Here is a 72089-nt window from a genome sequence, read left to right as displayed (position 1 = left end):
TCCTTTTGAAGATGCTAGATGGATGCAAGGAATCCATCTTAAGGATAGTATGAACCTTGTCAATGCTTACAATGCTACATTAGAGAATGCTACATTAGATTAAGAAAATGTACATGTTTATTTTAAATGATCAATGTTTTTGTCTTATAAGACTAATTCTCTTTTTATTGTGCACAAATTTAAGTAGTATGCATACTAAGAATCATGTTTGTTATGACGACGTCTCTCAAACACCAAGTAGAATTTGTCACTCTACTTGGGAGGATGAAATGGACTAAAGAGAAAAACATGCTTGCGGCAGCTATGTCTCCCAAGCACCAAATGGATAATTCATCCATCTTGGAATGATGTCATAGGGTAAAAAGGGATCATCTACCCGCTAAGACAAATTGACTAATGACTATGGCTTTATCTCTTTACCTCATAGTCGAGGACGACTATGATTTCAAGAGAGAGGTAATGTCATAAAATCTAATATCTAACCAACTCAAATGATTTTCATATTAAATTGATCATTTAATGTGGGATAATAAACGGGAACAAGGGTTAGAATATAGACATGTGCTTACGGATCTATCTCAACATGGAGCCAATGGTAAAGGGGTCCAAATGAGAGATGGTATGTCAAAGACCAAGGCTAACTAAAGGAGCTTAAAAGACCTTAGGGTTAGCTTCATTAAAGACCTCCAATGGTTAGTGTTAAAAGTCCTTGACCTTAGGCAAGCTAGGGCTGAGCTTGAGGTGGGAACCTGACGTAGCTTGAGATGCTTGTCGTGCTTGATGACTAAGGTTCTTGAGGTACTTTTCGTGCTTAATGACTAAGGTGCTTGAGGTGATTGTCATGCTTGATGACTAAGGTGCTTGAGAAGCTTCCCATGCATGGGAGATAAGGTGCTTGAGTCAAAAAGAGACCCTACAAAGGAGGGAGGAAGCCCCAAAGTTAGGGGAAACTTTGACTTAACCTCCCACTCACCCAAAGGGCACCCCTTTTCTCAAGGGGCACATGGGACACATGTCAGACTCTCCCTATGTTTAGCCACATGGTGTGCTTGAATGTTATTGGTTGGGCTAAAGAGGGTTCCAATGAGCTTCTAGTTCCATCCACCAAATATCTAGATATTTTCAAGCTCTCTCTCTCATTAAGGGGTAAGGAGGGCACTTGTCCAAAGACTACCCATGTACTTGAAATGCATGTTGCATGTGATTGTCTAGGGGGAGAGGGGTCCAATGGGCTTGAGGCATGGGCTTGAGGCATGATAAAAAGGTAGAACTCGCCCCAACCAAGAAAGGGGTGTGCACACACTCATTTTTTGAGGTATTCTCACTTGGTGAAAGTAGAGGCACTCCACCTCCTTCTCCAAGCTTGTTGAAAAGTGAGAGCCTACACCAACACTCTTGGCTATGGAATACAAATCCAACCAAGAGCCATGCTTCAATGACTAGGGGAGGAGGCACATGGGCGGCAACAGGAGGAAGGAGGAGGAAGGAGAGCTAGGGAGGGCAGCCACAAAAAAAAAAAAAAGCTCGCTCCAGAGCTCGCTCGAAGACCTAACTCCTCCTCCTCCGTCTTGGGCTACGTTTCAAGGTTCTTTCTCCAAAGAGTTTTTGGAGTCCAATGAAGAAGATAAGAATTGGTTAGCATGGGATGCATGTCGCATGTTTGGCCTCTCTCTCACACAGTACCTTTCGAAGTATCAGTAAATCATATTAAAACTAGAAGGTCTAGATAAATTCCAAAAGATACGGGGTTTTAATAGGGGTCTTGACAAAGACTATTGTCTTCATGTCAAGACCCAACATCCAAAAACTTTGGAAGAAGCCATCACTCATGCCCAAAGATATGATGATGACCAAGAGAGGAAACAAAACGTTCCCTACTCTAAGAATACTTTTGCTAAGAGCAATGTGGCTAAGAGCCAATGGCGAGGTAGATCTCCCACACGTTCCAAGAGGAACAAGAGACAATCTACCTCTCCACGCCCACAAGAGGCTAAGAATGTTGGAATTAGGGTTGCAGAGAAACACACACAGCTTGGAGAAGACGAAGGAAGCTCAAGGCACACAATAGAGAGTGTATTACTTAGTGTGCAATGGAAAGATAGATAGCCCTAGAGTGATGGATGTATATACAATGCACGGGGGAAAGAACCTCCTAAAGAGGGAAAAAATGCCCGGCAGTCCTAGTGTGTTCACACACATCACTACCACATGTATATGGTAACAAATCCCCCCTGGAGTGATGCGGTGAACGAGAGCTGGCACATGAGTAAAGGGAAGCTCCATGCCCTGAGGACAGGATCAGTCCACAAAGGGGAGTAAGCCCAAAGCTTTGCGGAAAGCTTCAAGCTTCTCACGAGACAATGCCTTTGTGAAAAGATCTCCAAGGTTGTCCTGTGTTGGCACATAAGCTAAGCTGATCTCTCCTGCTGAGAGCCTCTCCCTGACATAGTGGTAATGCACCGCAATGTGCTTTGTGCGAGCATGAAAAACTGGGTTCCTCGCAACTGCCAATGCGCTCTGACTGTCAGTGTAGATAGTGTTGGCAGTGTCCTGTCCAACACCCAAATCAGCCATAAGGCGTCTGAGCCATACACACTCAACCGTAGCTGTGAAGACTGCCCTGTACTCAGCCTTACAACTCGAAGTGGCCACAGTAGGTTGCTTCTTGCTCAACCATGATATACATGAACTGCCAAGCATGAAACAAAAACCACTTGTGGACACTCGCGTGTCAAAACAACCAGCCCAATCTGAGTCCGAAAAAGCATGTAAGTCTGGCGGCAATGATCCCCCCTTGGGATAAAACAAGCCAAGATGCAAAGTGCCACTAAGGTAGCGGAAAATCCTCTTGACAGCCTGCCAATTCTTAGACCCTGGGCTATGCATAAATCTGCTGACCTGTGAGACTGCAAACTGAATATCCGGCCTCGTGTTGCATACATAAATGAGGCAGCCAATGGCAATTTTATAAAGAGTGACGTCAGCAGGATCACCAGCATCATGTAGACTCAACTTCAAACCTGTTTCCATGGGAGTGGCAATAGGTTTGCAATCCTCAAGTCCAAACTTACATAGCAATGTCTCTATGTAACTTTTCTGACACAAGGCAATACCACCATCACACTGCTTAAACTGTATACCCAAATAATGATGCAACAGCCCCAAATCTTTCATCTTGAAAGTAGAATTCAAATCAGCCTTAAATTCAGCAATATCTCTCTCATTTGGTCCAGTGATCAGCAAATCATCGACATAAAGAACCACGATGAGAAATACATCACCCTCACGCTTTACATACAATGTGCTTTCTGTTGGATTGTTACAAAAGCCTTGTTTGACCAAATGAGTGTCAGCTTTCTCATACTAAGCACAAGGAGATTGCTTCAACCCATACAAAGCCTTGTTACATTTGCACACTTTGTCCTCTTGTCCTTTTATGACAAAACCACAAGGCTACGTTACATAAACTTCCTCGAATATGTCACCATTCAAGAAAGCAGTAACAATGTCTGATTGATGTACATCCCAACCAAAATGAGCTGCCAATGCACATAGAAAACGCACAGTAGTCATACGACAAGTGGGAGCAAAAGTCTCTTCCTAATCTATGCCTTTTTGCTGTGCATAACCCTTTGCAACAAGTCGAGCCTTATGGCGATAGATCTCACCATCCGGCTTGTGTTTCAACTTGTAAACCCACTTCGTACCAATGGCCTTTTTGCCAGGAGGCAAATCACATAAAGTCCATGTGTCATTTTCTATAAGTGCATCATATTCTGATCGCATGGCAGCCATCCAATTTTCTAAATTTTGTGCTTCATCAAAAATCAGAGGCTCCTCAACATCATGTAAGCTAGACACAGCCAAAGCATAACAATCTGATGCATAAGATGCATGGCGAGAGCCTGAATGAGTACGACTAGACAAAGGTGCATCCAATTTACTGTCACGCAAAGTGTGCACCAGCCATTTTGGCATACCTCTAGCCTGCTCATTTTCAGCCCTTTCCTCATCAAGTACATCATGTACATCTGCATCAGTAATAGGCTGATCTAAAACATTTTCAGAAACCCCCATAGGCTGTACATTTGCCTCATTGGAACTTACATTCGTATTTCCACCACTGAAAAGAGGCAACAAAGTTTCATAAATGTCCTGTGAGCTTACATTATTGTCTCTAGTACATGACAGCAAGGGCCGAACAGAATCTTCCACAAACACTATATCCCGTGAAACCAGAATACGTTTTGTTTGCGGATGATACAACCTGTATCCTTTGCTTTCAGCACTATAACCAACAAAAATACATTTGACAGCCTTATCATCCAATTTTCTGCGATGCACTTGTGGCACCAAAGCATATGCCAAACAGCCAAAAACACGCATGTGCTCAATAGAAGGCTTTCTATCATGCCATGCTTCATATGGAGTAATAGACTGCAAAGCTTTCGTAGGACATCTGTTAAGTACATAAGTGGCACACATGATGGCCTCAAGCCAAAAAGAATGCGGTAAAGCTTGACTTTTGACCATACATCGTGCCATTTCCGTCAGTGACCTGTTTTTCCTCTCAGCAACACCATTTTGCTGAGGTGTATAAGGCACTGTACATTGGTGTTTTATCCCACGACTAGCCAGAAATGCATTAAATTCATGAGACATATACTCCCCCCCTCGATCGGAATGGAGGGTGCCCATAGTACATTTCAAGACATTTTCAGCCATAGCCAGAAATTTTTTGAAGCACATAAAAACTTCGGACTTCGCTTTAAGCGGAAATACCCATGCATGCCTGGAGTAATCATCAATGAAAGTCATGAAGTACAGGTAATTGCCCAAGGACGGAGTTTGCATGGGCCCACAAACATCACTATGCACAAGTTGCAACCTGCATGTGGCCCAAATTGAACCATCCTTTGGAAACTTAGAATACTGCATCTTACCCAAAATACAGCCTTCACAAACATGTTTGATAGGTGCTTCAAGAGGCGGCAAAGAAGCAACCATATCAGATTTCTGCAAACGCAGCAAACTGGCAAAATTTAGATGACCAAAACGTGCATGCCAAAGTTTTGCATCTGAAATAGCCCTTGAATCTGCAACAACATTTGCAAAGTTTTTTCCACACTTGTCATACAAAGTGAGCTTATACAGCCCACGGCACAAAAGGCCAGACGCAACAATTTCATCACCAAAACTGAGATCATGAACTGTACATCTGTCATCCACAAGTTTGACTACAAGTCCAAGTCTAGCAAGTGCGGATACAGACAAGAGATTCTTCTTGATCCCAGGTACATAAAGTGCATCAACAAGTGTGAAGGAACTGCCATTAGCAGCAGTGAGCACAATCTTTCCAACTCCTTGAACTGGATAAGAGGCGTTGTTGGCAGACTCAAGAGCGGTAAACAATTCATGAGGGACAGACTCAAGAGAGGTAAACAATTCACGAGAGGTAAACTCCATGAGGGACAGACTCAAGAGAGGTAAACAATTCACGATGTGAGGTAATGTGCTTTGTAGCACCACTGTCGAAATACCACACATGTGAATCTGCAGCAACTGACAAGAATGCATCATGGACAGCAGGATTGTAAGTGCACTCTGCGCTAAAAGCCCATTCTGCATCAACATCAGCAACACAATCTCCTTTCACAGAAGACTCAACAATGGCTGCATTTGTAGTGGAACCAGCATTTGCAGTGGAACCACCCTCTTTCTTCTTAGTCTCTTTGGCCTTCAACTTAGGACACGACTTGATCAAGTAATCATTGGCTTTACAATAATGGCAACGCATCTTCTTTTTGCCCTTATCACCAGAATTTCCAGACGAAGTACTGCCAACAGAAGCATTAGGAACAGAATTTTTGCCACTTGCAGCAGAAACATAAGAAGTGGCTGCATTGTTGTAACCACCCTTTCTTTGAGAAGCAATAAAAGCCTGTTCAATTGCACGCAGCCTAGTCCTGTTTTTTCTAGAAAGTGACTCTTGCAACAGCAATGTGCATAATGCATCAAACTTGACAACTTCAGGATTTTCTTGGGTCATCAGTCTCCAAGTACTAGCAAAAGTCTGGTAGGAATCTGGTAAGGCATCAAGAACAGTCTGCACAAGGAAACTATCTGAAATGACTTCACCTGTAGAAATAAGATTCTCATTGATATCCTTGACACTAGCAAGGAAAGTGTCCATATCATCTTCCTCATGCATAATCTTCGACTCCAGCTCTTTACGCAGCAAAGAAATTTTAGCCTCATTGCGGCTTGCATAAAGACCTGCTAAAATATCCCAAGCCTGTTTTGCAGATTTTGCTGAATGGATGTGAGGAACAATGGTGCGCTTCACAGACAACGCAATCAATGCATGAGCCTACGCATCCTTAACATCCCAACGATCTTGTTCTGCTGTAGGCAAAACAACTCTAACATCTGCAATCCTTGCAGCAAGACCTGCAACATTCTCAACATCACCTACATCCTCATAACCAGGACGTACATCAATGCCCTGCACAATGTTCCAGACACCCTTTGACACAAGAACATGTTGCATCATATAAGCCCACATAGGGTAGTTGTCCCCATCCAACCTGTTCTCAGCAGCAAACATCTTGAACACATCTGTGTTGTTGTTGTCAGCCATGGTAAATGTTGCACCTGATGTGAAAACTGCCCGAAAATAGGAGAAACGAAGTGGGAACAACCTGTGCTATATAGCACAAACTGTAGAAGACTATAAGGCACCTGTTATGCAGAAAACGGCATTGACAGAAATTCTGCACAAAATGACGAAATAGCCTGTGCAATACTGCCTGTAGTGGAAACGGAGGCCGAAATGAGCCCAAATCAAAATTCTGAGCAAATCGAGCTCTTCGAGTGCACCCAAAAATTTTGTCGACCTGCGAACGCTCGCCAAAGCTCACTGAAATCGGAGAAAGTGAGCAGGCGTGTGTTGGAGCAGCTGGCGACTAAGCCCGGGAGGACGTGACCCGCTCTGATACCAATTGTTGGAATTAGGGTTGTAGAGAAACACACACAGCTTGGAGAAGACGAAGGAAGCTCAAGGCACACAATAGAGAGTGTATTACTTAGTGTGCAATGGAAAGATAGATAGCCCTAGAGTGATGGGCGTATATACAATGCACGGGGGAAAAAACCTCCTAAAGAGGGAAAAAATGCCCCGGCGGTTCTAGTGTGTTCACACACATCACTACCACATGTATATGGTAACAAAGAAGCCTAAGCAATCACGAGATACTCCACGTGGGTCTCTTAGCACTGCTGATTTTGAGCGTGCAAAGAAACACAATTTGTGTTTTAGATGTCTTTCGGACCAACATAACAAGAAAGATCGTCCTCTTTTGCAAGGCAAAGAAAAGGCCATGCACATGGTGCAACGCCTCACATTAGATTCATCTCCTAAATATTGTGCTGTAGAGGTTCTTCATATGGAAGAAAAGCACAAGTGTTGTGTGCCTGCTTCAATGTGACAGCCCACCTTTGGCCCCCATAATTTGATTCGCATGCATGGCACTATTAACGGACAACGTGTTCCTATTTTAGTGGATGATGGTGCAACTCATAACTTCTTGAACTATAAGCTATTCAAGAAATTGAAGCTTACACAGACTCCTTGCTTTCACAAGTATGTGGTGGAGCAGATGTCTCGGAATGATAAAGAATTATGGGACACGGTAGTTCAAGGGGTTAAGCTTATTGTTCAAGATCATACGATGACCCTTGACTTCCAAGTTATGAACATGGACTGTGCTGATATAGTAAACACATTGCACACTAGTTATGAGCACAACTCCTTATCCTTTATGGCCACTGGTAAACATGTGCTTTTGCTTGGTGAGAAAAATATACCATCTACACCTCTTATATGTACAGCCAAGCTTTCAATTTTGTAGAAAGCAGATTGAATAGATGAAGTCTTTTTGTGTTACTGCTTGTCTCTAAGTCTTGTGAATTCTCAAGAGCAAAGTGCGATGAGTTCTAGTAATGGTATACAAAGTGCAATGAATTCTAATGGTATGCAAAGTGCAATGAATTCTACTGATAAACAAAGTGTTAACAATTCTAACGAGCAAAGTGCTCTCAATTTTAATTCTATAGAGCAACGTACAACTGTTGTAAAACAAACATTACAAGATTCTCCATCCCAGCATAACTTTAGTTTACTTTCTCCTTTTGCACGGCAAAAGCTGACTCACTTACTCACGGAGTATAGTGATGTGTTCTCAAGTGATTTACCACCGGGTTTACCCCCTACACATGATGTGCAGCATGTCATAGATGTCTTGCCAGGCACTAAACCGGTGAGTAAACCACCTTATCTATTGAGTGCTAAAGAAGCCAAGGAGGTTGAGAGTCAGTTGACTGACTACCTCTCTCGTGGTTTCATTAGACCTAGAACTTTGCCTTGGGAATCACCAATTCTATTGGTAAAAAAGAAAGATGGTACTATGCGCATGTGCGTAGATTATCGCCGATTAAATGGGGTAACCATCAAGAACAAGTATCCTCTGCCTCGAGTGGATGCGTTGTTTGATCAAGTCCATGGGGCAAGATACTATACAACGATAGATCTTCGTTGAGGATACCACCAGGTACGTATCCTACTGCAAGATATCTCCAAAACTGCCTTTAGGACACGGTTCGAGAATTTTGAATTTTTGGTTATGCCTTTTGGTCTAACCAATGCTCCAGCTACATTATGACACTCATGGATAGTGTCTTACATCCCTATCTTGGAAAATTTGTTGTGGTTTTCCTTGATGACATTCTCATTTAGAGTAAGACTGAAGATGAACACATAGAACACTTACGATTAGTGTTTGAACAGCTACGAGCTCACGTGTTGTATGCTAAGCAAAGCTAGTGCGATTTCTTTAAAACAAAGATACATTACCTTGGTCATGTGATCTTTTATTGTGGCATCAAGATGGACACTGACAAGGTCACTGCCATTCTTCGATGGCCACATCCAAACACGGTTGAGGAGCTTCAAATATTTTTTGGCATGGCTAGATTTTATCGACAGTATATCCGTGACTATGCCAAAATCACTGTTCCTATGACAGATTTGGTCAAAGCAAAGAAAATGCAGATAAAGTTCAACCAAAGGATGTTGCCATAGCAAAAGAAGTCAATTCAGACACAAATTCTAAGACGATCAAGTGCAGCATTGTTGGTGAAAACGAAGAAAAGTTGTCAAGAGAAGTAAAGCTAGATTTTCAGTTAGACAAGAACCTCATGTCTTTTCGCACTTGGCCAACCACAACTAGAAGATGCTCCTAAATTTGTGAGCGTATCAAGAAACAAACGAGCAGAATGTTGGGGAATTATCTCCACCACCATTGAAATAAGTTCACAAATCATCATAGCCCAATTCCACGTGATCACAGCAAAAGATGTGCCAGAGAACATCATAGTGGGAATGCCAATGGCCCAAAATGTCCTAGAGATACAGAGATCAATGAAGATATAGTCTTCAGAGACAACCAAAAATGAAGACCAAGACTGGCCACCCACGGACGACAGCACAAGCACAATTAAAATGGAGACTTATATCAAAGCAGGTCTTATTGAATATGATTCATCTCCATCAATCAAAACTTTAGAAGAGCTTAAAGCAAATCAGGCAATAGCAAGTGCAGATCAAACGGAGCAAAGAGCAACCATGAAAGATATTGAGCAGAGAATGCCACCAAAATCGGAAGTTAAGAAGAACGGGGTTGCAAACAACCAGGAAGCAATAGGAAGTCCAAAGATCAATCAGACATTGCCAGCTGAATCAATTGATGTAAGTCATATTGGAAAATAGAGTCTCAAACTACCCTCCATAGAGACACAGTTAGATCAAGATGAGACCATGGCAAAAGCAGGATATAGATCTTCAATAGAACCAACGAGAATAGCTATAGTTCTCAGTAGTACAAAAGGAGCAAGTGTCAGATGCAATGATCTATTGGATAAAGAAGAAAAGTGCAATATGATTGCAGACAACATCCAGAGCATTCTAGAGATTACTTAGGACAAGCTAGGTAAAAGAGAAATCATGGGTAAGGCTACAAGGTTTAAAAAAATGGTTGCTACCCTTAGCATCCAACATCATGAAGAGCGAGTAAAGTTTTAGGTGAAACCTTCAAAGGAAATGCTTGCAGATGTCATCGTGGGACATCAGTTGGTTAGACCAACACAAGGACTACAAAGAAGATACAATGCTAATACTCTCTTTTCCAAGAGGTATCCAACAACGTTTACAGGTACCGTTAATGCCAGATTCAGAGTTGCAGAAGTCAGAAGGATCAAAGACAAATCTTGCAGACAAAGGTAAAGCTAAAGTGGACCCTTCACCGATTAGCAAAGAAGGTGTGACAGCATATGCCTCTACATCAAAGAACCCTCATCGATCATCTTCTTCAAGCAAGTCAGGCTTTCACAATTTTAAGTCAATTGCTGACCCAACTGAAACCTTTAAGGAGACACCTAGAAAAACAAAGGTGTATCAGCCAAAGTACTCAAGAAAGCAAAGAAAAGTCAAGCAAGTGTTTGTTTTGAGTAGTTTAGTCAAAGTCAATGATCCAATTTGGATTAAAGATGAGGAATCAACACAGAAAGACAAACACATGGGATATATAGCATCACAATGGAGCTTAAAGGAGCAGGAGTACTATGGAGGTAACAGACAGATATAGGTACCAAAACCGCATGTTCGAGCATATGAAGTAACTTCAAGTCCCTCCCAAGAAAGAGGGTCCACAAGGTATCAACATCGATAATATCCTAGGATACCTAAGAAGCAGGTATACAACAGAACAACATCAAAAGATGCTAAAGTCTACCACAACTCTCAACAGGATACAGAACCAAGACGGATCTCAAAAAATCTTCCTCTTAGACAAGGATTCTATACAAGTTATACAAAGATTTGGCTACCAGTCAACCACAACCCAACTGCAACTACACCAGACCTGCATGAAAATTTAAAAAACTCAACAAGACCTAGAGCTCAACAAAGTCAACAATGGAGATACAAACATCATCAAGAGATTTGGATTCCTAAATCTTCCAATGCTCCGAGTCAAAATCCAGATGCCGATAGTGAACAAAGGCCTACAACAACATCCAAGACTTCTATCAACGGGCCTACTTGGAGAATCAAACAAATAATGGAGTCTTCACAGTCAAAGAAGGACGACCTAACCAACGCAAATTCAAATTCACAGATGATAAAACAGGTATGGAAAAAGAAACCTTTAATGCCAACTTGGTCCTTCACTAATCCTCTTTTTGAGGATTCAAGCTTATTTTTACCTAAAGAAATGTTTGTAGTAAGCTCAAGAATGTAAAAAGTCAAGTCGCCAGGGTGCAAAAGACACTCTTTGGCATAGTCAGAGTCGGGCTGTTGAGCCATAAAATGAGCAAAGCATTAATCCCAAAGCTTCAAGTCGTAATAAACTCTGTGCTGAGAGTCATAGTTATTAGGCTTATGCTCAAGCTGGAAGAGTTGAGCTTATCTAAAGTCATGTCGCTCATGCTGGATGAGATGAGCATAAGAGTCAAAGTCTAATAACTTACAAATGGTGGTTAATCCCTCTCTACTCTTGTGTGATTGCCCTCTTTTACTTGTGTGCGCATGTAGGTTTGATTGGAGTGTGGTGATCAATAGATCTATGTGTGCATGCTTGCGATTATTGTGTTGCATGATAGAATTAGTGATGTGTGCATCTTGCAATCATTAGTGTGTGTGATTGGGTTGATTGGAGGTGAAGAGAAGTGGATGTGAAGATTGCCCTTCATTGTGGCTTAGCTCCTCCATAGGCCGAGAAGCTCACCTCATAGAGTTAACCATTCGTGTTGCCATAATTAGGTCACTAATCATGAGTGTTTCCATGCCCTAGTGTAGCGCAGATAGTGTGTCGTGCTCTCTACAGAGGGTTCTCCCCAGCGCAATGTGTGTGACAATCTCACTCAAAACAGACTGAAAACAAAGGAACAATAGACAACAACTGAGCTCACAGAGACACAACAGCAGCACACCACAACACATGACTCGACTATCTCAAAGAACTGATACAGACTCTGGCGTGGCAGCACACTCAGCTCTAGCCTAGGAGTCACTGGTACAATGGGGTGTCGAGGCTCAGATGTGCAGGGATGGTGAAGACGTGATGTGTGTATAGACTCACTACTCCTAACGACGACGCTGGACCATAGAGCTAGAAGATGATCCGATGACCTAACAGTTGTTACTCATATGTACAACCATAAAGAGCCACCAAAGGCTCATAAATGTCAGCCATCTAAATCTATCCCCAAACTGAGTGGTGGTGACTTGGCCATGATGTCCACTAGACCACCATCCGTATCCCCTGCCACGTGTCACTGCCCAGCCAAGAGAGTCCGTCCAGTGTGAACCAGCCTCGACCAACTGTACTAACTGTGTGTCCTATGAAAGTGACACGAGAGCCTGCTACAGGTTGCCCGCCACAAGATCGCTCACCATCTCGGTGAGAGAAACAACTAAAACTGCTAATCGACTACAAAGAAACCTCTACTGCCCATCACTATCATTATAAAAAAACTACCCAATCACCCAAGAGAAAGATTAGTCGCCACACCACCCGAAGCATCAGTCTTTGAAGGTGGAGCCATCAAATCAATGGTGGGGCCCTGCTGTATGTGAGCTCTCCTGTCCGTAATTGGGACACCTGGGGAGGGACCAGCCACCTGCTATTGGGTAGAGGGTAGCACATGTCCTGTAGTGTACTGAGGACGTCGAGTAACACAGCCATGGCGGTGTGCTTCAGCAATATCGTTGCAACAAGTAACATTGTGTATCTGAGGCAATGGTGATGCCTGAAACCCCCGAGGATACTGTTGATTGTAGTACTGAATTGGAGTCTGTGGTGGGTAGAGTCCCATAAATTGCTGAGAAGGACCCGGTGCTGCATTTTGCACTGGTGTACCTGCTCCAATTCATCCATACCCCATACCCATCATCGTAGGTTGGGTTGCCCTATTTTCTTGTAAGAGCAGTTCTCTAAATCCTTGTACCTAATTTTGAAGGTCATTAATCACTTGAGACTTTAACTTCAAGGCCTGTTGGAGTCCAAAAATAGTAGCATCCTGATCGGCGATGGTGCTCTCAGCGACTCGCAGATATCCCTCCATAGCTGCGTAAATAGTTGCATGACGCTGGTGTGTAGCTTCCAAACGCTCTGCTCCAAGCTCAATGGTGGCAATGGATTGCCTGGACTCCTGCAGTATATCCTCAGATAGCCAAAAAAGTGATGTAGAGTCTGACACTGTGGAACGTCCTGTAACAGTGTCAAGGTGAAGTGCTGGCAAGTGGTACAGCTAATGGCACTGGGGTGGCAAGTGGCACTGCTCATGGTGGTGGACTGGGAGCATGCCTCTCTGGCGGAGTAGAGATGATGGGAGTGGTTGCAGTAGGACTAGGCATAGGAGAAGAATCAACCCCCACTGGGGCTTGGGAGCTAGTCACTGTGGTAGGAGTAAAAATAGCAGCAGTAGAGAGAGGAACACACAATGTAGAAGCCACATCTGTGACATGCATAGTGTGATCTGCGGCGCCTGAACTTATCATCGAACGAGTAGCGGGAGTATGTGAGAAACGTCGATCAGGTTGCTTCACTCGAAGCTACTGGATTTCCAAAATTGGTAGTGCTATTAAAGATTCTATTGTGTCCTTCACTACCTTCGCCCTCTTTTTCTTAGGCTTCCTAGGTAGATCCATTGTCTGTTCAATATCTCTCCCTTTTGCCTTAGTGCTTTACGCCACATATCCGCATCCACATCCATGGGACTAACAGGTATGTTAATGACCCAAGCCAACATGGGAGCTGCAAAGCATTGAAAGCTAGATTGCACTTGATCTCTGAATCTTTTTGCCCGCGGTTGTAAGAAGGTAAATAGAATTTGATAAAAGCCACACGGGATGGTGTGGATGACGCAGTATAGGCCTTCGTAGTGCGAGAATATAGTAGGCACGTCACATCTGCCCTTGCTTACCTTCACAGCTCTGACTAAAAAGTAGTACTTGAAAATGGCCCAGAGCTTTTTATTTCTTGCATAGTCAGCATGACTAGTACTAAGTAGCTCTTGGCATGCCTCAATGGTCGCATCTTTCGAAAGTTGTGAATAGGTTCTCGTAGCCCGTTTTACTGAAGGAAAAGTTGTCATCCCCAAAGCATGACCAATGCGTGTAGCAGTCAGTGGTTGCCCTCTTACTTTGGGAAAAAGCTTGAGAACCTCATGCACCATATCCGTGGGAATATCAGAAGGCAGATCGGCCTCTACTTATGTTGACAGACCTAGCGTATGTAGCTGATCTTTTGATAAAACTTCTCAAAGAGACGGATGAGGCTATTGCAGATGGAAGTTCAAAGTGAATTTGGTTTGAGTTTTGAGAAAAGGACGCTGAGGAATTTGATGGCTCAACACCTCCGTGATTGCCTTCTTCTTATTCTTTTTCGCATCATCTTCCTGTTCATCATCTTCCTGTTGGCTAGAAGACTCTAAGTTCGAGTCAGAGGTAGAGTCGGAGTCAGAAGCTCTGTAACTCTCAGCACTGTGCTCAGTGGAGGATAAATCACTGAGGCCATGGCTGGAAGTTTCTATATCTTCTTCTGTAGAACTTCAAGGTGTTTCAGTAGGTCTCTGTTGAGACAAAGCTTTCTTCCAAGCCTTCTTGCTTATACCAGCCATCTTGAATTGACCTGTTTTCTTTTCTTTTCTTTTTGTGTTGAAATAGGTTCTGACTAAAAAGCGTGAGATGTTAATCTGCCTAAAAAGCGTGAGATAAAAAGCTAAAACGGCTTCAGCTGCAAAGGTTGAGATCTGTCTAGGATCGCATGTAGTGTGAAGAGGGGCGCGATAGACTAACTCGATTACTGTTGTAGGGAAGAAGAGGTGGGCGATAGACTACAGGAAGGGCGAGGGGTTTGGTTAGGGTAAGGGTGATAGCATAGAGGTGATGAGGGTAGGGGCGATGGGCTTAGGATAGGGGCGAGGGTTGTCATTAGGGGGCGAGAGGGAAAAATTGGGAAGGGGTGAGTGGGAGTGTTGTTGGGTAGGGCCGAGGGGGGATTAATTGGTTAGGGGCGAGGGGTTTTTTAGTGGGTAGGGGCAAGGGTGGGTTTAGAGGGTAGGGGCGAGGGCAGTATATGGTAGGGGTGAGGGGGGGGTTTTAGAGGGTAGGGGCGAGGGTAGTAGAGGGTAGGAGTGAGGGGTGTTTTTAGTGGATAGAGGCGAGAACAATAGAGGGTAGGGGTGAGGGGGAGAGATTGGGTAGGGCGAGGCGATTAGAGGGTGGGACTAGAGGATTGGTGAGTAGGGGCGAGGGGGTAATTTAGAGGGTAGGGGCGAGGAGGTTTAGGGTAGGGGCAAGGGGGGTTTTTTAGAGGGTAGGGGCGAGGAGGGTTTAATGAGGGTAGGGGCGAGGGGGGTTTTTTAGAGGGTAGGGGCGAGGGGGATTTTAGAGGGTAGGGCGAGGGGACTTTTTTAGAGGGTATGGGCGAGGAGGGTTTAATGAGGGTAGGCGTGAGGAGGGTTTTTTAGAGGGTAGGGGCGAGGGGGATTTTAGAGGGTAGGGAGAGGGGATTAGTTGGATATGGGTGAGGGGGGAATTTGAGGGTGGGCGAGGGGGTTTTAGAGGGTAGGGCGAGGGGATTAGTTGGGTATGGGCGAGGGGGGAATTAGAGGGTGGGCGAGGTAGGGGAGTTGAAGGGCTAGAGTAGAGGGAACGATGGAAGGGGGATAAGGCGAGGGAGTTGAGGGTAGGGGCGAGGGGAATTTGGCTAGAGAGGGGTGGTGAGGAGCAAAAGGCATAGTGCACCAGAGAGAAAGGAGATAGGAAGTTGTGATGTGCTGGCCATAAAAAATTGCCTCCTTCTTTTAACAAGGATCTGGTCGCTCAGAAAGGTTAGAGCAACCATTCCCACCTTTGAGAAAACTTGCATGTAAGAGTGAGAGACAGGGAAAGAGCAATGAAAAGAGTATGGCAGCATGAGTGAATATTGAAAGAGTGAGATCGCACCAACAAGGCAAGGAACTCGATGCGTATGTGAGAGAGCTCACCATAAGAGATAGAGGGGAAGGGAGATACAGTAGAGTAGGTTTGAATGCATTAGGAACAATACCAAAAATCAAAGATCTATCCAACGAGAGCTGAACCTTGGACAATCAACAAATCCAAATCCATGAGGAGAGAGAGGCAGTAGATACAAACAAGTAGTAACGTTGGATCCTAGTAGGACTCCAAAAGCCCAATTCTATCAATGATAAGAGAGAAAATTGATGCACGCAGTCAAACGAGGAGAATTTTAAAGATCACCGATTACAACTGAGATGCGAACTAATAGGAGGAAGACTTGAGAAGAGGGAAAAGGGAAAGCTGGAGAAAGCTGAGGAGGAGACAATCATATGGTGACGGGATGGATAACATCATCAAATCTCTATATAATCAGGGCGAGTGATAGCACTTGATTCTTGATCCATTTACCAGTGGCAAGGGAACACCTTCCAGAGTGACTAACTGGACAGCCCCCTGTGGAAAAATCTCTTCTACCATGAGTGGCCCTTGCCAGGCTGGGACGAGCTTCTTAGCTTTTTTCAGATACTTCACTTGATAGAGTAGCAACAGTGTCCCCGGAGTTATTTTCGGCTTTCTGAGATGGCAATCATGCCACGCTTTGCGACGAAGTTGCTCGGCTTGGAGAGCATGTGAAACTAACATCCTACTTTCTTCTAACATTGAAAGACGAGAGAGAAGACTTCCACCCTTGCTGAACCTGAGTTGAACTCATATGGTGCAACTGCTTCTAGACCAAAAGCTAGCTGGAAGGGGGTGTAGTTAGTGGTTGCCTTGAATGAGGTGCGATAAGCCCAAACTGTGCCAAGAATAGCTTGAGCCCAAGACGTTGGATGCAGGTGACAAGCTTTCTTGAGAAGCGCGATGTTGTGCAGCTCCGCTTCAATGATGAGAAAAAGAGCAAAGGGAAGCAGAAAGCTTCTATTTGAAGCTTACACATTTATTGAGCAGTGACCAAGGCTCGAGAACAAGCAAGGAGATCCAAAAAGTGTATGTTTTATGTGGTTATAAAGGCCTAAGCGTACATACTTCATGCTTAAAGAAAATATTGTTACATGTGAAAAGGCTCTTAGGACATGCAAGGCAACTTGGGTAGAGGAAGACATGTGGTCAATGTAAAAAGGAAAGTGTGTGAGAGACTTCACACCTCTGCATGAGGGAGGCCGAAAAAATCGCAGTCTGTGAAATGTCTGTAAAAGAGCCTTTTGGTAAAAACGGGCCACGCGAGCAGAAGGAAAAGGGCGTTTTGAGCATTTTTGCATCTCACGCACAGAGGCTAATTCTGTACCAATTAGGAGATATTCAAGTTTTCGTACCCTGTTGTATTAGCGGGGAGGAATCCATAAGCTTTGAGCACTCTAATCCTAAGCCAAGCTTCCATAGCCACTCTAATCCAAGCTTCCCTAGCCCACTCTAATCCAAGCTTCCATAGCCAATCTAAGCAAAGCCACCATAGCCCACTCTAATCCTACCATCTCTCTCTCTCTCTTGAAGCAGCACGGGAAGAACGAAGGAGAGGAATATTATCAAGGCAAGCTTGGCAGGCCAATTAAGGTAAAGGGGAAATCATAACAACATCATCATCATCGATCTCAACACTATCATCATCGAGATAGTTGAAGTGTTATTTTCTCTATTATAATATGAATTAAGGCAGGTTAAACGGATGTATGGAGCTTAAACTCCTCAATTAACATTTAATTAAAGCAACGGTATTGTTAATGATAATCAAGCTTCAAGATCTTGTTCAAGCTGTTAATTTCAAGCTTTGTCTACATTCATTGTGTCTGCTGCAACTGTCTTTCTCACACCTCTCACAGCAAGAGGCTCCGCGCCTTCGTGGCTCACCCGAACACAAATCCCCCGACATTCTTGGTGAACCCGACGTGAAACGAGCTGGGGTGGGAGGTAAAGATGGAGATGCAATAACAATTAAAGCAGTTTATTGACGATTTCAGTTCCAATGGATTTGATAAAAATCTAGCAATTGCAGATTTGCCGAAAATGATGGAATTAGTTCAGGGATGTGTGCAGGAAGCGAAAGCCATGAAGATAAAAAAGCAAATTGATGATGCTGTAGAGATGGCACTTGATGATGTATGGGAGCAGTATCGTGTTTTTCAGGGATATGATCCAGAAGGTTTTATTGCATGTTACAAAGCTGAGATGAAGAGCCGAAATGTTCCAAAAAATCGGATGATTGCAGCTTTTGAAGAGGCTATAAACTCGGATGTTAAAAAGTAGGTTCAGGAACTAGCAGAAGCATATCCCACACGGTGGGACTATTTTGCAGAGGAATTTATTTATGAAAGCTCAAGGATTCTAGATCGGGAAATAAAAGAGATTACTGAACGAAGACAAATTGTCTTCAGTAAAGGTGAAGGGGATCAGATCTAGTTCCTCAACTATGATGAATTCTGGGAGCATATTTCTACAAGAAGCAAAGCCAAAGAAAATGCTGAGCTCGAAGTCGTAGATTCAGATTCAAAGGATCTTATTTTGACGAACGAAGAAAAGGTAAAGGATGAATTTAATGTGGAAACAAAATTATATGAATTTTTTTCAAAGATTGCTCGCATGGATGCTACCTCCAATAATGGTTCCGGTGAAGACATAGACTATACAGCAAGTGGTTCACAAGCTGCTAACCTTGATATGGGTCATTCTGAAGGAGTTTGTCAAGCAGATGAGCTTCTACAGGATATTACTGAAACTATTTGCACTATAGCCGAGCAAGACAACATGTTTGTTGTAGATGAGTACATAAACAAAAAGCTATTATACACACAGTAGCTGATGAAGTGACCAAGATTGTGGACCCAGCACAGGATGAGCCTGAGGATGTCAATGAACCTATGATTGCTACTAGCCATAGGCAACTTGGGTAGAGGAATACATGTGGTCAAGGTAAAAAGGAAAGTGTGTGAGAGACTTCACACCTCTGCATGAGGGAGGCCGAAAAAATCACAGTCTGTGAAATTTCTGTAAAAGAGGCTTTTGGTAAAAACGGGCCACGCTAGCAGAAGGAAAAGGGCGTTTTGAGCATTTTTACATCTCACGCACAGAGGCTAATTCTGTACCGATCAGGAGATATTCAAGTTTTCGTACTCTGCTGTATTAGCGGGGAGGAAGCCATAAGCTTTGAGCACTCTAATCCTAAGCCAAGCTTCCATAGCCACTCTAATCCAAGCTTCCCTAGCCCACTCTAATCCAAGCTTCCATAGACAATCTAAGCAAAGCCACCATAGCCCACTCTAATCCTACCATCTCTCTCTCTCTCTCTTGAAGCAGCACATGAAGAACGAAGGAGAGGAATATTATCAAGGCAAGCTTGGCAGGCCAATTAAGGTAAAGGGGAAAGCATAACAACATCATCATCATCGATCTCAACACTATCATCATCGAGATAGTTGAAGTGTTATTTTCTCTATTATAATATGAATTAAGGCAGGTTAAACGGATGTATGGAGCTTAAACTCCTCAATTAACATTTAATTAAAGCAACGGTATTGTTAATGATAATCAAGCTTCAGGATCTTGTTCAAGCTGTTAATTTCAAGCTTTGTCTACATTCATTGTGTCTGCTGCAACTGTCTTTCTCACACCTCTCACAGCAAGAGGCTCCGCGCCTTCGTGGCTCACCCGAACACAAATCCCCCGACATTCTTGGTGAACCCGACGTGAAACGAGCTGGGGTGGGAGGTAAAGATGGAGATGCAAGAACAATTAAAGCAGTTTATTGACGATTTCAGTTCCAATGGATTTGATAAAAATCTAGCAATTGTAGATTTGCCGAAAATGATGGAATTAGTTCAGGGATCTTGTTCAAGCTGTTAATTTCAAGCTTTGTCTACATTCATTGTGTATGCTGCAACTGTCTTCCTCACACCTCTCACAGCCTTCCCGGCTCACCTTTCGAACACAAATCCCCCGACAGTGATTAGCACTTTGTTAGTGCTCTCAGCTTGCCCATTTGCTCTAGGATAGTAAGAGCAAGATTTGCAATGAAAGATCTTGTAGTTTGTGAGGAGTGTGGAGATCAGGTTGTTGACGAAATGACTACCTCGATCATTGGTGATTTCTAGAGGGCACCCAAACCTGCAAAAAATATTTTCATACAAAAATTTTGCGACAGTGGCCGTTGTACAGTCGATGCTAGCCACCACTTCGGCCCACTTTGTTGCATAATCCGTTGCTACCAGGAAATACTTACGATTGCCGGGTTGAGCAGGTGGAGTAACTGGACCCACAAAGTCCAAGCCCCATCGCTCAAAGGGCAACCACACCATAGATACCTGCAGAGGGCGATTGGATTGCTTGCTAGGCTTGGGCACACATCACTGACAGACATCACAAATCTGACATGAGCAATAGCATCTCTAAATATATAGGGCCACCATAAGCCGGTCTGTAAGATTTTTTGCACCGAGATGTGACTAGGGTAGTGGCCACATGTAGGACCACTGTGTGCATCCTCGAGAATGTGGTCTACTTCATGAGGGGAGGCGCACGTGCGCAGCACACCATCTGGCCCAGATTTGTAGAGTTGTCCGCCAATCAAAGAGAAGGGTCTAGACTTCAGCAAGAGTCTTCTTTTTTGCGAGGGAGAAGCATTTTCAAGATATAGGCCAGTAGAGAGCAGATGTAACACATTTCCATACCATTCTACGGTCGTGTCGAACTTAAAGAGATGACTATCCGGAAAGTCATCATCAACCCCAGTATCGGGCTCACCTGTATGTATGCGAGAGAGATGGTCAGCCATGACATGCCGCTTGCCTGGACTAAGAACTACTTTGAAATTGAATTCCTGGAATATCAGTAGCCACCTTCAGACTCTTCCTGCAACTTGGGGTTTATTCAAAAGATAGCGTAGCGCATGATGATCCGTGATGATAGTGAAGTGAACCCCTAACAAGTAATGACAAAATTTATGTAAAGAATACACCATAGCCAAACCTTCCCTTCCTGTGGTGTTGTAGTTGCGCTCTGCTTTGGTGAGCAGGCAAGTTGCATAGTGAACAGGGCGATCTAGGTTGTACTCCTTACTAGGCTGAGTCAGCATAGCCCCCACACCCAGATGACTAGCATCAATATGCACATGAAAAGGGAGAGACCAATCTGGAGCCACTAAAATAGGTGCTTCAGTTAGGCGCTTTTTGAGGTATTCAAATGCTTCAGCCTCAGGGTTTGACCATTTAAAGGGTACAGCAGCACTAGTGAGTCGGGTCAATGGTTGAGCCACCTGTGCATACATTCGTATAAACCTGCGATGATAGCCTGTGTGGCCTACAAAGCTCTGAACACCTTTCGGGTTGATGGAAGGTGGTAACGTCAAGATGTTCACGATCTTCTCTGGGTCAGGTGCTAAACCTTTGGCAAACACCACATGGCCTAGAAGTGTGCCCTCATTGAACAAAACGTGACATTTGTTAGGATTGAGCTTTAGCCGTGCCTCTCTGCACCTGAGGAAGACAGCAGAGAGCTGAGTGAGGTGCTCCTCTAGATTTTCCACTGGGGTTGAACATTGGGCAGCTGAGAAGGTCGAAAAATCGTCCATGAAGATGTGAAGATGATCCGTAAGTAAAGGACAGAATATAAGATATACTGCTCGATTGAAGGAAGGTGGAGTGTTTTTCAACCCAAACGACATCCTAGTGTAGATAAAAATACCCCAGGGAGTCACAAAGGCCGTTTTAAGCTGATCACCTAGATGGATGCCTAATTGATTGTATCCACTAAACCCATCCATGAACCTGTACAATACATGTCCTGCTACATCTTCGAGCACACGCTCAGTGAAAGGTGTAGGAAAACCATCTAGGATAGTTACCTTGTTCAGAGCGCGGTAATCTACACACACACGGATTTTATTTGACTGCTTCTTAGGTGCTATCACCATGGGTGATAACCACTAAAAGTGCTCCATAGGTACAATGATCCCTGCCTCTTGCATTTTTTCGAGCTCTGACTTAACAGCCTCTGTCGACTTTGGGTTGAGCTTGTAAGCTCGGCCTCTGCAGGCTTAGCCCCATCAACCAGAGGGATAGTGTGGACACCCAATTCTGGTGGGATCCCTTCCAAATCCTTGTAGGACCAAGCAAAAACATCTTTAAAAGACTGTATAAAAGAAACTACCTGATCAAGTAATGCGGGATGCTCCCATAACTAAGCTACTAAGAGGACGTGTTGAGGGTTGTCAGGGTCGCCTTGGTTGACTTTTTTGACCGGGTCAAGAGGTGTAACTGTGGAGTGTACTTCGTAAGTTGAGAAGTGAGTTGCCTCTTGGAGCTTAGATACATCATGGGCTGGTGTTTGATCGATTGGAAACTCTGCATACTCTTCTTGTAACCATCCTGGTGGAAGCTCATCGAAGGGTAAATCTTCAGACACAGACATAGCAGAGTGCGTTTGAGGGGGCGGAACGTCCGACCTGGGAGATGTTAGAGGAAGGGGGAATCATTGGCGAGTTCATGCAGAGGAGATTTATTCCCCCTTCGGTGATGTGTTATAGGTTCACCAAGGCCGGCGGTTTCCATCAGAGGAACACTTGAATCATGGGAATCAGAGACTAACACACTTACTTCTTTGACTGGCACACTTTCTACTGTAGGGCTTGGGACACTGGTGTCCGCCTGAGGAGCTGGGAGAGAGAGTGATACCGGCACAGGTGGGGTTTGAATAAAGACCACATAGCATGGCATCCAGGTGGTAGCTTCCAACCACTATAGCAGGTCTTCGTCAGACCCGTCAGGTGGGATGGGCTACTCAGGGTCGGGGTTGGACTGTACTGACAATGAGCTGTGATGAACCACTGGATCCATACCTCCTTCGAGCCGAATTGGTTGCATGGGGGAGCCAGGAGTATGTATCCACATGGCGTCGTTTCCCCAATGATGAAGTGCCTTAGTATGCCGCAACCATGGTCTACCAATAAGCAAAGGAAATCCTCCCTCCATCCGAGGAAGACTGACCACCACAAAATCCAAGCTAAATGTGAAGTCTTGTACCATCAGAGGAACCTTCTCTACTATGCCCACAGGGTAGACTGTCCTCTGGTCTGCCAATGTAACAGTGAATGGAGCAAGGTGGGTAGGCTGCAGACCTAAGGCCAACATAGTAAATTCTGGCTTCAGATTGATCCCAGATCCACCATTGACTATGACGCATGAGAATTGATGCACAAGAATAGACACAGTGAGATGATGACTTTTGTACTCGGTGAGGGGAGAAACTGGATATGAAATCATGTAGGACTCCAAGGGCTGCACAGGTATGTGCCCGCCACTAGGCCCTGCACCAGGATACAGAGACTGGATAATGGAAAGGGTGTCACTTCAAAAATTTGCATCAAGTCGAAGCATGTCGTACAATGACACTTGTTGAAAGGTGTTTTTCAAGATAGACTCTTTTGTAGGCTTCTCTCTTTTGATCAGATCTTGCTCTAGTATCTTAAGCTTTTGCAAGTCCTCTACTGCTTGAAAGCACCATCAGTATCTGATAGAAGAGAGGTAGGTTGGCTCTTGGCACTACCTGCTAGTTTGTCAGCTACTAAGGGAGTTTGACTCATTTGTGTGAATGGAGATGAAAAAATTGGACCACCAAGGAGGCTGAGACCAAGAGCAGCTCTCTATGCCCGTGTGAGCACACCAGCCGGCTCTTCCACCTGCTTCAACCCATCGTGAGAGGCAACTACAAGAGTGGAAGGCGGGGCCTGTGGAATGGTGCTTACTGTGATGAGGTTAACCTTTGGGAATGTAAACTCCTGCTAGTTCTGGGTTGTGGTTGTAGATGTGGAAGTACGTTGTTTTGGGCAGTCCTTACTATAGTGATCCTTAGCTTCAGTGCAGTGTCGGCAAGGAGGGGACCCTTCTGGCAACAGATATTTGCTCTAATAATGTCCATCCTCACTACTCCTAACGACAACGCTGGACCATAGAGCTAGAAGATGATCCGATGACCCACAGTTGCTACTCATATGTACAACCATACAGAGCCACCAACGGCTCATAAATGTCAGCCATCTAAATCTATCCCCAAACTGAGTGGTGGTGACCTGGCCACGATGTCCACTAGACCACCGTCTGTATCCCCTTCCACGTGTCACTGCCCAGCCAAGAGAGGCCGTCCAATGTGAACCAGCCTTGGCCAACTGTACTAACTGTGTGTCCTATGAAAATGACATTGTAGCCTGCTACAGCTAGTGAAGGGGATCGGGGAGCACCACAGACGGAGAGTGAGAGAGAGAGAGAAGGAGACACACACACGATGTGGGTGGGGAGACTCCAAAGAGTGAGCAGCCCCCTATACACTTATGCTATGTATAAGGTATACAAGTCAGTGGGCGCCCAGACTCTGGGCGGCCGGGCAAGGCACAGACGCCTATACCCCAACAACCTCCCACTTAAAGGCGACTGTGCCTTTAAGCAAGGGAACCTAGTCTAAAGACTACAAAAGGCGAGAGAAAACCGCTCTCAACCGATGCCCACTGGCTGGCTGTGATCGTGTGCATCCGGTTGTCCTGCTCCCGTGTAAGTCCATACACCACCAGACGTACCGCACATGTACTGCAAGTATGTACGCAATACCTGCAAACCTCCCCTATGCTCTATGCCAAGATCAGTCATCGAATGACTGATCAACCCTGCTGCAAATGCTCCCACTGCAGCTGCTATGTCGGGCCTCGAGATCAGCATCTCGTACATGAGACCACCGAATGCCGATGCAATGCTAGCGGGCCCTGCTAGCTCTACGGAGCATGCATCAACATATATATCCCTGGCAATAGGCATCTCTGACTGACAAGGCGTGTCAGCCACATGCATCTCCTGACTGTCCGCAAAAGACGCATCAACCTGTCGTGCAACCTCAGAGCAAACCAGCTGCTCTAGGTGTCTGCTGGAAGACATATCCTGCACAACTATATCCCCATGCTCACTGTCGAGCATAGAAAGGAATGACTGCATAATCGCTGACATCTCAGCCTCCTCTGCAATCATCCACTGCAAACATGACCACTCAATCTGCTGTGACTCACTAGAGCTCTCATGCTCTAACTCCGTATGCATAGACTCTTGCACAACGTCCTCCTGTCGTGACTCACTAGAGCAAGACCGCTCTACCTGTCTATCCTGCATAGAAGTATCTAGCACAACTGAGTCTCTGCTTTGCTCAGTCACTAGCAAAGCATGCATGTCTGACTCTGTCACCTCTCTATGTGACTGCTCAAGTCGTGCCCCAACCGTGTGCACAACGATCTCACTACTCTGCACTCCATGCAAAGCATCCTGCAACCCACAAGCAAAAGAGACTCGCCTGCTCTCTCGCTCTCTACCTGGATGCATGATCACAGAGACAACACCGTCTCTCGCGTGATCCACATGCAATGGGTAACCTGTACCACTCCTGGCACCTCTCGCAATCACTAGCGAACCAGAAAATCTCAAAATCTCGCTCTCGTAGCGAAATCTGACATCCACTATCCCGTAACTGTCTGACTGAGATCAAATCCCGTCTCAGATCTGGCACATAACGCACATGACGCAGGGTAAATCTCATACCACTGGGTAAGGACAAACATACGTCTCCTGTACCCTCAATGTTATACATAGCACCATCAGCCATGTGCACACAACCAAGTCTCCCACTAGAAAACGTGCTAAACCACTCACGATGCGACGTGACATGGAAAGTAGCATCTGAATCTAGTAACCAATGTGAAGACAATGTGCAATCCGATATGCAATCCGTAGACATAAGATCGTCTGAAGACAAGCTAGATGTAAATGTGACATCGCCATCACAAGCATACTCAGTAACCACCGTACTGATCTCACTAGCATCTGTCATGCCCAAATCTGCATCACGCATCTGTCGCCTCCGTTGTCTCAAACGCCTGAAACATCGACGCCTAATGTGCCCTCTATGTCCACAATGCCAACATGTTACCTGTCGGCGTGCTCGTGAATGTACATGTCTCACACGAGTCCGTGATGACTCAGATCTATCATACATATCATGTAATCTGCGCCAAAGTGCTCTCGAAGTAGTCTCATACATAACAAGAGCATATACAGATTCCGCAAGGTGCAAAGAGAGCGTAGATAGTGCCATCTCCTCTAGCTCCTGCCACTGATCATCAGACATGTTTGAAGGTCTACCTACATCACCACTCAATGGTCGATGCAACCCTCGCTGTGTCAATGCATCAAGCATACACTCTCTCCATGCCGCAAAGTCTGACCCATCAAACACGCGCATCTGTGAGAGGTCACAATCTGATCGATCACCTGTCTCTGCCATGAGCACAATGTAGCAAACTAGAAAGCAAAACCACCTCACCAACAACACCTGGAAACTGTCTACCAATATGGCCAGAAACACAATGTAAAACCTGTGAGACACACTCCAAAATAGAGCTCCCGCAATGTCAATACAAGCCTCGCCTGCTCTAGTATCACACTGCAATCTGTGAGCTAATCACCAAGCCCACACTGTGCGGTATCAATGCATACACACACACAAATCTCCCACCTGCAGAGAACACCGCACGCAAATGCTGAGTGCAACCTGCAATCTCTACCTAGATCGCATAAATGATGCGCATAAAACTCCTGGGAAAATTTCGCCAGAGTTTCGTCAGTAAAACGGCCACAAAACCTGTAACCAAACTGACTGCACGCTCAAAACCATGAGCAACCAAAGCGCATCAAACCGCACTCCAAATGCATGCACCAATCTCCACACTTTGCATACATCATTGCAAACACCTGCAAATCTAGTACACAAATATCTGCTCTACCTGTGACTGCCAAAAAACATGCTCGAGGCATACATTGCCGAGCTCAAAATGCAATCACATTAGTCTCCCTGAGCATCAAACCACATAAGGCATACATCGTATCCTCCCACCTGTGAGGAAACTTGCAGCAAATATCACTCTCACATCTGAGAGCAAACCATGTGTGGAATCCTCGACACACAATAAACAACTGCTGCTGCTACAGAAAATTCAGCGTTCAGAATTTTAAAATTCTGATATGACGAGCGCGTCCGGAGCGTGCCAAAACCCCAAGGTAGACTCCTGGATCATATGTATCCGAGTCCGGGTGTGAAAGCTATGCCAAAAACAGTGTTTTTGGGACCCGAGAGTGCACAAATAAACTTGCTGCTGTACCTGCTGTAATTCAAAGCATAATTTCAGCAAATAGACATCACCATCGCGTCCGGAGCGTGCCAAAACCCTGACCTAGACTCCTGGATCATGTAGATGTGACTCTATATGACGGAGCTATGCAAAAAACTGCGTTTTAGAGCCCGAAAATGGCAAAAACGAGCTGCACACAGTCTTGAACCTGCTCCTGCTCCACTCTGCGTGATGCAATGTCCTCTCAATGCAAGCTCCAACACAAGAGCTCTGCCACAACAGCATCCAAGCACTCGAATGTCAAGCTCTCCTCCGCCGAGCACTTCTCTAACGAGCTCCACTGAGCTCAAAAGCTCCTCTCACCAAGGAAGCCGCAACCGCCTCCTCGACCAAGCTTGACCACACCAAGCTCCTAAGCTCCAAAGACAATGCTCCTCAAGCTAAAATTGCTCTCCGTGAAACTCCGCGATCGAACTCCACCGTCGAGAGCGAGCGAGCTATCGCCTCGAAGCTCTCAAAGCCGTCGTGCTCTCCGCGGTGACCATAGCTCTGATACCAATTGAAGGGGATCGGGGAGCACCACAGACGGAGAGTGAGAGAGAGAGAGAAGGAGACACACACACGATGTGGGTGGGGAGACTCCAAAGAGTGAGCAGCCCCCTATACACTTATGCTATGTATAAGGTATACAAGTCAGTGGGCGCCCAGACTCTGGGCGGCCGGGCAAGGCACAGACGCCTATACCCCAACAGCTAGTCGGGTACCTCATTCCTCTGGATTGATAATTTTGTTGGTCATTGGAGCTATTGCAACGATGGGACCCCCAACAAAGATGCTCGATTGCTTCCTTGAACTCGTGTGGTTGCAATTGTTGGTAGCTATGTGGACGGTTTTTTGTGCCCATGCCTTGGAGCTTCGGTGACCACATGTCGCCCCCCTACCCCCCGCCCCAAATTCCTGCCAACATCTCCTTTGCTACCCCTCTTCTTATCAGTCGCATGTGTTTCCTAGAACAGTTTGTATTTCTTTCTAACGTAGGTATTGGTTTTTGTGTTTTCTTGTTTGCATGAGATTTTCTCTTTGATGCGAATTTGTTTGTGCATGTGGTGGTTACTTGTGCTTGGGGTATGTGTATTTTGTGCTTGTTTTTGGGTGGTGTGGGTGAGTGAATGTATGCATGTTTTTGTGTTTAATTTCATGGGTTTTTTTTGTTTATTTCTCTTGTTTGGTGGGTGGTTGACTAGGTTATTAGTGGGGGTATGGAGTGCGGTTAGTAGGATGGGGCTAGTACTGCTGGTGTTTAACCTCATCTGCATTGTTAAATTGCTCTCCCCAACTTCTCATATATTTTTTGCAAGATGCAATGGCCATAGCTCTTGGAGATCTGCCAAAGAATCAAGATGGTAGGAAGCTTCTCTTGTCTCACGAATTTTTTGATACAAAGTGGTTGTGCATTGGTGATGCCTCCTTCTATTGGTGTGCGCCTTTTCGCATTAGACATCCAGAGTCTAATATTGGAGACTCTTTGGTGGGATTTTTTAGCTTCCTTGCCGCAAGTGCGGGTGGCATCTTTATGCTTCACTCTCTTTTACAGTCATCCTTGACTCCTTCATTTTAATGTGTGGCTCATCCTTTGTATCTCTCTATCACTAGCAGTTTTCCCCCCTATGGTCTGGAGTTTTTTTTATTGCCAGTTCTAATTTCCAATCATGATGCCAATGGGCTTATGTAATGCCTTCGCGCCTCTTGTAATTTGATAGAGTAATACAAAGGGTTCAAGCTCTTGTGTGTGTGTGTGTGTGTGTGTGTGTGTGTGTGTGTGTGTGTGTGTGTGTGTGTGTGTGTGTGTGTGTGTGTGTGTGTGTGTGTGTGTGTGCATGTGTGTGTGTGAGAGAGGGCTTGAACATTTTTTGTGGACCTGGCTTTGGAACCTTTTCACGCGCATATGAACAGGCTAACTCTAAATTTGAGAGGGATAATTACACTAAAAATCTCATATTATAACTAAAAGTTCCATAATTTGAACCGGTCTGAGAACCTTCTTGCCAAACTTGAGCCGGCCATTTTTCATTTTGAACAGGCTTTGGATAAAGCGAACCTATCTTTTCCAGAGCCATGGTGTGTGTGTGTGAGAGAGAGAGAGAGAGAGAGAGAGGGGGGGGGGGGGGGGGGGGGGGGGGGGGGGGGGGGGGGGGGGGGGGGTGATCCCAAGACCCATGGGTTTCACCTCTTAGGGAGCTTTGGTACCTTATGTTTTAAGGTATAGTTTGAAAACCCCTCTTTGTCTTCATAATCTTGTAGATGTAAACTTGTAAGGATTTAAAATTACAACACCCCCTAAATTGGAACGCTTCAGAGAGAAACTGAGCTAGAGTGGCCGCTCGTCCGCATTGTACGAGCTGATGTGTGTGCGCGCTCTGGTTCTGGTTGCAAGAAAGGGCAAGTGTCTTGAAGAGTAAGTGAGAGTTTAAGGAAGAAAGGTGTGGGGAGGATGAACACAGCTGCAAAAGATAAAGAGTACCTCAAGACGCTACATGAGTGTGTGTGGAGGTCTCTGCGCTTAGAAAGTTCGCCATCGCAAGCTAGGAGGCCTCAGTGGAATCGCCGCAGTCTGATATTAAACCCTAAACCCTTCAAGGAACTTAATAATCGCAATTCTCCCATCCCAAGTTAATAATCGTCATCAGCCTTTTAAAATAATCGCTCTTCTTGCTCTTAGTTAATAATCGTCACTTGCCTTATAAAATTATTGTTGTTCTTGCCTTTTATTGGAATTGATTAGTTATTAAAGGTATTGCTACTGGTTTAAGAGCTTGAAAGCTTTGTTGCTTCGTGGGACTCGAGGTTAACCAAGTCAGCTGAGAATGGAATTATAATAGTGGATAGAGGTATATAATATACACATCCAACTGTACCATGAGTATCGACCAAATGCGTAGCCTTAAACCCATTACGCTATATTTAAGTTGGAAATCAACTACTCAAGGTAGCCAAGTATGATCACGACCTTCAATTTATGATAAAGAAGATAAATAACTTAAAGGCTACCACCTTTCCTTGGGTGATCGGAAATTTACTGACTTTCTGTGTGTACTGCACACCATTGAGAAGGGTGGGCAACACCAGAATATATCGCCAAGCCAAGAGATCCCACAAGGACTTCTAGAATGTCGTCATAGTGTAGATGTAATAATGGACTCTGTCAGCTCGTAGAGTCAGACAAAGGTCGTGATTGGAGAAGGGCCAAAATAGAGAATAGTATCTATATTTACTAAGCAAGAGTGTGTGTGGGTGTGGTATACTTCTGGTAGAGATTTGGTACCATGAGCCATTACATGTGGTCTTGTCTAGAGACTCGGTGAAACTTTTCTAGAGAGTAGCAGCTCTATGTTAGCATACCAAAAAGGGAGCTGTCAGCCAAGGGTTAGCCAATCGACTTGTCAGCTAAATAAGTAAGTGTGTGTGTGTGTGTGTGTGTGTGTGTGTGTGTGTGTGTGTGTGTGTGAGAGAGAGAGAGAGAGAGAGAGAGGGGGGGGGGGGGGGGAGATCCCAAGACCCGAGGGTTTCACCTCTTAGGGAGCTTTGGTACCTTATGTTTTAAGGTATAGTTTGAAAACCCCTCTTTGTCTCGCTTCTAAGAGCAACTGAGCTAGAGTGGCTGCTCATCCGCATTGTACGAGCTGATGTGTGTGTGCGCTCTGGTCCTGGTTTCAAGAAAGGGCAAGTGTCTTGAAGAGAAAGTGAGAGTTTAAGGAAGAAAGGTGTGGGGAGGACGAACACAGCTACGAAAGATACAGAGTACCTCAAGATGCTACATGAGTGTGTGTGGAGGTCTTTGCGCTTAGAAAGTTTGCCATCACAAGCTGGGAGGCCTCAGTGGAATCGTCGCAGTCTGATATTAAACCCTAAACCCTTCAAGGAACTTAATAATCATGATTCTCCCATCCCAAGTTAATAATCGTCATCAGCCTTTTAAAATAATCGCTCTTCTTGCTCTTAGTTAATAATCGTCACTTGCCTTATAAAATTATTGTTGTTCTTGCCTTTTATTGGAATTGATTAGTTATTAAAGGTATTGCTGCTGGTTTAAGAGCTTGAAAGCTTTGTTGCTTCGTGGGGCTCAAGGTTAACCAAGTCAGTTGAGAATGGAATCAAATATAGTCGAATTTTCAAAAATGCTAGCGGCGGGTAAAATACCCGAAATGGAACTAGCTGTGCCAGATGGATGAAGGCGACGGCTCGACCGTGAGACCGTTGGAGTATGCGACAATGTCGAGCCCCGATTTGCCAAAAGCGGTATCGATCGAAAAGGACAAAACTCTCTCGATCGAAAAAGTTTCTTTGGAGGAAACAAGGGAGAAAATGGCCTCAGCTCAAGGGTTCAAATTTCAGGTGAAAACTCTCAAAGACGGGGTCCCTCAGGGTCCCATCTTGTAAGGACATGGATCCTATGGGCAAGGCCATCGGCACGGCCGGACAGTGTGTACGCTAGGGGGAGGCTGTAGGATAGCACGGTTGGGTGGAGACTAGCACACGCATTACCACCACCCTTTCACTGGTATCAGAGCTATTTTTGAGAGGAGGCTAAAAGCGGCTTTGCATGTGCGTGCGACACTCTGCTTCTCCCCCACATTCCACAGACAGCGACGTCTCCGCATTGCAGCAAAAAGAAGACGGACACAATTTCCTATGCGAGCAACGCGTGGACAGACAATGATGGCCGCCCTCCACAACGGGCGACCAAGGCAAACTCGACAGGCAACTCAACAACACCGAGGCTCCGAAGGCTTCCATTGGCGATGTTGGATGTGTGCATAGGAAGGCCCACTTAACCCTTGCATGAAGGAGGGTTGAACCCACCCCATGAGGGTAAGAGGCCAACACTTTACCATCAAGCTATTGGCCCTTGTTGTGTATAACAAGGAAAGATAGTCTACTTGTGTTGAAAGGAAAACTAGAAGGAAAGGGAAAGCTTCAAACTTCAAGGAAGTAGCTTTACCCTTCCTTTTCACTTCTTGGAGGAAGGAAAGTTTTCCTCCAAAAATTCTTTTTCCTCAAGGAGGTAGCTTCAAAGTGAAGAAAGGCCACGAGTTTTTGTGAAGAATCATCAACGGTGTTCTTACAAGGAACGACAAGTGAAGCGCTCAACTTCTCGCAAGGCGAGGTCCGCATGCAACGCAAATCACAGAGCATACAAAACACAAAGACTTCAATTTCTCAAGGTACAAGTTGTCGTTTCTTTTTCTCTCTTTGCATTAGTGTGTGTTTACCATGGCCAGTGAGGATATCCCACCTACACACACGTTTGATTTTGAGCACGAGGATCAAAATCAAGGCACCACGGGTGCTGCTGACACTAATATGCATGATGATGATGATCTAGGAGATCATGGGCTTGTAGATATGGCTTCTTTCAAGACTTTGGAACATCGCCAAAGCGTACTTGAAAGAAACCTCTCTGTACTCAATGCAAATGTTACCAATCTTACAGAGTTACTTGTGAAATTTATGAATTCACAGACAACCCAAGGAGCCACAAGTGGCACGGTTCAAGGGAACCAAGCTCGCACGACTCAAGGAGTCCAAGAGAAATGTGCTGCAGAAGATGCAGAAGGTAGCAATGCATTACTTAAGAATATCACCATTCCCGAGTTTCACGGGGAAGAGTGTGATCGCAACAAGGATGCGGTCAATACGTTCTTACACAAATGGAGTGATATTCATAGATTGAGACACACCCCGGATATAAAATAAAGACGGCTGTGAAAACAAGTCTATCTCTTAAAGGCAAGGCCTATAAGTGGTGGGTGACATTTCCAATAGATGCTCGTCCTCCGTCTTGGGCTACGTTTCAAGCTTCTTTCTCCAAAGAGTTTTTGGACTCCAATGAAGAAGATAAGAATTGGTTAGCATGGGATGCATGCCGCATGTCTGGTCTCTCTCTCACACAGTACCTTTCAAAGTATCGGGAAATCATATTAAAACTAGAAGGTCTACATGAATTCCAAAAGATACGAGGTTTTAATAGGGGTCTTGATAAAGACTATCGTCTTCATGTCAAGACCCAACATCCAAAAACTTTGGAAGAAGCCATTAGTCATGCACAAAGATATGATGATGACCAAGAGAGGAAAGGAAACGTTCCCTACTCTAAGAATACTTTTTCTAAGAGCAATGTGGCTAAGAGCCAATGGCGAGGTAGATCTACCATAAGTTCTAAGAGGAACAAGTGACAATCTATCTCTCCACGCCCACAAGAGGCTAAGAAGCCTAAGCAATCACGAGATACTCCGCATGAGTCTCTTAGCACTGCTGATTTTGAGCGTACAAAGAAACACAATTTGTGTTTTAAATGTCTTTCGGACCAACATAACAAGAAAGATTGTCCTCTTTTGCAAGGCAAAGAAAAGGCCATGCACACGGTGCAACGCCTCACATTAGATTCATCTCCTAAATATTGTGTTGTAGAGGTTCTTCATATGGAAGAAAAGCACAAGTGTTGTGTGCCTGCTTCAATGTGGCAGCCCACCTTCGGCCCCCATGATTTGATTCGCATGCATGGCACTATTAACGGACAACGTGTTCGTATTTTAGTGGATGATGATGCAACTCATAACTTCTTGAACTATAAGCTAGTCAAGAAATTGAAGCTTACATAGATTCCCTGCTCTCATAGGTTTGTGGTGGAGCAGATGTCTGGGAATGATAAAGAAGTATGGGACAAGGTAGTTCAAGGGGTTGAGCTCATTGTTCAAGATCATACGATGACCCTTGACTTCCAAGTTATGCACATGGACCGTGCTAATGTAGTTTTAGGACGGGAGTGGCTGCATGGTTTAGGAAACACATTGCACACTAGTTATGAACACAACTCCTTATCCTTTATGGCCAATGGTAAACATGTGATTTTGCTTGGTGAGAAAAATATACCATCTGCACCTCTTATATGTACAACCGAGCTTTCTATTTTGCAGAAAGCAAATTTAATATATGAAGTCTTTTTGTGTTACTGCTTGTCTCCAAATCTTGTGAATTCTCAAGAGCAAAGTGCGGTGAATTCTAGTAATGGTATGCAAAGTGCAATGAATTTTACTGATAAACAAAGTGTTAACAAATCTACGAGCAAAGTGCTCTCAATTTTAATTCTATAGAGGAATGTGCTCTCAATTTCAATTCTATAGAGCAACGTGCAACTGTTGTAAAACAAACATTACAAGAATTACAAGATTCTCCATCCCAGAATAACTCTAGTTTATTTTCTCCTTTTGCACGAAAAAAGCTGACTCACTTACTCACGGAGTATAGTGATGTGTTCTCAAGTGATTTACCATCGGGCTTACCCCCTACACGTGATGTGCAGCATGGCATAGATGTCTTGCCAGGCACTAAACCGGGGAGTAAACCACCTTATCGTATGAGTGCTAAAGAATCCAAGGAGGTTGAGAGTCAATTGGATGACTACCTCGCTCGTGGTTTCATTAGACCTAGCACTTCGCCTTGGGCATCACCAATTCTATTGGTAAAAAAGGAAGATGGTACTATGCGCATGTGCATAGATTATCGCGGATTAAATGCGATAACCATCAAGAACAAGTATCCTCTGCCTCGAGTGGATGAGTTGTTTGATCAACTCCACGGGGAAAGATAGTATACAAAGATAGATCTTTGTTCAGGATACCACCAGGTACGTATCCTACCGCAAGATATCTCCATAACTGCCTTTAGAACACGGTTCGGGCATTTTAAATTTTTGGTTATGCCTTTTGGTCTAACCAATGCTCCAGCTACATTTATGACACTCATGGATAGTGTCTACGTCCCTATCTTGGAAAATTTGTTGTTGTTTTCCTTGATGATATTCTTGTTTACAGTAAGACTAAAGATGAACACATAGAACACTTACGATTAGTGTTTGAACAACTACGAGCTCACGTGCTGTATGCTGAGCAAAGCAAGTGCGATTTCTTTAAAACAGAGATACATTAACTCGGTCATGTGATCTCTTATTCTGGCATCAAGATGGACACTGACAAGGTCGCTCCCATTCTTCGATGGCCACATCCCAACACGGTTGAGGAGCTTCAAATATTTTTAGGCATGGCTGGATTTTATAGATAGTATATCCGTGACTATGCCAAAATCATTGTTCCTATGACGGATCAACTCAAAGCAAAAGGTAAGACCTTTTCTTGGGAAGAAGCCCAAAAACGCAGTTTCAAATAGCTCAAGGTAGCTATAGCCACTGCCCCCATCCTAGCAATCGTCGACCCACTAAAGCCATTTGTGGTAGAGACTGATGCTAGTGATAAATCCATTGGTGCGGTACTTCTCCAGGAGGGAAGACCTATAGCCTTTGAAAGTAAAAAGTTAGATAGAGCTCAACAGAATTATTATGTCTATGAGAGAGAGCTCTATGCCATAATTCATGCTTTACGAAAGTGGCGACATTATTTATATGGTACCGAGTTTGAAGTAGTTTTTGACCATGAGAGTATCAAATGGTTTACTACCCAAACAGACTTGAAGGGCTGTAAAGCTAGATGGGCAGAAATCCTTCAAGATTATGATTGTAAGCTACGATATCGCAAGGGGCGATATAATGTAATAGCGGATGCACCAAGTCGGATGCCTCAGATTAACTCACTTGCTTTCGCGAAACTAAAGAGTGGATTTTTGGAGTCATTACGTGGCAAGTGTGCACAAGATCACTCTGGAGTACACTTTTAAAAAGGGATCCCTCACACTCACATGTCTCTGAACAACCAGATCAACATGTCTCTTCACGCGCAGATAGAAACTCCAACACACAGCTCCACCCCTACTCAGGAAGAGCTTAAGCGATGGAAGAATTTTTCCATTGATGATGGCTACTTACTCCACAAAGGTAGAGTATGTGTGCCAAAGGACTCAAACACTAGGCGCCAAATCTTATTTGAGTGTCACGATAGTCCAAGTGCTAGTCATCCAGGTATCCGTAAGACGTATGCCTTAGTTCGACGGTAATTTTATTGGCCGGGCTTACATCATGATGTTCAAGAGTACGTACTAAACTGCCAACAGTGCCAAGTTAATAAGGCAAAGCACCTCAAGGTAGGTGGACTTTTACGTCCTTTAGAGATTCCACAAGGTAAGTGGGAGAGTATCTCAATGGATTTTGTAGTAGGACTACCTACTACAAATCGTGGCCATGATGCCATTTGGGTAATTGTAGACCGTCTCACAAAGATGGGTCGATTCATTCCCACTATGACTACGGTTAAGACACCGGAATTAGCATGGCTATTTGTAGAGCATATATATAAACTCTATGGTCTTCCAGCTAATATCACTACTGACAGAGATCAAAAGTTCGATAATCACTTCTGGAGAGCTGTGTTCCAAAAGTTGGAAACTAAACTTAATCTAAGTACGACTGATCATTCAGAAATGGATGGTCAAACAGAAAGAGTTAATCAAGTGCTAGAGGATATGCTACAAGCATACGTTAGCAAGAAGCAAACCAATTGGGAAGACTACTTACCTATGTTGGAATTTGCTTATAATAGTTCAAAGCATGTGACTACAAGGTTTAGTCCATTTATGCTTTTGTATGGATTTCAACCTAGATCACCCGTTACGGTGGGGTTACCGCCAAGCATTCCTCATGAGCCCAAAAAGATTTTGGATTCTCATGAGCTTCACACCAGACATCATGTTAGATGACAGGTGTTGGTAAAATGGCTAGATAGACCTGAAGAAGGTTCTACATGGGAAAATGTCTCCGCACTTAAGAAACGTTTTCCTACGTTCGTTTTCGAGGACGAAAATGATTCTCCAAGGGGGGGGGTAATGTAAGGACATGGGCCCTATGGGCAAGGCCATCGGCACGGCCGGACAGTGTGTACACTAGGGGGAGGCTATAAGATAGCACGATTGGGTGGAGACTAGCACACACATTACCACCGCCCTTTCACATCTCTACGAACGTTAAGTGTCAAATGCATGCATCTGCAGCATGCAGGCCAGGAATCTTGTTTGCTAGCATACTCAAGGGGCCTAACTATAAGAATTCAGAAAAAGGTGCATCAAAAGGGGTATCGGGTGAAGGGGATATCGGAAAACTGTAGAATACAAGAGCTAGACTTCAGTAAGAGCTCATGGAAGTCAACAAAATGATTGAGGCCAGCCCTAACAAAAGCAAAAGAACGTGCTCCCAAACAGACCATAGTGAGCTGGTTGAAGACAGGTTGGCAGAGCGGGCCTATTCTGCTTTAAGAAAGTCCTTGCCACAGCAGGTGGAGGTTGCCAAGGCTATTACTGTAGCAATTCCACCAACACTTATCAAAAAACAGTTAGCCAGGCAAGCTCAGCTAACGCTGGTCTTTGGGTTCCGGGGAAGAATCCCGAACAGGTTTGAGATGATTCAATGGCTTCAGGGCCCTCAAATTCTTGGTCATGGAGGAGCAGTTGAAAGTACTTTTTACCTAGCTAAAGGGTTTTGTTCAGTGAGATTCAAAGAGGCCTCCGATGTGGAAAAGATCCTCGACAAAGGGCCCCTAGTATTTAATAGGACTACGGTCTGTGTGGTGCCTTGGGAGCCAGTCTTCGACTCAGCTCAATCTCTACAAGGGTTCCATCCGGTCTGGGTGGAGTTTGTGGGACTGCGCGCCTAGCTGGCTGTGGGATAATCTCAGGATGCTCGCTAGTCAACTGGGCACTCCCTTGTTTATGCCTAGCAAGAGAGGGTTTGGTAGAACCTCAAATAGGGTTTGTATAGGATGGGATGTGTTTAAAACGCCACCTAAGAGCATGGTAATCAATGTCGGAGCTGGGCTTGTTACGATTCCGCTCAACTTTGGAACATACTTTGGAGCATGTTTTGAATGCAACAACTTTGGACACTTCGCCAAGGATTGCCCCTTAAAATCTAAGGGTACTGCAACTCTAGCAGCACATGCCACCACTGAAATGGAAACCCAGATGGAAGGACTAGAGAAGCAAGGAGGGAGTAACGAAGGAGCAAATGCAGAGAAGGATAAAGAAGGTATGATGGATGTAAAAATGCAGGAAAAGACTGTGGAGGAATCGATTCCCATACAACAAATTTCCGAAGGTGCATGCAATAATAATAAGATCATTATTCCCGCGGCTACCCCGAAATTTATGACAGTGACAACGAGGACGGATGTTCAAGATCCTGGTCTGAAAAGAGCCAAAAGGGTGAAGGCAGTGGCAAGAGACTCCAAACTACTTCAAGTCGTGAGAACACTTGAGGTGAAAGGTTCTAGTCCGTCTTCCACCCCATTAAAAGGAGGGGGGTTCACTGTCCCACTGCACAATCCGTTTGCAGCACTACAGGAAAAGAAATCCCCATAATTCGAACCCCCGGATTCTCTTGAGAGCAAGGAGAGGGGGGGTGGGAATGATTCGGATGCTGAAGAATTCGTTCCTCTTTCTCAATGAACCCCTCATTAATGATGGAGTCTCTCACTATACAATCTTGGAACGTAAAGGGGTTGAAAACCCGTAAGAAGAGTACCCTATTCTGGGAGGAAATAAGAAAGGAGAAGGCAGTCAACTGCTGGGCCTATGATAGAATAACATGGACATATATAGAAGCCGTCATGGAAGCTTTGGGCTTTGGGCCGCGCTTATGTCGACTGGTAAGTGTACTCGGAGCTGGGAGCCAGTTAGAGCTCCTATTCAACAGCAAAATTGTGGGCTCTTTTGAGGTCAAAAGGTCTATTAAGCAGGGATGCCCTCTGGCCCCCCTGCTATTTGTCATATGATCACATCCTTTAATCACAAAACTTGAAGCTAGTGCAGAACGAGGGGAGTGCACGGCTTGGAGTTGCCATGAAACAACCAACTCCTAGCAAAACTTTTTGCAGACGATTCTCTCCTCTTCTTGAAGGCGTGCCCCCTGGTCATAAGGAAAGCTCTGGAGTTGTACAAATATTCTCATTAGCTTCGGGGTCCCAGTGTAATATAGAGAAGTCAAGGCTAATCTCCCTATCGGAGAATGACTCATTTGACCCTTCTGACTGGTCGGGGGAGATTGTCACAAAAGGGAATATCTTCAGACATCTGGGAGCCCCCTTGGGGGGGTATGTAACTCACAAGCAAAGATTTCAGTGGGTGCTAGAAAAAATCAAAATAAAAATGAGTAGGTGGGAGTATGCTCTTCTCCCTTTCTCAAGTCGGATAAAAGTGATAAATGCCTTTATGCTTCCTTATATTGCCTTTACAAGCCCACTTCTCAAGATGGCTAAGTGTCACTGGAAAGAGTTCTTAAAACCAGTGAAAAGGTTTTTATGGAAAAACAACACGAAATCCTCCAGGCCATGGCAATGGGCCCGTTGGGAATCAGTTGCTCGGCCGGTTAATCAAGGAGGCCTGGGAATTCTGAACCCTGTGGCCCATGCAGAAGCTTGCTGCGCCAAATTTGTTGTGTCCTTGGCTAAACAGGATCAAGTTTGGGCTAATGATAGAAGCAGCTCAACTTGGTTCGAAAGGTGGAAAGTGGAGAGGGGTGGAGGTTCATGACAAGCTGTTAGCCTTTAGAACACGGTTCGGGCAGCTCAGGAGAATTGGTAAGAAAATGCAACAAAGCAGCAGGAGTCTTGAAGAGGGAGGGGAAAAACCAGATACTTCAAGAACTCCATTTTGCCTTGGTCCCCCTGGCTTTCCAAAGTTGTAGATCCGCCACAAATTCCCTATTGGATAGAGACAGCTAGGAAGCTGAATAATAAGGGTCTGAATCGACTGGGGCACTTCTGGGACAGTGACAACAAGAGTTGGAAAACCATTGATCTCCTGGCTACCCAGTTCCAACTGAATAGCTTGGAGGTCTTGTTGGTCCACAAAGTGAGGAAAGAGCTTGAAAATTTAGTGATGCTTATCTATGATTCAGAGTTTGACTGGAATGCGTGGAAATGGCCCGGAAGCAGTCTCTTAGGGAAACCCCATACAAAAGACATTTACCATACGATGATGCAAAAGAAGAATTGGTCTAGCCCCCTCAACAAGATATGGGAAAAACAATGGTCGAACGAAAGGTGGGAGCAAGTAATGGAGAACATATGGAAGCCAAAGGTTCCGCAACACATGAAGGTATTTTTATAGAAGGTAATTTGGGGTGCTCTACCGACGGGGGTGAAGATTCAGGAAAGAGGGATTGGGTCAGATCGATGCTTGGGGTGCAGGTTGGCTAGTGAAGATCTGGCCCACCTCTTCATGGATTGCCCAACTATCAAAGGCCTCGCAGGGAAAATATGTAAATGGGTCCAAAGAACATGGAAAATTGGTTTTTACGAGACTGATCTATTCCTTGGAGGGAAGAATTCAGGTGGTCCTGCCATCCTCATCAGCACTCAAATCGCTAGGTGCTTCTTCTTGCATAATGTATGGCAGACAAGGAACCGCCGTGTGTTTGAAGGAGGTCTTCAGGTGGCAAGCTTCGCAGAAATTATACAAGAAAGCAAAGTGCTAATTTGGACGCTCGGGCGCAAGCAACGCTCGGAGGATTGGTCTAGGACTACTTGTGCCTTGATGTCAGCCGAGGGTATGCCTAAGATGGGGAAAAATCTTGGCTATCGGTAATTAAAAGATCTCAAAAGAACATGATAATGGACCTTTTGTATCAAGGATAAGGGGCGAGTTGGTTGGGATCGTTGCCGATGTAATTATGGTCCCTGGATGATGTCATGGCTCAACACGAGCATGACAAGACATTGTAATTTTTTGGGTTGATTAATATAATTCACTCACAATTGTGAGTTTTGGAAAAACAAAATTACGACATCCCCGCCATTCCAAAGAGACCTCGTAGATCTATGGGTAGAGTGAGACCTATTGAGAGAGCTCATCAGTTCATTACAAAGGACATTAATTAAGGCTTAAGCTGCCTTTCAATCAAGGCCGAGACGCTGGAAGCGCTACTGAGATTGTGCCAAGTGGCTGCATTTGCGGTGTATACATACACGTGCGCAAGCTTGCAGTGAGAGTGCTTGGAACACCATGGCGCTGCAGCAGCCGAGAGCACATCTCAACAACGGATTGTCGATTCCACTCGTCGGCTTCGGAACAGCCGCAAGCTCTCGCTACACCTTCCAACAGATCAAGGATGCCATCGCTGCCGCTATCGAGGCTCTCTCTCTCTCTCTCTCTCTCTCACACACACACACACACACACACACACACACACACACACACACTGCACTACCATGCATAGACGCCCATTAACATCGATCTCTGTAGGCAATCGCTTGCCACTTTGTTTTCAACAGGCCGTGGGCGACCTGCATATTGACACATCAGTCCGCACCCGCACACGTGCACACACTACATGACCACGCGTTTGCTTGCCATAAACGCCCAACATCCACATCTGTGGTACTCATTCGCATGTCACATTGTTTGTAACAGGTGGGCTACCGGCATATTGACACAGCAAGCCTTTATGGGAGTGAGGCTGCGGTTGGGGCGGCCCTCTCAGATGCATTTCAAGCAGGCACACTGGCTCGCAAAGACATTTTTGTCACCTCCAAGATATGGTGCTCTGAAATGGACGACGTGCAAGGAGCTATCAAGAGGAGCCTCAGGTACTAGCTTGCTCAAATCTGTATTAAAACTTTACAGGCATCGGAACAAAACAACTAATTTGACAGAAACCCTAACGAATATATGCATTGCATGCTGTAAACAGAGTTGCATGAGAAGGAACGGTGCCAATCTTAGGATGTTGCCGCGACAATGGATGACACTACAATATAGCTGTTTGAGCACTCACATAGCCATTTCAATATACAGACTTGTCATGCCAATGTTCAGAGTCCCTCTTTTCTTTCAATGCATGTGATGTTCTCTCGTCTCTACGATGGATGATGCAGCACAACTCTTTGAGCACTAACATGACTATGTCAATATACAGACTTGTCATGCCAATGTTCAGACCTCTTCTCTTTCAATGCATGTAATGTTTTCTCACCACCATTTATGAGATTTGAGGGAGTCTCTGGCTGCGCCCTCTTCTTTCGTGTCGTCAGAGCCATTTGCTTCTTTTTAGCACAGTCAAAAATCAGCTTTATCTTTGTGACACAACTTGCAATATTGGTGTGTTTTACAGTAAAAAAAACCATCAAGGGGCCATACCGTGGCAAGGTGGATAGGTTCGATAAGTACGGTATGAAGAAAACATCAAAAACCATTATGCAATAAGGGTAATTATTACACGAGAAGTTTGAATACAAATTGTCACAAAGTGATGACGTGGCTACCGACAGCAGGAACCCTAATTTCTGCCAGAAACCCTAAAATTCATGCAAATCCTAATTTTTGCCAAAAACCATAATCTGCAGAAACCCTAATTTCTGGAAACCCTAATCCTATTCTCTGGCTGAAACCCTAAAGTGGCTGAAACCCTAAAATTACCACGTGGCCAGCGTACGGATTTCCGGAAAACGGGGGGGCTGCTTTTTCTCCTTTCTAGCAACGCAATTTGGAAGCTTTGTGCTACGCAAGAGGAATTGGAGAGAGGGAGAGAGAGAATTTGCTTTATTTTCGCTCTCTTGAGAGAGAGAGAGAGAGAGAGAGAGAGAGAGAGAGAGAGAGAGAAATTGCTTTTGAACTGGAAGCTTTTGGGGCTCTGCTTTTGAGCATCCCTTGTAACCTTTAAGTAAACGGTTTAGGGCTCTCTCTGCAGAGCATCTGGACGCAGAGTATGAGAGTGAAACCCTAACCGCTCTTTGTACTTTGACATTGATTTAATACATAAAGAAATACTGAAAGGGGCGCCAGTCTTTGGGGCCAATATCTCTAGGCACGGAACTCCGCCGGGCCAGTGCAAATCTATTGTAATCTGTGAATTGTTTTGAAGTGGTTATTTTGGTGCTGTTGCGATTGATTCTTGACTTGGAGTGTCCAAGTTGGTTACAGTGGTATCAGAGCACGGCCAATTTCTCTTCTACGGGAAATCCGATCCCCAATTTTTTTTCCGCGGCACCTATGGCTTTACGCAAGGATCCGTCGACTCCCTCTGCATTTGGAGATGCGGACAGGGATCACAACGAAGATTCCGACTGAGTATGGCCCGCCTCCTCCTACTCAGGCGGAGCGGCGAGAGATGGAGCGTCATTAATTGATTGGCGATGCAACAAAGATGATGCTCAATTTTGTGAAGGACCCAAAATTTGCAAAGTATATTGTTAGGTGCAACGGAATGAATGTTGTTTTTTCTCAAGATTAGTGATCTTAATTGCTCAAGGTTCCTTTTAGTTCTTAGCGAAAGAGAGAGCTTTCCGTCTTATGGAGAATGCTATGATCACGAACAAAGTGAGTGGATATTGTGCGTGCAAGTGAATGAGACTAAGAGAAGGAGAGAGAAGAGATACGACACCCGAGAGTTTGTAAAACCCTCCTCCGAAGGCCCCACTCTCGTCGGCGAGAGTGGTCTACTTTGATTGCACAAAGGTGTACAATGCGTATGCAATGGACTGATACAATGGGACTATGCCGACGACAACGACGATGATGATGACGGCGACTTGATGGCTGAAATCTGAGATCTTCTAATTGTTGAATTTCGGGACTGTTTCGGTGGCTGAAAATGACTGTTTTGGCTGCGCTTTTATGGCTGAAAATGGGGAAACATCTGCAACCGTCTAGGGGCTGATCTGCTACTGTGTCATAGGCTGAAAACTGTGAGAATCCAACTGCTAAATTATGCGTTTTTGCTACTGTTGAGCTGGCGTTTTTGACAAGGCTGAAAAAATGCTGAATCTGCAAGTGATGCTGGCGTTTTTGTCAAGGCTGGAAAACGTTGGCTGGGATGTATCTGCTGAGGTTGGAAAACGCCAGGCAAGAGGACTTGTAGGTGATGGCTTGCTGGGAGGAAACACCAAAGGGAAGGAGTGGATGGGGAGGGTCTCTGCTGAGGGGGGTACTGCTGAGAAGTTGCCTGTTAAGCGGGAAGCTCCTGCTGCCTCTTCTGCCAGAAAGTGCTAACTTGGGTTTGCTTATATATTAACTTAGCAAAATTGCCCTATCTAATTTTGTTGGAAAGTCACTTAAAAATAATACGTGAAAATAACAAAAAATAGGAAAATAGGCTAAATGCACTGGAAAATTCCCCTAACTGATGCTAATGGATTTTGATGGGAATTCCGATGATCATGATGTGTGCAACCGGAGGATATGCATTTATGCTAAGTGACTGGGCATGCACGGTCTACGAATAGACTCACAAAAGTGCCAGATCACTGCTAATCTAGACTTGACTGAACTGACTGAACCGTGCTGTGGTGTAGCTTGTCCACGGACACATAGGGTTGGGATGTGTCACGTGACATCCCCTCCTTTTCAAAGTGAGATACTAGTACCGAACTGTATGGCGTCGAGGGAGATCGCCAGCAGCATCCGGAATCCTGGAAGGGACTCTTCGCCGGCCCACTCTGATGTGTGGGTCGCGCGGTACTTGAACTTCATAAAGGTCTGCAACGCTTGCTTCTTTGGGCCGCGCCGAAAGTGACACAAAGTCTTCTGAATCTCCTTTCGTGCTTCAACTTCGTCTAGAGACCTACTTCTTTCTTCTTCAAGAATCTCCATGGCTGAAAATTCCTGAAACCATCTCCAACACAAAACCATGAACATACCTATTCCATGTAAAGTGAAGGAAAAAAATATTGTGTTCCTCAAAGACTGTGCATGCAATGTCGATGAACATAGAGACGGATTGACAACCCGTTCATCAAACACATGCAAACAATGCGGTCGAATCTTTTCTGTATGATCGAAATCAATCAACTGTGGCAAATCACAATTGAAATGCCCATGCTTGGTGCTTATTCTATCATGTGCTCTTTCGGAAACTGTGTCATGCCAAGGAAGAGACATGGAATGCGACTTCCTTACATACAAACTTTTCAGCTTTTCATGAACAATCCGCATACATTCGTGCTCATCCATGAGAGAAACGTGCTCAACATTCAATATGTCATGCCTAGGAAAAGGGATCACATAACGATGATGACTAAAACACAGGAAACCTTTACGAACGAAACACTCGAACAATGTGTGCGTATCAATCATGCGAACACATAATACTTCCTGTGATGGTTCTTTGGACCAAGGCTCGAGAGCCAAGATCGCTTCTTCGGGATCTATCGAATCTTCTTGTGGGGGATTTGTGGACCTTGACTCGAAAACCAAGATCGATTCTTGGTGATTGATCGAATCTACAATGAGGTTAGCTTCGCTAGAAAAAGCATCAACTAACACATCATCCTTGTAAACAATCACATCTTGTTTATGCAATTCATCATGCTTGTCTTTATCATCCAAATCATTATGCCAATCATTATCCTGCAAATCATCATGCTTCTCATAATCATGCAATTCCTGTGTGTCATGCTGTGGAGAAAAAGAGATTGAGAGAGTCTCCTTATCTCGAATCCTTTCAACCTTGTCCTGCATATTAGCAATGAGAGATGGAGAAGGAGAAGTATCCACTCCATGAAAGACAGTAGGAGAATCACTTTTGGCATTGAGAGTTATAGTGCTAGCCTCCCAATCAACGAGAGGGTTCAGTTCACGAAACCATTTCATGCCTAGAATCATATCATATCCTGAGAGAGGAGAAACAACAAATCTTCTAGTGAAGGCAGTCTGTTGAATCGCAAACAACACATCAAGGCACTCCTTCGTGATGAGAGCGTCCATACCAGGACGAGAGCCAGAGACCTCGATAGGAGATCTCGGACTAGCTTCGAGGCGGGCTCTCTCAACAAGAGAGGGACTGATGACATCATGCATACTACCTGGGTCAAACAATATGACAAAACGGTGTCCCGACGTACGACCATAACATTTAATGAGAGAATCATCAATGGGAGGGTCCTGAGAAACTTTGGGCACAATCGTGTTATCATTCATTGCATTGACAGATGTAGTGGGTGCTGTGGGTTCTTTAGATTCATTCGATTCAAGCTTAAGACATGTTCTTTTTATGTGACCCTTAATGTGACAATGAAAACAACGACCTTCCTTAGAATAAGTGCTTTGTTCTTCCGAAGTGATGTATCCTCCTACAATTCCTTGTGCTACCTTTTCATCTGGAGTAAACTTAGGTTTAGCAATTGTGTTAGCCTTACCCTTAGATTCATTGGAAGAATTCTTTGATGAGATACTGTTGGTAGATTGGTTTGAAGAGTTATCATTCTTACCGTTCTTACCGTTCTGAGGAGTCTGTGAGGTACTTGTGGAAGTCTTGTTCTCCTTAGGCTCTCCCTTGTTGTGCTTCATCTCCTGTGCGAGAGCAATTGCTACCGCCTTGTTGAGATCGATTGGATCGAATACCTCGACATCATACTTGATATACTCGTCCAATCCAAAGAGAAAAGCCTCTTTGCGCTCATCATCCGACATGCGTAATTGGGTACCTAGCTGCAAAACACGATTAGAAAAAGACATAACCGGCATACCATTTTGCTTGAGAGCGCCCCAATCGTCTTTCAACCGTGCGAGGTACTGAGGTGGCATAAACCGTACCTTGAGCTTGTCTTGGAAATCAGCCCAACTAAAAGAGAGGGGCGTGAAATCGTCGGCTGCCTCTAGGTGCGTGGCTAGCTGTGCCTCTTGCCATGCGTAGTACCAATTAATGGCTCGTCTTCTTAGTTGTCGCAAAATAAGCATTAAATTGATGTAACCAAGAATGAATAACAGTAGCATCCATCTTACCGTCATACTTACTGAAAATCAACTTTTCTGTAACTGGATGGTTGGAATCCGCGTCGTGGCTTGCGCCACTTGACGAACTCCCACGATCTTTGGGTGGTTCAGTCTTCGAGGCGAGAACTTGGGCAAGCAATTCTCGAGTGCGTAGCTCTCGTCGAGCTTCACGCTCGGCCTCCAATGCGGCGTTTCTTGCTGCTGCTTCTTCCTTAGTTCTTTTCTTTCTTTTCTTGCGTCGCGCTCGTGTTCTAAAGCAAGGCGCTTGTCTTCCTGTCTATCCATCATGGCCATCATTTGCTTCATCATTGCCTCCATAGGGTCTGGCATAGATGGCGAAGGGGGAGGGTTGGAAAAATCTCCTGCTGGGGAAAATCCGTCGTCGCCTCTCTCATGCTCATCACCTGAATGCGAAGTATCCATGCCGCTTCGGGTGACGACCATGCACTATGATCTTGGGGTCTTAAGCTCGCAAGGAACTTGGGTTCTTGAGGGTCTTGAGGTTCTTGAGGTCCTTGATCCGTGAGAATCTAGGTTCTTGAGGTTCTTGAGGTTCTTGAGTCTTGAGGGTCTTGGGTTCTTGGGGTTCTTGAGGTTTTCTTTCGCTTGCAAATCGCGTTGGAGAAGGATCTTCTCTTCACCAGAGTTGTACCCTTTTCTGCGGGCGCACCCCTTGGTGGCCTTGCGCTCACACCAAGGTTGCTTTTTCCCACCTCACGTCGATTGGCCGGCCGCAAAGTGCACGGTCCGCTCCCAATGAGTGAAAAGAGACACAAGGGGAGGCTGGACAAGCCCTTCTTTCTTGGGATTCCCGTCACTCTTCAACAAAACACGATTAGGAATCGCCACGCCCAAGTAAACTTGGGTTCGTGCGACCGCAACAAGCAAAAAAAATTCTTGTGGTTCTTTCCTTGAGTAATGTAGAACACTTCCAAAGCTCTGATACCAATGTTAGGTGCAGCGGAATGAATGTTGTTTTTTCTCAAGATTAGTGATCTTTATTGCTCAGGGTTCCTTTTAGTTCTTAGGGAAAGAGAGAGATTTCCGTCTTATGGAGAATGCTATGATCACGAACAAAGTGAGTGGATATTGTGCGTGCAAGTGAATGAGACTGAGAGAAGGAGAGAGAAGAGATACGACACCCGAGAGTTTGTAAAACCCTCCTCCAAAGGCTCCACTCTCGTCGGCGAGAGTCGAGCCGTGCGTAAAGCAACCTCCTCTGTCCAGGAGTCCTCATGTATGTATACATAGCAAGGCAAACACCGTGTATTAGCAAAAAAGTACACCACAATGTGCCTACATCCTGCTGAGTCTGGGGGTGTCACCGCAAACTTGGCCAGTGGCCACAAAGTCTGCAGCAAATCTGTAACTCCAAGTTCTCCCATGTGGTGAGAGAACTCGAGAACCTGTGTATGCAACCATCCCACCACTGAGTTGAGGGACCACTCTGTCTCGGTCCTACCACAGAGGGGAAAGGAGAAACCAACTGCTGAATCCAAGGCCTCTGTCCCCCTAGCGGCGAGGAACAGAGCGTGGACCCTGAAGCAGGCTACCTCGTGGTCTGCTGCGGAATCGCCGAGAAAGCGAGTGAATCCGTAATCGAAGAAGTCCCAGCGGCGTCGGAGGTCAATGCTCGTCAGACCACGAGGGATAGCTGCAAGGGAAGATGTCTGAATCTGCAAAGGGGGCCGCAAGAAGGGCTGACCCTCTCTCGCCAGGCGACTCGTGGCAAAAGCGCTGCCAAGAGATCTCCTAGTCGCCGGCGAGGGACCAGTCTCCTGAGTCGACTGTGGTACTGAAGCAGGAGGAGGGGGAGAAGGAGCTGGGGCGGGGGGGGGGGGGGGGGGGGGAGGAGAAGAGAAGCGGGGCGGGGCGACAGAGACAGGGGGGCGAGGTGAGGTGTGGGCGGGAGCAAAGGGCGGGGGGGGGGATGAGGAGGAAGAGGGGAAATCTGAAGGTGGGGGGGTTGGCGAGGGTGAAGCGGAAGAGGAGGCTGGCGTAGGGGGCTTCTCCTGCTCAAGAGGACCAAAGCGGTTCCCCGTGGGAACCCACTGCTGTTGAGTAGGCACCTGAGGGCCACTCTGAGTGCCAGGCTGTCGCTGTGGCCCCTGGCGTCGACGGCCACGGGCCTGCTGCCACCCCTCCTCCGTTGGAGCCCAGGCTCGGAGGGTGGCTCAGAATCTGTGCGCTGTCGCTGGCTAAGGCTGCGGCCCAGCCTTGGCAAGCTGGGGCTGAGGCTGAGGTGCAGGTCGTGGCCTCCTCCGTGGACAGGCCTTCGCTAGGTGGCCCATTTGTCTGCAAATGAAGCACTCGTTCGGGAGACCCGAGTACTCCACACTCTGCCTAAACCAACCCCCACTCACCCGAGGCAGAAGGATGACCTTCGGGAGCGTGTGGGTATCTCTGACCAAAACTCGAACTGAAGGGATGCTGGCCACCTTGGCAGCTACTGATGCTGCCGTACGAGGTGTCTCCAGAACAATCCCGATGGCGGAGCCAATCCTGGAGAGCAGTGGAAGGTACTCCCTCCGTAAACCCAGAAAGCAGACTGAGATGAGGATGTCTGCCTCCTCGACTAGCACATTCGAAGTCGGGTCAAAACCGTGTCGCCACTGTCGAAAGTGGGCGCGTGATGCTCGGATAGCTAGTGGACTCATAGCTATGACCTTGGAGGCCATCTCGGAAGTCTCGAACTCGATCTGGTAGTACCCCCGTCCGAGGATCTGGACATCCAAAATCTTGCCCACCTCTACGAGAAGGCGGGCCTGGGGAAGGTCTCGTAGCTCTCCTCTGCTAGGACGGGTGCCGAGAACCTTGCAGATGACAGAAGTCGCCTGCAAGTGCTCTACCTCTGCGGCAAGGCTCGCTTGCTCTGTCGGCGAAAGAGCAAGTTGAATGGTGGGCTCAGCGGGGTCGGGCGAGGGGGCTTCAGGCGAGTCCCTCTGTGGCGGAGCTGGAGCCTCCATCTGTGTCTACTGCTGAGTCGAAGAAGCGGACGGAGAAGAACAATCTGCAACCGAGAACGCCGAACACTTGTCCGAAGAAGAGGTGTTGCAGAGCCAGGCGCAGAAAACCCTTCGGAGATAATGCGAACAAAAAAGGGGGGGGATGGAGGGAATGAAAAAGGAGGCGAGAACGGGTACAGAAGGCTGCGGGGGGGGGGGGGGGGGGGGGGGGGGGGGGGGGGGGGGGGGGGGCGGGAGAAAACAGCCAAGGAGTGGGGGGGGGCAGCGGGAGGGCTAGGGGGGGAGGGCAGCGGCGGGCAGCAGGTGGCGGGTTGGGCAGGGTGGGGGAAACAGCGCGAAGGCGGGAGGAGGGAGGGGATGCAGCGCGAGGGCGAGGGGGGGGGGGGGGCAGCGCGGGGGTGGCTGAGGGCAGCGCGAGGGTTAGAAGGAGAAGGGGGGTGAGGGGGAGCGATGGCGCAAGGGGGGGGGGGGGGGGGGGAGCGTGCAGCAACAGCGAGTCCTTGCAAGCTGTGAGAAAATCGAGAGTACAAGCTATTTGTTGGCACTTTCTTCGATGACATCATTGTTTTCTCCAAGAATGAGGCAAAACACAAAGATCATCTGCTTCAGGTCTTTCAGGCATTACGAGATCACAAGTTAGTGATTAATGCAAAGAAAAGTGAATTTTTCCTACCAGAGATACACTTTTTGGGACACATTCTCTCAGGAGCAGGAGTGCAAATGGATCCGGCCAAGATAGAGACTATACGTGATTGGCCCGATTTGAAGAATGTCCATGAAGTTAGAAGCTTCTTTGGACTGTGTTCGTACTACACGCCGTTCATACGAAAGTTTGCAGAGGTTGCTTCCCTTTTGCATATCTTGACACAGAAAGGACTCCCTTTCTTGTGGGGATCCACAGAGGTGACTATCTTTCAGACATTGAAAGAGAAATTGACTACGGGACCAGTTTTGACTTTGCCGTACTTGTAAAAGTCATTTGAAGTATATTGTGATGCTTGTGGTCGTAGTCTGGGTGCGGTCTTAATACAAGAAGGCCATGTCATTGCTTACGAGAGCCGATTGTTCTCTAGGCCGGAGATGACGGCACAGATTTATGAGAAAGAGCTTTTGGCGGTTATCCATGCTCTTACTCAGTGGCGGCATTACCTACTCGGAGCGGATTTTACTGTCTTTACAGACCATCGGAGTTTGCGCTACTTCTTGTCATTGAAGCAGCTTTCGGAAAAGCAAATGCGGTGGGCAAACATCTTGTCACAGTTTCACTTCCAGATTGTCCATGTGCAGGGACAGAAGAATGTGGTGGTAGATGCTTTGCCTCGGAAGCCGTTGGTTCTGGCTATTTCCGCGATACATCATAGGATCTTCGAGGATATGGTCGACTAGTATGCCACAGATATAGATTTTGCGGATATTTTCACACGGATACGGGATGGGGAGACAGTAGCAGGATACTCCATTCGGGAAGGCTACTTGATGAGAAAAACCATGTTGTGCGTTACACAGCCGTTGAGAGAAAAGGTTATGACTGAATGCCACTGTCCACCTTTTACGGGTCACCGCGGCAGTGCTACCACCATGAAAGGGGTAGAGAGATACTTCTTTTGGCCGAGACTCAAAAAGGATGTGGAAGAGTTTGTGCGCAGTTGCTTAGTATGCAAGAAGGTCAAGTTTGACAAGCATAAGGCACAGGGATTGTTACAGCCTTTACCCATACCCACCCGCCCCTCGGAAAGTATTGCAATGGATTTCATTTTTGATCTCCCAAGAACACAGAGTGGTCATGATGGTATCTGGACTGTCATTGACAGATTTAGCAAACAGGCTCATTTCATTCCAGTAAAGAAAACAGTCAAGCCGGATCACTTAGCGAGACTGTTTGTGTTAGGTGCAGCGGAGGAATGTTTGCGCTTTGCTCAAGATGAGTGCTTCGAACTGTGCTCAAGGTTCCTTTTGTTCGTATGGAAAGGAGAGCCTTCCGTTCTTAATGAGAGAATGCTATGATCACAAACAAAATGAATGGACACTGTGCGTGCAAGTGTATGAGACTGAGAGATAGAGAGAGAAGAGAGATACGACACCAGAGACGTAAAACCGTCCTCCAAAGGCCCCACTCTCGTCGGCGAGAGTGGTCTACTTATGATTGCACAATCTGGTACAAATGGAATGCATGTGACCGATGCAAGTCTAGGCTATGTCGACGATGAGGACGGGGATGACGAGGCCGACACTAGCGCTGAAATCTGCAATCTTTCTACTGCTGTCCAAAAACGCTATGGGCTGAAATCTGCGGCTAGTCGTAAAACGCTGATTTTGGGGCTGTTTTCTGTGGGTTTTTGTCGCTGAAAATCTGCAGATTTAGGGCTGAAAACTGGGGTTCTTCAAGGCTGAATATTGATGGTCTTTCCGGGTTGAATCTGCTACTCTTTTAGGGGCTGATCTACAAGTACTTCATTGCTGAAAAACGCTGCAGGCTGAGGTGGTATCTGTTGAAAAACGCTAGGTCATGGATTCCCAAAAACGCTAGGCATGCTGATGTCAAAAATGCTAGCTGTGTCTGAGCTTCTTCTGGCGATGGATGCTGATGCAAGACACTAGTGGCTGGAACTTGCTGGCAATGGCTACCTGATGCAAAACGCCAAGTGCTGGGAGGTATGGCGATGACCCTCTTGATGGAAACGCCAAGGTGCTGAGTCCTTTGCTTGGAGGGGAGACCACCAAGTTCTTGTTGAGAAGTTGCTTGCTGAGCTTGGCTCCTGTTGCCTCTTCTGCTAAATAGTGCTAGTCTAGGTTTGCTTATATACAAACTTACTCAATTTGATCTACCTACTTTCCAACAAAAGTCACTTAAAAATAATAAGCGAAAAATGTCAAAAATAGGCTAAATGCACTAGAAAATTCCCTTGATGGAATTTGATGGATTCTGATGGCAATGCTTATGATCATGCTGTGTGCAACCAGAGGATATGCATCTACACTAAGTGTCTGGGCATGCATGGTCTACGAATGAAACACTCGAACAATGCGTGTGTGTCAATCATGCGAACACATAATACTTCCTGTGAGGGTTCTTTGGACCTAGGCTCGAGAGCCAAGATCGGTTCTTCCTGAATGATCGAATCGTCCTGTGGGGGTTCTTTGGACCTCGACTCGAAAGCCAGGATCGGTTCTTCGTGATTGATCGAATCTGCAACGAGGTTAGCTTCGCTAGAAAAAGCATCAACTAACACATCATCCTTGTGAACAATCACATCATCTCCATGCAAATCATCATGCTTGTGAGAAATCACAACTTGATCATCATGCAAATCATCATGCTTGTCATTGTCATTCTAATCATCATGCTTATCATTGTCATTCAAATCATCATGCGTATCATCATGCAAATCCTGTGTGTCATGCTTTGGAAAAGAAGAGGATACTGAGACAGTCTCCTTTTCCTGAATCTCTTTTCTCTTTAAGCTACGCCTGCACATTAGAAAAAAATAGGACCAATACGGCTTTCCTTTCGTTGTGCTCACGCTCCATTTCGGCTCTTCTTGCTTTGGCCTCCAAGTGTGCTGGCTTGCACTCACGCTCTATGGCTGCCCTTCTTTCTTGGCATTCACGTGTTATGGCTACCATTCTTTCTTGGTACTTACGATCAATTGCTGCCTTTCTTTTTGATGTTCTTTCTTCGCGTTCCAACTTGTTGTCCATAAACAACTACGTCAACTCCTTCATAGGAGTTAGTGCAATCCTTGGCATAGATGGGGAAGGGGGAGGGTCAGAAAAACCTTTTTCTCAAGATTAGTGATCTTTATTTGCTCAAGGTTCCTTTTAGTTCTTAGGGAAAGAGAGAGCTTTCCGTCTTATGGAGAGTGCTATGATCACGAACAAAGTGAGTGGATTGTGCGTGCAAGTGAATGAGACTGAGAGAAGGAGAGAGAAGAGATATGACACCCGAGAGGTTGTAAAACCCTCCTCCGAAGGCCCCACTCTCGTCGGCGAGAGTGGTCTATTCATTGATTGCACAAAGGTGTACAATGCGTATGCAATGGATTATGCAACTTGGTCTATGCCGATGACGACGACGATGATGACGACGACGACGACGATGGCTGAAATCTGAGATCTTCTAATCGCTGAATTTCGGGACTGTTTCGGTGGCTGAAAATGACTGTTTTGGCTGTGTTTTCTTGGCTGAAAAATGAGGTTTCTTAGGGCTGAAAACTGATGGTCTTTACGGGCTGAATCTGCTACACTTTAGGTGAATAATGCTGGTCTTAATTTGCTGCTGAAATCCAAAAACGCCAGGGGCTGAAATTGGTCCTTCTGTCATCGGGGTTCTTCAAATGCAAAAACGCTAGGCTGATCTGTTGTGTCGTGATGACGCCGGGGCTGATTTGCTATGCACAAATCGCCAAGGCTGATTTGATGCAAAAACGCTAGGTCTTCTGTGGAGAAAACGCCAGAGTAGTCGCGGGGGTTGGTCTTGCTGAGAAGTTGCCTGTTGAGCAAGGTGCTCCTGCTGCCTCTTCTGCCATTTAGTGCTAACTTGGGTTTGCTTATGAAACCGGCCCGTAGGGCGGTAGGCGTTGGCTTTCACCCGAAATTCTTTACTTTATACACACACACACGGAGCACTTTGCAAAGAGAACCGGCGACGGGAGTTAACACTTAAACACACACACGGCTCGGAAGCTAGAATGCTCCGAGCAGACGCCGACAACCTGTAGGCCCCAAAATTGGCGCCCCTTTCGGTATTTCTTTATTCTTTAGGAGGGTAAATTACAAGGTAAGGTCCTGGGAATCCTTCACGTGTATCCACCTAGATACCATTTGATTTGGCCAAATTTCGGCAGCATAACAGCCCCAAAACTTGCGCGAAACCAATTCCCCTGCTGAAACTCGCTTGCACTGTCGTATACCCTCTGATTCCTGTCCAAAAACAGTAAATTCAGCACGCTGTATTTACTGGTTTTTGCCTTGTTTTCAGCCCCAAACAGTCCCCTAACTGTCCTCTGCCAGTGGGGCACGATTCCCAATGGTCCTGGCGTCCGTACGGCTGAAAAACAGTGAATTTACAGCGCATACACAGCGCTGATTTTGCACCTGTACGGTGAGGTTATGACCCTCACCAGTGCCTGCTTTGGAGCAGCAGTTAGCTACCCCTGTTCCTGCTCAAGGAGGCTCTTGCCTCAGCACAAAAGCATGAACCCACACAACTGTACATCAGTCAAATGAGTAGAGCCCTCTTGTGGGGCATCACATAACTGCACGTAGGGGAGAGAGAGAGCAGTGTGTAGTGTGCAGGGCATCACTCCTAGCACCACACTGTACATGAGAGGGAAAGGAAGCACTCCATAGCTCTTAACCTGTGACAAAAGCTGAAATGAGGCCTCTCCCAGCATAAAAATCAGCGTCCATTTTTCTGCAAGAGGAAAGTTCACGAAAATGTGACACTTGGCGCATTTTCAAGCATTTTCCCGTTTCGGGTTCGCCGCTTAAAAATATCCCAACCGACGCGTCAGTTGACTTCGCGGCAGAGTTATAAAATGTTCCCCTAGTCATACCGGAGGTAATGACGCGAACACATTTCACGGCCTAAAATAGCAGTTCCCTAAATTTTAGGAGATGCTTCCGTTGGGCTCCCACTGGTCTTCTGACCATCTATCCTCATTGGGACCGCATCCAAAAATGCAATGTGACCCAACTGTCGGATACTTTTTGTTGGTAGTCCCACCTTGACTTTACGCCTTAATTGAGTTCACTTCCTAGTATCCACCAACTTGCTAAGTGCGACGGGGGGACCTATATGATCTTGCTCTGAGCCTAGACATCCTCTTACCATACGAATTCCAGTGCCGACCACTTCTCGTCTGCGGGTGAATCTACCATTCACATTGGCCATACAATGTCCGACCGTTTGCTACTTCAAAAAGAGGGTCTTAAACAAATAAAATAAACCCCATTGGAAAGAAACCAACAACCAAGGTTAGCAGTTGCCACATCTCTGTGACATGGTTAATAACTGCCACGTCCTCGTGACATACCCCCCTCTTGAAATCGCAAACGTCCTCGATTGCATTCCATAAATACACGTCACTGATGATCTTGTGCTATCAACACTCTTTTATCATCGCATGTATCCGCAAGAAAGGTCGTAACATACATAGATACAAATGAATTAATGAGGCCTTCATACTTTTGCCATTTCTATCTATGGCACTGAATTCATATGTACATTTGATGTACTAGCTCTATCATTACCCCTCCTTTGCACACGTTGGGTTGGGGCATAAGTAGGCTGTAACCCAAAGGCTTCAAGGTAGAGCTGCAATACATTTGGTGACTCTGACAGTTCATGCTCTTCCATCCACTTGGCATCCATAGGTGGATAGTTCTTGAACTTCACCAAATAACGTCTTGCAACTCGTCCTTTAACTTTTCTGTCCTTATGTGCCAAAACTTGCTCAGGTACCAGGATCTCATCGAGTTCCTCAACTTCTGGCTGATCCTCAACTGGCATATCTTCTGGCACATCACCCACGAAGGGTCTTAGAAGACTCACGTGAAACGCATTATGAATCTTCCACGCATCAGGCAATTTCAGCCTGTAAGCCACATCGCTGATCTTGTCAAGCACTTGAAAAGGCCCATAGTAACGCATGCTGAGCTTAGGAAACAGTCGTTCCTTGCCCTTCATCTTCTTTAACCTTGCCTTTTCGAACCTTAAGAGAACCCAATCACCAGGTGATAGTAGCAATTCACGACGGTGACGATCAACAGCCTTTTTCTGTTTTGCCTGAGTCTTCTCCAAGGCAACTTTAATCTTCTTATACATCTCATCCATGTTCTCAACATATCGATCTGCCTCAAAGATCCTGTCCTTTGTGTGCAAAATGGGAGGAACCTTTTTGCCGCCTTCAACAATTTCAAAAGGTGCTTTGCCAGTAGACGAATGCACCGTATTATTGTACGCATACTCAAGCATAGGCAAATACTGTTCCCACTTGCCCTTATTATCTGACACATAGCATTTCAGCAGATCTAAGACAGCAGAATTGGCCTCTTCTGACTGTCCATCAGTTTGTGGATGAAACGAAGACGAGAACTTGAGCGTAGTACCCATGTTCTCAAACAATCCTCTCCAGAACAAACTGGTCATGCGAGGATCACGATCACTGATGATCGATTGTGGCATACCATGGTACTTAAACACATTGTACATGAACAAGCGTGCCATCTGATCAGATTTTATCTTCTTGCTGACAGGGATAAAATGGGCCTGCTTGCTGAACCTGTAGATAATGGTCCATATACCATCATTCCCTGTTGGTGTCCTTGGAAGATCAAAGATAAAGTCCATAGCAATGCTTTCCCATGGCTTATCCGGAATCGGGAGTGGTTGTAACAACCCTGGTGCCTTTTGCCTGTCAAACTTGACCTTTTGGCAAACTATGCATGCTCGCACAAAGGCATCCACATCTCTCCTCAAGGTAGGCCAATAGAAGAACGTCTCTACCGCTTTAATTGTTGCATCTATGCCACGATGCCCTGCATACGGTGGGACATGACTCTCTTCCATGACCTTATGTCGCAGTGGCCTAGTGACACAAAGTCTGCCATGCATCATCATAAAACCATCTCTGAGGAGGTGGTGCTCATGATGTTGCCCCTCTTGTAACTGTTCAAAGATCCTTGCAAAATCTTCATCAACAGTATACTGTTCCTTCATGTCATCTAACTCATGATGATAAGGAATTGACACAACTGAAATTTGTGGCTTTCTTGATAACGCATCAGCCACAACATTCTTCTTGCCTTCCACATGCATAATCTGGAAGTGGAACATGGAAAGAATGTTTGCCCATCGCATATGCTTTTCGGATAACTTTGACTGTGTCAAGAAGTATCGCAAGGTCTGATGATCTGTTTGGACAACAAAATCAGCACCTAAGAGGTAGTGCTTCCAGCTAGAAAGCGCATGAATAACGGCCAAGAGTTCTTTCTCATAGACTTGCATAGTCCTCTCTGGCCCTTGCAAAATTCGGCTTTCATAGGCTACTACCCGTCCATCTTGCATTAGCACTGCTCCGATGCTACTGCCACACGCGTCACACTGGACCACAAATGACTTCCTAAGATCTGGCAAAACAATAACTGGATCTGAAGTCAACTTTTCCTTTAAGAGACTAAAAGCTGAAATCTCTTTTTGGGTCCATCTGAAAGTGACCTCTTTCTTTTCCAATGCGTGAAGAGGCGATGCTATCTCTGCAAAATTTCTAATAAACCTTCTATAGTAGGAACACAATCCCAAGAAGCTTCTGACATCGTGCACAGTCTTCAAGTCTGGCCATGTCTTGATAGCTTCGACCTTTGCGGGATCCATTCTGACACCATCCTTTGAGACTATGTGGCCCAGAAAGTGGATCTCTTCGAGGAAGAATTCACTTTTCTTAGGATTGACAAGTAACCTGTGACTGCGCAGCTCTTCGAACACAATGGTCAAGTGACGCCTATGCTCCTCTTCATTCTTCGAATACACTATCATGTCATCGAAGAACGTTCCAACAAACTGTTGATGCGAGCGGAAAATCCGGTCCATCATTCTGTTGAACGTGGCAGGGGCATTTGTTAGCCCAAACGGCATCACTAGAAACTCATAAAGACCAAATGTCGTTCTAAACGCAGTCTTGTGCACATCCTCTGGGCTTATACGAATCTGATGGTACCCACTCTTAAGGTCTATCCTGCTGAAAATTGCAGCACCCTCTAAACGATCGAGAATATCATCAATGCGAGGAATAGGAAACCTATTCTTGATGGTATTCTTATTCAACGCACAGTAATCAATACACATGCGCCATGAGCCATCCTTCTTCTGCACTAGGAGCACTGGGGAGCAAAAAGGTGAAGAACTAGGCTGAATCAGCCCCTTCTCTAATAACTCCTCAACCTGGCCCATAATCTCTTTCTGCTGCGCCGCACTAACCCTGTAGGGAGGTCTATTTGGTGGGCTACACCCTGGCACCAAATCTATCCGATGGTCCTCAGGTCTCTCTGGCGGCAATTGCGATGGTAATGAATCAGAAAAACAGTCACTAAACTTTTAATGCTGACCTTTCTTTATCTAACACAGATAAATTTAACTGATCACTATCTGAGACATCACGTGCAAAAATCAAGTACACAAAAAGATGATTCTTTATTGATAGCAGAAGCAGATACAATAGGGACTGACTCTCCTTTAAGCTTTACATCCAAGATGTGAGTTTTGCCCCTATGCTGTACAGTGATCTTTTTGTTGTAGGCATCCAAGACTCCATTGACTCGGAACATCCACGGGATCCCCAACAAGGCGTCACAACCTTCCAGCGGCATGATGTAAAACTCTTCAGTGTCCACATACGACTGAATATGCAGACGCAGTTTTCCAATGATGGGAGTAACACACTCTGGGTGGCCAGGACATGCCAACCCTGCCTCTGCGGTGTACCCCATCTCTTCAGCTCTGATGCCCAGCTTCATAGCTAACTCTGGTGAGATAAAGTTGGCTTTAGCACCTGGATCAAAGAAGATGAGTGCCGTCTGATCCCTAACTTTACCCCATGCCCTGCATAACTCACTGGCATCTGTGTTGGGCCTGTCACCCACCATGTCTGGCACTAAACCTGCCGTGGGTTTAGGCTTCTTGCCTTTCTGGTCTTCTTTATCCTCTGAGTCAGCTGGCCTTTTCCTTTGTGGACAATTAATAGAAATATGACCAGGCTGCTCGCATATAAAGCATTTGTTCTCAGCCATTAGGACCTTCTTTTCCTCGAGCGACTTGCGCACAAAAGGCTTCCTTTTTTGTTTCTTTGCCTGCGCTCCAAAAGTCCCAGCTGAATCCTTGTCTTTGGTGGCCTGTTCTGACCCCTGTGACGCATCAGGAGCCGTTTTCACAAAGGGCTTCTTCGCTGAATTTTTCTTTTGCTGCCCTCCTTTATCACTGCTCGGAAATCCACTGTCCTCTCCTTTCAACAGGGCAAGACCAGTGTTCGCAACTTCCATAAGCTGAGTAAGGGTAGCCACTCTGTTCTTTGTACAGTAATCACGAAGCCCTTTAGGCAGCCCACAACAATACTTCTCTATCTGCTCTGTCAGTGGCACAAATCTGTAGGAGGTCACTGAGAGTAACGCTTTACAAAACCTCCTATTGTACTCCAGCAAGCTCTTGCACGAAGCTGCCGTAAGCTGGTGCCAATCTGTCAGGACATCGGCTTCAAATTCATTTGATAGCCAAGTAGATGCAAACATTTGCTTGAAGTAAACCCAAGTGGCGGGTGCCTGTCCTTGCATTAACAATGTCGTCCACCATGTAAGCGCATTGTCCTTTAAGAAAGTGGCAGCTTTCCTGACCTTCGAGGCCTCTGTAAAATTCCCTCCCGCATAAGCTGTATCAAACTGTTGGAGGAAAGTGAGTGCCTTGGTCTTGTCCTCGAAACCACTGAAGGTACTGAACTTTACCGCTGCACCACCTTCTTACTAAGCCTTCGGCTTCTCTAGTGCCCCCAAGTTGTCATACGGAATGGTCTGCAACATGGGCACTGTACTAGGCATGATTGGCACGCCTTGGCCATTCACATTTTGCGTAAGAGGTGCGATATCTGGCTGCTGTCCAGAAAAACCAGCCATGCCAAAATGACCCTGAGGCACCCCAAACTGGCCTTGGTTGCCGTGGAAACCTTGCTGCATGCCGATAGTACCATACATGGGGTTTGGCATGATGCCTTGCATACCCCCGAACACTGTTCCTGGCATGTACGGCTTACTTCCAAACGCATAACCAGCCATACTTTGGAACACTGATCCACCCCCGAAATACCCAGGATGTACCGTGGGTGGTGGAAAAACTGAGTGCATAGCCTGGTATCCAGCTCCCTGTCCATTCAAGGCAGCATGTTGGTTCTGAAAGGTGGCGGGCTGAACTGGCATAACCTGTGGAATAGGCGTTCTAGCCACCTGTTCAAGCACGGGAGGAACCTGCTTTGGAGCCCCCGACTCCGCAACATGCGAGTGTTCCCTTTCCTCCTGCGCCTCATGAAGTACCTGGGCTTGAGCTTCAACAAGCTCCGTGCGCGGGGTAGGTTGTCTATTTTGCTGTTGCACTGGTGGCGCTTGCAAGAATTCCATAAACCTCTGCGAAAAGACATTCACCGCGGCAACTAACTGAGTCTTAAACGCATCATCCTCAAGTTGCCCTGTCATAAAGCCCTGTACTACTGGAGGGACATTCACGTTGACAGGAGGTACAGACTGACGTGGCCGTGAGCTCTCGCCAATCTCAAAAACCATAGGAATCTCCTGCCTGTCCTTTCGAGAGGAACCCTCTTCCATAATTCCCTTCCCCTTGTCGGCCATAGTGTAATCCCCGCGTTCTTGCACTGTGTGTCTTTACCCTGAACAATCCAGGCTCACTCTTTGAGGAAAAAGTGATTGATGTCCCGGCAACGGAACCAAGAAACCGGCCCGTAGGGCGGTAGGCGTTGGCTTTCACCCGAAATTCTTTACTTTATACACACACACACGGAGCACTTTGCAAAGAGAACCGGCGACGGGAGTTAACACTTAAACACACACACGGCTCGGAAGCTAGAATGCTCCGAGCAAACGCCGACAACCTGTAGGCCCCAAAATTGGCGCCCCTTTCTGTATTTCTTTATTCTTTAGGAGGGTAAATTACAAGGTAAGGTCCTGGGAATCCTTCACGTGTATCCACCTAGATACCATTTGATTTGGCCAAATTTCGGCAGCATAACAGCCCCAAAACTTGCGCGAAACCAATTCCCCTGCTGGAACTCGCTTGCACTGTCGTATACCCTCTGATTCTTGTCCAAAAACAGTAAATTCAGCACGCTGTATTTACTGGTTTTTGCCCTCTTTTCAGCCCCAAACAGTCCCCTAACTGTCCTCTGCCAATGGGGCACGATTCCCAATGGTCCTGGCGTCCGTACGGCTGAAAAACAGTGAATTTACAGCGCATACACAGCGCTGATTTTGCACCTGTACGGTGAGGTTATGACCCTCACCAGTGCCTGCTTTGGAGCAGCAGTTAGCTACCCCTGTTCCTGCTCAAGGAGGCTCTTGCCTCAGCACAAAAGCATGAACCCACACAACTGTACATCAGTCAAATGAGTAGCCCTCTTGTGGGGCATCACATAACTCCACGTAGGGGAGAGAGAGAGCAGTGTGTAGTGTGCAGGGCATCACTCCTAGCACCACACTGTACATGAGAGGGAAAGGAAGCACTCCATAGCTCTTAACCTGTGACAAAAGCTGAAATGAGGCCTCTCCCAGCATAAAAATCAGCGTCTATTTTTCTGCAAGAGGAAAGTTCACGAAAATGTGACACTTTGGCGCATTTTCAAGCATTTTCCCGTTTCGGGTTCGCCGCTTAAAAATATCCCAACCGACGCGTCAGTTGACTTCGCGGCAGAGTTATAAAATGTTCCCCTAGTCATACCGGAGGTAATGACGCGAACACATTTCACGGCCCAAAATAGCAGTTCCCTAAATTTTAGGAGATGCTTCCGTTGGGCTCCCACTGGTCTTCTGACCATCTATCCTCATTGGGACCGCATCCAAAAATGCAATGTGGCCCAACTGTCGGATACTTTTTGTTGGTAGTCCCACCTTGACTTTACGCCTTAATTGAGTTCACTTCCTAGTATCCACCAACTTGCTAAGTGCGACGGGGGGACCTATATGATCTTGCTCTGAGCCTAGACATCCTCTTACCATACGAATTCCAGTGCCGACCACTTCCCGTCTGCGGGTGAATCTACCGTTCACATCGGCCATACAATGTCCGACCATTTGCTACTTCAAAAAGAGGGTCTTAAACAAATAAAATAAACCGCATTGGAAAGAAACCAACAACCAAGGTTAGCAGTTGCCACATCTCTGTGACATGGTTAATAACTGCCACGTCCTCGTGACAGCTTATATATTAACTTAGCAAAATTGCCCTACCTACTTTTGTTGGAAAGTCACTTAAAAATAATAAGTGAAAATCCCAATAAATAGGAAAATAGGCTAAATGCACTAGAAAATTCCCCTAATTGGTGCTAATGGATTCTGATGGGAATTCCGATGATCATGCTGTGTGCAACCGGAGGATATGTATCTATGCTAAGTGACTGGCATGCACGGTCTACGAATAGACTCACAAAAGTGTCAGATCACTGCTAATCTAACTTTATCGGACTGATTGAACCCTACTGTGGTGTAGCTTGTCCACGGACACATAGGGTTGGGATGTGTCACATGACACCTGGTGGGGAAAATTCTTCTTCGCCTCTCTCATGCTCATCACCTCCAAACGAAGTATCCATTCCGCTTCGAGTGATGACCATCCGCTGAAGTCGTGGGTTCTTGTGGTCTTGGGTTCTTAAGTTCACGAGGAACTTGGGTTCTGGGGAGTCTTGGTTCTTGGGGTTCTTGAGTTCTTGAGGTTCTTGCGGTTCTTGAGGTTCTTGGGTTCTTGAGGGTCTTGAGGTTCTTGAGGTTTTCTTTCGCTTGCAAACTGCGTTTGAGAAGGATCTTCTCTTCACCCGAGTTCTACTCCTTTCTGCAGGCGCACCCCTTGGCGGCCTTGCGCTCACACCAAGGTTGCATTTTCCCACCTCACGTCGATTGGCCGGCCGCTAAGTGCACGGTCCGCTCTCAATGAGTGAAAAGAGACACAAGGGGAGGCTGGACAAGCCCTTCTTTCTTGGGATTCCTGTCACTCTTCAACAAAACACAATTAGGAATCAACACGCCCAAGTGAACTTGGGTTCGTGCGACCTCAACAAGCAAAAAAAATAAAATTGTGGTTCTTGCGGTTCTTTCCTTGAGTGATACAGAACACTGCCAAAGCTCTGATACCAATGTTAGGTGCAATTGAATGAATGCTTGCGCTTTGCTCAAGATGAGTGCTCCGAACTGTGCTCAAGGTTCCTTTTGTTCTTATGGAAGGGAGAACCTTCCGTTTTCAATGAGAATGCTATGATCACAAACAAAATGAATGGACACTGTGCGTGCAAGTGTATGAGACCGAGAGATAGAGAGAGAAGAGAGATACGACACCAGAGACATTGTAAAACCGTCCTCCGAAGGTCCCACTCTCGTCGGCGAGAGTGGTCTACTTATGATTGCACAATCTGGTACAAATGGAATGCATGTGACTGATGCAACTACTATGTCGACGATGACGACGGGGATGACGAGGCCGACACTAAGGCTGAAATCTGCAATCTTTCTACTGCTGTCCAAAAACTCTATGGGCTGAAATCTGCGGCTAGTCGTAAAACGCTGATTTTGGGGCTGTTTTCTGTGGGTTTTTGTCGCTGAAAATCTGCAGGTTTAGGGCTGAAAACTGAGGTTCTTCAAGGCTGAATATTGATGGTCTTTCCGGGCTGAATCTGCTACTCTTTTAGGGGCTGATCTGCAAGTACTTCATTGCTGAAAAACGCTCTAGGCTGAGGTGGTATCTGTTGAAAAACGCTAGGCATGCTGATGTCAAAAACGCTAGCTGTGTCTGAGCTTCTTCTAGCGATGGATGCCGATGCAAAACGCTAGTGGCTGGAACTTACTGGCGATGGCTACCTAATGCAAAACGCCAAGTGCTGGGAGGTATGGCGATGACCCTCTTGATGGAAACGCCAAGGTGCTGAGTCCTTTGCTCGGAGGGGAGACCACCAAGTTCTTGTTGAGAAGTTGCCTACTGAGCTTGGCTCCTGTTGCCTCTTCTGCCAAATAGTGCTAGTTTAGGTTTGCTTATATACAAACTTACTCAATTTGCCCTACCTACTTTCCAACAAAAGTCACTTAAAAATAATAAGTGAAAAATGTCAAAAATAGGAAAAATAGGCCAAATGCACTGGAAAATTCCCCTGATGGATTCTGATGGGAATGCTTATGATCATGCTGTGTGCAACCAGAGGATATGCATCTACACTAAGTGTCTGGGTATGCACGGTCTACGAATAGACTCACAAAAGTGCCATATCACTTCCTATTCTAGACTGACTGGACTGACTGAACCCTAATCATGCTGTAGCTTGTCCACGGACACATAGGGTTGATGTGTCACGTGACAGTTTGATCTTCAGATTACATGGCATACCTGAGACGATTGTCTCCGACAGAGACCCCAGATTTACGAGTTTGTTTTGGAAGGCAATTCGGGAGAACAATGGCACGCGGTTGCAGTTCGCGTCATCGTTCCACCCGCAGACTGATGGGCAATCTGAGATTGCAAATTCAGTGGTTCTAGATTTATTGAAGTCTTATATCTCGGATCAAAAGACTCAATGGGAAAAGTACCCACCTTTGGTGGAATTTGCCTACAATAACATGATACACTCTTCGATGGGGAAGGCGCCATTTGAGATTGTTGAAGGTGTTGCGAAGGTTTCACCCTTCCTAAGCACGAAAGATAAGATCTTTGAAGCGGATGAATATACACGAGATTTGGATACGGCTTTTGCCAAGGTTCGCGAGACTTTGCAGAAGTCTCAAGAACGACAGAAAAAGGTAGCGGATTGCCATCGTCGCGACTTGAAATTGAAGGAGGATGATTGGGTGCTCTTTACGTTTTGAGAAGGCACGCCTAAGAAAGAAAAAGAGAAAGGAGAGGCTTTTTCCAAAGCTCAGTATGCGATACTACGGACCTTTCCAGATCACTGAAAAGATAAATGATGTCTCCTTCCGATTGAAACTGCCAGATACTTGGAGGTTTCACAATGCATTCCATGTGAGTCTCTTGAAACCTTTTAAGGGTGATGTGCCTGATGATGGGGAGCCTGATGAGCAACCTGAAGTGGAAGAAAACGAGGAGATCCTTGTTCCTGAACAGATTTTGGCACATAAGGGTACGAAGAATAAAGGTAAAGTCCGCAGGCGGTTCTTGGTTAAGTTCAAGAACTATCCTGCATTGGATGCGAAGTGGATGGAGGAGGAGGACCTAGCAGATACTCCTCAGATTGTGAAACTTTGCTTTTGGTTTAGTATAGTCTATTCCAAACGAAAGCCAGAATTCAGCTTGGCCAGAGATCTAGTGCAGTAGGATACACAAGAGGGGAGTCACCCCGCTCCTTTGTCAACAGATGCCTTGATTTAGATACTAGAGTCACGGATGTCTCTTTGAGCTTCGAGGATACTGAAAGCTAACAATATTCTGCTGTATGACTTTAATGAAATGGAATTCCTAATTATGATACTGATTTGTTCTTAACTTCTTTGAAGTGCAGAAACTGATAGACGAAATGACTGCAGCATTTTGGTCTGATTGATCTCGAATAGACATGGTTGCAATAGGGGTTAGTCAATCGGATATCGATGAGGTCCCGATTGGACCTAGATGCGATTGCTAGCTACATTGCCGATAAATTATGCTCTAAGATTTGAATGAATGTTGAATGTCCTGTGATGTCTAGTGATGTCTTGTGATGTGACTATCGATTTGGTACATGTGCTAGATGTGTGTTCCTAGTATGCAGGTACTAACAGTCAGTGTCTGCTAAGACGGTTTATGGCTTCTGTCGGTTTTGCAGGCGTAATCGCGGTCTATTACAATGCTTTCAAGAGGGGGTATGTCACAAAGTGATGATGTGGCTACCGATAGCAGAAACCCTAAAATTCCTGCAAACCCTAATTTCTGCCAAAAACCCTAATCTGCAGAAACCCTAATTTCTGGAAACCCTAACCCTAATCTCTGGCTGAAACCCTAAAATTGCCACGTGGCCAGCGTACGGATTTCCGGAAAATGCGGGGGCTGCTTTTTCTCCTTTCTAGCGACGCAATTTGGAAGCTTTTTGCTACGCAAGAGGAATTGGAGAGAGGGAGAGAGAGAATTTGCTGTATTTTTGCTATGTTGAGAGAGAGAGAGAGAGAGATTGCTTTTGAACTGGAAGCTTTTGGGGCTTTGCTTTTGGGCATCCCTTGTAACCTTTAAGTAAACGGTTTAGGGCTCACTCTCCAGAGCATCTGGACGCAGAGTCTGAGAGTGAAACCCTAACTGCTCTGACATTGATTTAATACATAAAGAAATACCGAAAGGGGCGCCAGTCTTTGGGGCCAATATCTCTAGGCACGGAACTCTGCCGGGCCAGTGCAAATCTATTGTGATCTGTGAATTGTTTTGAAGTGGTTATTTGGTTCTGTTGCGATTGATTCTTGACTTGGAGTGTCCAAGTTGGTTACACAAATAGACATACATTACTTATGCATACCTGCATATATGTGTGCATGTGATACATGCATACATACCTACATGTGTGCGTATAAATAACAACCCGTATTGAATATTGGTACGGTATTTATCGTATGGCATGGGGAGACTGATATATACACATTTGGAATGCAATTTTGATAGTACAGTTGGGAATGCCTTCTTTTTTTATGTATGCTGATGTTGATATAGCCATCTCAAAAGAAGTTTTGCCTTCACTACATGGGTGCTTAATATGCATATCATGCATGAGAGGAGTGGTTTTTTCTTGTCATGTCTTTAATGATTTCTAAGTGAATTGAATGCTTCTCAGAAAGAAATAATTATGGTATGCCTTTATTATGCTAATGTTTATGCATCTCAGATTGCTCTTGCAAACTTGCTCTTCTGATGCTTAATTTTGGTTTTTCAAGTGCTCTCAAGCTTGACTACTTGGACTTGTATCTTTTTGGCCGCTCAAGTTTGCAAAGCATCCGCCCGCTGTTGAGGACATTGAACCTTTGGACATTCCAAAAACTTGGAAAGGAATGGAAAAATGTGTTGAGCTTGGCCTCACCAAAGCCATCGGTGTAAGCAATTTCTCATCGAAGAAGCTCATAGAGCTACTCAAGGTTGCGAACATACCGCCTGCAGTGAACCAGGTATCATTATGAGTAGTTTTTGTGTTAGTTTCAAACTGTTCTAGACGCATATAAGCAGTGCCCGGGAAAATTCATTTTTGCAAACATACTGGCCAATTCCTATTTATGAAATTTTCAAGCGGAAATTTTGAAAAATAGAGCTAATTTTTACTATCATTACAATCTATGCGGGGTGTTCCTTTTTCCGCTTCCTGTCAATATTTTTGCGAACATACCCAATTCCTTTTTATGGATTTTCCAAGAGGAATTTTGAAAGATGAGAGGTACTTTTTACCTGTCACACTATTTTTCTCAAAATCTGGGCGGGATGTTTCCTTTTTCTCTTCCTTTAAGTCAGCATTTTTGGATTTCAAAGCGGTACCAATTGTAAGCTGAGACACGCTTTTCCTGAGCACTGCGAATAAACCATGCAATCTTATACTGCACATGGCACTTTCATTAAGACATGTGTCCGATTAAATCTTTTTTGGACTTTTTGTTTTAATTGGACTTTGTATAGTATTTGTTTGAGGGAGCGTCTCATCTCTGCTTGCGCAAGTTTGCTTCACTAGACTTGTGACATGGGGGGTTATGGAGGATATTCTTCTTCTTTGGGTAGGTATGTTCTCTTTTCAGGTGTTCATTCGCTAGGCGGACTATTTGTGGTGGCTGTTTGCTTGCACATATGGTATGTGTGTAAAAAGGGTAGCACCTCCCTCTCTCTCTCTCTCTCTCTCTCTCTCTCTCTCTCTCTCTCTCTCGTGATTGTTTTTGCAGTAGCTTTTGGTTCTTGGGTCACATTATATAGCAGGGTTTAGCATGAACAACTGCCGTTTTTTCCCATTTTGTCGAACAATTTCATTTCGACCTCCGTAGTTAGAGATGTCCACTTCAGGAAATACGTGATAGATTATGGCTTTTGGTCGTTTGCTGGTTGTGAGTGTTTATGTGAGTACTTGTTTGGTGCTTTGGTCAGGTGAAGATGCACCCTCATTGGCAACAAAAGCAACTGAGAAAGACGTGTAAGGAGAACGATGTTCATGTCAGTGCCTGGTCTCCTCTTGGTGCCCCAGAGACAAGATGGGGTAGCTCCTCAGTGATCGAGCATCCGGATATTAAAGCTATAGCAGAGAAGCATGGGAAGACTCTTGGTACTTCCTGTCGCAACCATTCAAGGCAATTGTTCTGACGCAGGTGATTTTGAGGTGGGGTTTGCACCACGGAGTGAGCGTGCTTCCCAAGAGCTACACAGCGTGGAGGATTGCTGAGAATTTTCAAGTGTTTGATTGGAGCCTAACTGAGGAAGACCTTGAGATAATAGGGAGGTTCAAACAAGAAAACAACATTGCTGGGCCCTTTTTGGCCAATGGAAGCATTTTTGTGGGATGGGGAGGTTTAGCCCATGTCATGAGGTCTACTTTTCCACATCCGTCTTCAGCGCAAAAAGTCTAAACTAGAATAATCGTGTATTGTGAACTTGTGTAATTCCAATGTTGCTCTTATTTGAACATCTTTTGTAGCCTTAGTCGAATGGTTTTAGCCACCTCCCCTCGGACCGCTTCTCGTGTTTTCTGTGTAAGCATTTACTGCTCCCAAAGCGAAAAAGGTTTACCGGCCTCCTACTACAGCCATATAGGCCACACTCACGAAGAGCGCTGATACCTTTGCTAACATATTGAAAGCAAGACGTGACAATTATATCCGTCGCCATACATCAAGCTCTAGCAAGTGTTGAAAGCTTTAAAGGCAACATGAGAAGAGGTTCAGCAAAGAGTGCTTGGTTACACAATTCGCTTCTCAATAATTAAAAATTATCCAAGAATAATTTTGTCCAGGGGATTTGACTTCTGTTGCCTTTACAAATGTCCAGCGTATTTCCAACTCTCGGAATCGCAATATCGGTGTTGTATTCGTAATGTTGCTTCATCGAGAGGATACCCGTAAAGCTCGACATTACCCTTTTTGTAACATGTCTCAACTCTGAAGCAGGGTCGAGAATGGTACAGCCCCTAAATAGCATCCGAGAATGCTCCTAGATAGCATCCAACCATTTTGTGGGGTCTAGACCAATTAGCCACTGCAGATGTGTCTCAAGTGGGTCACGAAGGTCCGCTTTTGCTAGCCGGAAGAGTACTGATACAGGTCTAAATCACTTAAAAGTGGGTCTTATCAACCCCAACAAGTCCCAATAAGTTCAAACAAAGTCAACAAACAGGCTTACCAAGGATTCTAGCATCTCTTCGACTTAATAGATTCCAACGTATCTTTGATGGTATGGCTCTGAGAGAAGGCATTCAACCCACAAGCATGCCTTAATATAGAACTTTGGTAAGTTGGTCCAAACCTAAGCTAGCTTGATTTGGATATGCGTTGAGATTTCATGGCAAGCATCTAAGCTACCTTGATGTCCTCTATGCGAACAATTATTGGAAGCTTGATACATTGAATTCTGATAAGCAAGGCCTTAGCATCATGTAGTACGCTTGGTTTGTGCGATTGGATGAGCAACGTGGAGATCCTACTGCATAACACTTGTAGCTTCTTTACCAACAATTTTGTAACAAAGATACAGGAGAGAACAATAACGCTTCACTTTTGGACTAGTCTTGTTTCTCCACCCGTGAGTTCAACCACATCGTCTTTACCCACTACAGGTGTTTGATTTGAGAAAGTGACAATGTCCAATATCTAGATAATACTTGGTGTATGTTTATGCAAACTATAATTAGCATATTTTCTTACATTGCCAAAATTGTGCGCGCACAAAAGTTTGCTATCAAATTGGTGATGGCTTCAGAAACCTATCATCGGTAATCCATTAGAAGAACGAAACTGTATCAGCTATAATCTCATTTACACGGTTGTACTGGATTGATAAGAATATGGTGGGTTTGAGTCCAAGAAATTTGCATTGTTCTAGGTTCAACCTCTAGACTCACTTTCAATCAAGGCTTTCTGCTAAAATATCATCAATTCTCTTAAAAGAGGTGTATTTGACCAAAATTATTCTCCCTTGCAACTTTTTCCCAAAGTTGGTATTTTTTTGTTCATTATGAATAGTAAGCATAGCGTATGTATATTCCATACATAGTGTAATGAGAACACAAAGGAAACACTAAGAAAAGACCAAGACTATGACAAAAATGAAGAAAAAGGATTCTATGTTAGAAACTATTCTTATTCAAAAGGGGGGAAATTCCTTGCTTATAAAGGTGCGAAGGCTACTTTTTAGAGAAGGACAAATGACTTTGACCTTAAAAGAACGCTTCTTAGTGTGTGTCACATTTGACACAAGGATGATTCATGATTGACATTTCTTGTTTTGTCTCATCTCAGCTAGAATTGAATACAATAGTGTATACAAAAAAAGGATGATGTCAATTGGCAGTGCCTTTTGGGTGGTAGGGAGGGCATACGTCAAGGGTTTTTTTACCCCATTTTCAATAGAGATTTCACGTGCAAGGTGTACCCTTGCGCCGACATAAGGCCTTAGTAACGGATGGAACTCTAAAGAGAAATAATAAATTGCTGGATAAAGCTTTTCAATTAGTGCCACATCGCATGTAAATAATGGCAAAGCCCATTTTTGTTCTTTTTTAGGAGCACATTCTTATGTATATGTGGGTTGTTGCGAGAGACATTGACATTCTATTTCTAGAAAGACGAGCATTGAGTAGTGGGTGGCACTCTCTTTCTTGACCTCATATGTAGGCCATTGTGACGTTTCACCTTGTTAAAGTAATGATCATACTCTCTCTCTCTCTCTCTCTCATATTTTCCATAATATCATAATTTTGTTTGGTTTTTTTTTTGGAATAGAGTGTCTCTTTGTATGGGTTTGACTCTGTGTGTGTGTGTGTGTGTGTTTTTTTTCAATGCTTTGTGCACGCAATGTGTGTGTGTGTGTGTGTGTGTGAATGTTTGGATGGATGTGTGTGTTTTCAATCCTTTGTACACACAATGTGAGTGAGTGAATAAGTGAGTGTGTGTGTGTGTGTGGTACTCAATTACTCAGTATCAAAGTCGGCCGGCAACTTCCCACCATCTAAATACTATATGGTGCATCCATTAGGAGGAGTGATTACATAAATGCGTGATGTCCCGGACTTCACCTGTCAGATACTGTTAAATATTTCCAAAATTCTTATCACGTGCATCACAGCATTTGAGGACATCAAAGCGGCAGAGCATCGTGGCAGGTGTTTCTAGAAGGCACAAGAGACTTATGCTGGAATATGGAGATAGAGATTCCAACCCGCAATGTGATCATAGGGTTGTACGCTCGCGTCATGTT

At 45.3% G+C, this 72089-nt stretch overlaps 1 protein-coding gene and 1 pseudogene across 2 annotated transcripts; both read left to right on the top strand.

The window, feature by feature from the left end:
* Nucleotides 1–41147: 41147 nt before the first annotated feature.
* Nucleotides 41148–67579, top strand: LOC147421205 (methylecgonone reductase-like). 2 transcript variants are annotated; one of them, XM_086504054.1, is made up of 3 exons: nt 41148–41393; nt 41673–41848; nt 44054–44465. In XM_086504054.1, the coding sequence occupies exons 1-3, from the start codon at nt 41265–41267 to the stop codon at nt 44247–44249; spliced, it is 501 nt and encodes a 166-aa protein (XP_086360180.1). In that variant the 5' UTR covers nt 41148–41264; the 3' UTR covers nt 44250–44465. The 2 variants fall into 2 exon arrangements, with proteins under 2 accessions (XP_086360180.1, XP_086360181.1); XM_086504055.1 differs by lacking the exon at nt 44054–44465 and adding an exon at nt 66499–67579 and having other exon boundaries at nt 41150–41393.
* Nucleotides 67580–67702: 123 nt separating this feature from the next.
* Nucleotides 67703–69063, top strand: LOC147421204 ((1S)-1,7-diacetoxy-luvungin A aldo-keto reductase pseudogene; annotated as a pseudogene).
* The last annotated feature ends 3026 nt before the right edge of the window (nt 69064–72089 follow it).

This window comes from Adiantum capillus-veneris, chromosome 28, assembly GCF_014529385.1.
Source record: "Adiantum capillus-veneris isolate H3 chromosome 28, ASM1452938v2, whole genome shotgun sequence".
In the NCBI taxonomy this organism is placed as follows: Eukaryota; Viridiplantae; Streptophyta; class Polypodiopsida; order Polypodiales; family Pteridaceae; genus Adiantum; species Adiantum capillus-veneris.
This window is presented reverse-complemented; position numbering and strand designations above follow the sequence as displayed.

Excerpts from the sequence above, each read along its gene's own strand:
- LOC147421205 (XM_086504054.1), top strand. The coding sequence starts at position 41,265 with ATGGCGCTGCAGCAGCCGAGAGCACATCTCAACAACGGATTGTCGATT. Across the intron at positions 41,394-41,672 it reads CCATCGCTGCCGCTATCGAG|GTGGGCTACCGGCATATTGA; the intron begins GCTCTCTCTCTC and ends TGTTTGTAACAG. Across the intron at positions 41,849-44,053 it reads GCTATCAAGAGGAGCCTCAG|GCTGGAAAACGTTGGCTGGG; the intron begins GTACTAGCTTGC and ends GTTTTTGTCAAG.